General features: G+C 43.6%; 2 protein-coding genes across 3 annotated transcripts; one reads left to right on the top strand and one right to left on the bottom strand.

Annotated features, from left to right (window-relative positions):
* Window positions 1–620: 620 nt before the first annotated feature.
* On the bottom strand, window positions 621–20594 carry LOC310676155 (cholesterol 24-hydroxylase-like). Its single transcript, XM_083437633.1, has 15 exons — window positions 20161–20594; window positions 18666–18743; window positions 17959–18040; window positions 16227–16300; window positions 14551–14637; window positions 10885–11023; window positions 10425–10535; window positions 9593–9749; window positions 8879–8941; window positions 7971–8043; window positions 6506–6590; window positions 4698–4808; window positions 3868–3956; window positions 2421–2487; window positions 621–1614 (listed from the first exon to the last, which is right to left on the bottom strand). Exons 1-15 carry the CDS (start codon window positions 20295–20297, stop codon window positions 1465–1467), a joined length of 1503 nt encoding a protein of 500 aa, XP_083293759.1. The 5' UTR covers window positions 20298–20594; the 3' UTR covers window positions 621–1464.
* A 292-nt stretch (window positions 20595–20886) lies between these two features.
* Window positions 20887–49690, top strand: LOC310676138 (cholesterol 24-hydroxylase-like). 2 transcript variants are annotated; one of them, XM_083437530.1, is made up of 15 exons: window positions 20887–21074; window positions 25202–25279; window positions 26607–26688; window positions 30782–30855; window positions 33235–33321; window positions 34005–34143; window positions 35198–35308; window positions 35800–35956; window positions 37710–37772; window positions 38202–38274; window positions 39774–39858; window positions 42785–42895; window positions 44282–44370; window positions 45722–45788; window positions 49328–49690. In XM_083437530.1, the coding sequence occupies exons 1-15, from the start codon at window positions 20938–20940 to the stop codon at window positions 49493–49495; spliced, it is 1521 nt and encodes a 506-aa protein (XP_083293656.1). In that variant the 5' UTR covers window positions 20887–20937; the 3' UTR covers window positions 49496–49690. The 2 variants fall into 2 exon arrangements, with proteins under 2 accessions (XP_083293656.1, XP_083293657.1); XM_083437531.1 differs by lacking the exon at window positions 45722–45788 and having other exon boundaries at window positions 49328–49489.
* The last annotated feature ends 5652 nt before the right edge of the window (window positions 49691–55342 follow it).

Here is a 55342-nt window from a genome sequence, read left to right as displayed (position 1 = left end):
CCTCCCCTTCTCCACTGGTGTTGCGCTGATTTCCTTCCCCAGCGTATGGGCTATCCCCCCTCCTACTGAGACCCTCTCCACCATCATCCGGGAGCCCTCTCACCTCCTCCTGTTCCGATGGCAGTTCCCTGACACCTAAGAAAGAACCTGTCACTTAGCTTGTTCAGTTAAAAGAAGGTTCCGTTGATGGAAGTTGTACCAATATGGGTGTTCACTTATCATTTGAAATATTTGTTCTAAATTACTATATCGAGTCGGGGAACTTCATGCTGAGGACAACACAAGGCACCAGAAGTGAAATGCATTGCGTGAAGTTACCATGAAATATTTGAGGGCTCCACATCTTTTATCTCTCTCACCTAAGGCAGCTGAGGAATGGAAGAGGGAGACGTTTGAGTACAGTGAGAAGGGAGAAGACTGACATATGCACCCCTTGATTTCTCCCAGTGCCCTTCCCTTGCCCTCCACAGCACTGCAAATGCTCCTTTGTGCTAGCAGACAGAGAACGTTGGCTGCAGCCCAATATTATAGATCTGGGTGTTTCCACAGTTGCCTTTTTTTCTTTTGCGTTTCATTCACTGCTTTTTAAAGAGCACCCAACACCATGCCGTTATCCATTGTTTTCATTATTTTATTTATCATTTAATTAAAAGTAACTGCATAACATTTTAAAAATCACTATGCGATACAGTATACAGTATTAACAAACAAACAAAAATACTACCTAAACCCCAATAAAATAGCAATATATAAAAACCAGTAACAGCAAATAAAAACAAGACAAAACAAAAAACCACATAGATAGAGACCACTTTTATGGGTAAAGGAAAGCGTGGGCAAAAAGGTAAATCTTTACAAGACATTTGAAACAAGTGATGGTGGCTTCTTCATATATGTCAAAGGAGAGGTCAGTGTCATAGCTATTGGGGGGGGCAAGTCAGGTTTTTTGCCCCGGGTGAAGCCTCCAGAGGTATGGCATTGAGCATGGGTAGGCAAACTAAGGCCTGGGGGCCGGATCCGGCCCAATCGCCTTCTAAATCTGGCCCGCGGACAGTCCGGGAATCAACATGTTTTTACATGAATAGAATATGTCCTTTTATTTAAAATGCATCTCTCGGTTATTTGTGGGGCATAGGAATTTGTTCATCCCCCCCCCCAAAAAAAAAATATAGTCCGGCCCCCCACAAGGTCTGAGGGACAGTGGACCGGCCTCCTGCTGAAAAAGTTTGCTGACCCCTGGCACTGAGGCTCCTAGCCTGTGTGCATGCAAATGCGCATGGGTTTGTGGGCGCCAAACTGGGTCTTTGACCCGGGTGAAATAAAGCCTATAGATTTCAGAACTCTTTTATTATTTTTCCTTTTGCTATCGGTATATATCGAGATTAAAAGCAATTTCACACGCACAAACACACTTTCAATGCGGCCCCACAGAAATTCTGAAACGCATTTTGCCATGTAGCCCTTTCAGTCATACTGATGGCGTAGTTTCAGTCTGCAGTCTATGCCATCGTAAGGCCTCAGGGTGCCGGCATCCCGAACCCTGAAGCTCTGTGGCTGGACCAGCTGGAATTCAAATCTCTGCAGAAATTTGGCCATGACTACTTTGGCTTCCATCTGTTACACAAACAAAACGGTGAGTGGGTACTAAGCATATGGACAAAGAGGACATAAGAGCGGCAGCTGCAGAAAATGGGCACATACTCCAGCTAGTATATTGATAGTGTGGTGGGCGGGTGCCAGCACAAAATGGCTACCATAGGCAACAGAAAAAGCAGGTGCCAGTACTCCACACGAGTGACTGCTGTAACACACAGAAAACCAATCCTGGGCTGGATCTACAATGACCTGTTTAACGTTATTAGAACGATATTAGATATGTCGTTCTGGAACATCACTGGGCATACTTTTTCATTAAAGTATTTTTTAACTTGTTTGTCCCCACCTGCCCACCTGTCAAAACGCTGTCTCTCTGCTCTGCATCACCCTCTGCTGTCACATTTAAATAACACATTATGAACGTTAAAGGGATGTGAGTGGTGCTGTGGTCTAAAGGCAGCCCTGTTTAGGGAAGCTTTTAATGTTTAATAGACTATTGTATTTTAATATTTTGTTGGAAACCGCACAGAGTGGTTGGGGAAACCCAGCCAGATGGGTGGGGTATAAATAATAAATTATTGTTATTTTTATTCCATACCCCTTCCTTAACGTTAAAAACCATGAATATAGATCCGTCCCTGGTGTGGGATGTCTTAGACTCTGTGCAGTTGGAAAATCTGCTGCTATAAACCCCTGTTATACCATCACATACCCTACCATTTCTGTTACAAATTTAACACAGCCCCCCCCCCATACGCTGCAGACACTAGACAGATTGCACCAAATGCCTTAAATGCCCCTTTAAGAGTAATTGTCTTGCTTACCATTGCAAACTTCTGTCCGATACAGGAACGGGGACCCAAGGAAAATGGGAAATAGCAATAGTAATGCCTAAAATAATAATAATAATAAAAGAAAGTGGCTTAAAGTGGTTTTGTTGACATGTCCTGCATAGGTGTTGGGATTTCTACGTCTTTAATAGTAGCTTGGTCTGCAGAGATTAGGACAGAAAAATACTTATTTGTATGCTATAAAGTGTTCCTTGTGCTAATTTCTCCAGATCTAGGTGCTGTTGAAGACTTCAGAGAAGCCTCAACTTTTTATATCTGCTCACTTTGCAACTTTAATAAGAGTTGCACTAACTGGTATCTCTTAAGATATTGTGAAACTCATGGAGATGTCAGAAACATCTGACATTTAAATCTAAATATTAAAGCCAATGAGGTACTGTCAGTAAATGCACACATACCATACAAGTACAGGACATTTAAAGAAGTCTTAGGTCATGAACATTTCTGACATTTTCTACCAGGCCTCCTAAAATCCTAAGAATTACCAGTAAATGTCAGCATTCACCAGTCTCCCAGTATTTACATGAAATGCATTATCATTTATTGAATATATTAATAGACGGCTCTTTGCCAAACCCACAGGGCAATTTGCAATGCAGATAACATTAAAGCAAACAAAAAAATCTCCAAAAAAAGCTAATTCTTAGGGTTTTAGGAGGCCTTGTAGGAAATGTCAGAAATGTTCATGACGTAAGGCTTCTGTACAGTGATCAGTAAGCCCTCCTTGCAGATCTCAAAGACTGGGTTGGCTGCTGCTAGCCTAGCTCTCATATAATACTAAGCCATGGTTTGTTTAACAAATCATGAGTTGATCATGAGTTGTTCTGCAGACAAACAAACCTTGGTTTGGTTAGTCTTCCAGTTGCTCTTGCCTTGAACCTTTGTAGCTTGGTAAGTATGTAAAGGTAAAGGTAAAGGTAAAGGTACCCCTGCCCGTACGGGCCAGTCTTGACAGACTCTAGGGTTGTGCGCCCATCTCACTCAAAGAGGCCGGGGGCCAGCACTGTCCGAAGACACTTCCGGGTCACGTGGCCAGGGTGACATCGCTGCTCTGGCAAGCCAGAGCCGCACACGGAAACGCCGTTTACCTTCCCGCTAGTAAGCGGTCCCTATTTATCTACTTTCACCCGAGAGTGCTTTCGAACTGCTAGGTTGGCAGGCGCTGGGACCGAACAGCGGGAGCGCACCCCGCCACGGGGATTCGAACCGCCGACCTTTCGATCGGCAAGCCCTAGGCGCTGAGGCTTTAACCCACAGCGCCACCCGCGTCCCTATAAGTATGTAAGTATGTAAGGTGGGTTAAAACAAAGCAGTTAAAACAAATTAAGATTTGTAAGCCAACAACAAACCATTGCTTTAAATCTGGGTTTCTTAGTAGTAAACACACCATGGTAAAAAATAAACAATATAGTACATTCACCTTGGCTGGTCTCTGTTAAAACGGTCAGGGTCAAAGACAAGTGGATCATGGAAAAATTTTCCCAGACGTCCCATGACATAGGTGCAGAACTGCAAAGAGGAGAGGCACACTTCAAAAAGAGGCAAATGTATAGCTGACTGCAATGCTTTCATTACATCTAGACATATTTCCCCAGGCATTCATCTTTTACCCAAGCCCATATTGCTCAAATCACATCCATGGCATTTGCTGGGTGTGATTTCTCTTTGTGGAATCCTGGCAAAGACCCATTCATGCAGCTGGGAAAGCCTGCCGGAGCAAAAATGTCATCAATTGTTTCCCGAAAGTGCAGGTAGTGGGTGTTCGTTGTATCATGACAGGGACGCTGTTCCATAAAACAAGGGTAGCCACAGTGAAAAGCCTGCTCCGAATTACTGTGGAACAGGTTTCTGAGATCTTTGAAACGTCATAGAATTATAGAGTTGGAAGAGACAATGAGGATCATCTAGTCCAACCTACTGTGATGCAGGAATCTTTTGCCCAATGTGGGGTTAAAACCCATGATTATGAGATTAAGAGCCCCATGCTCTAACTTGCAGGAGAAGCTTTCCAGCAGACCACAGTGACTACAGTTAACACCCAACAAGTGCAATACTCCCGTAACAGTTATTGCCTGACCATCACCTTTCTACCGAGATATGACATGCATATATCCTAAGAATAAAATGGAACAACCAGTGTTGTTCTTTTAATACAGAGAAGGTATCAGTGATGCCATTAGACAGGTTTGGTATTGAAGTCCATTGCATTCGAGATAACCACTCATGGCCATATCCATTCAACAGACTCACAATCAGGGTGGTGTTTTCTGGAATTCTGATTCCTTCAATGACGTTTTCCTTTCCCGACAAGCGCAGAGTGGCTGCAGCCGGTGGATACAACCGCAAGACTTCTTTGAGAACCTGAGAAGTTGAAAATTGATTTATATATTTATAAGACATACTTGTTGACCGCCATTTTGTTTTGTCTTGTTTGGAAATCGAAGTGGTTTACAAAACTTAAAATGATAAAAATTCAAAAATTAACACGGATTACCAGATGACTACTATGGAACATAGGGACATGGGTGGCGCTGTGGGTTAAACCACAGAGCCCAGGGCTTGCTGATCAGAAGGTCGGTGGTTCGAATCCCCCCGATGGGGTGAGCTCCCATTGCTCGGTCTCTGCTCCTGCCAACCTAGCAGTTCGAAAGCACGTCAAAGTGCAAGTAGATAAATAGGTACCGCTCCGGCGGGAAGGTAAATGGCGTTTCCGTGCATTGCTCTGGTTCACCAGAAGCGGCTTAGTCATGCTAGCCACATGACCCGGAAGCTGTATGCCGGCTCCCTCGGCCAATAAAACAAGATAAGTGCCGCAACCCCAGAGTTATCCATGACTGGACCTAATGGTCAGGGGCCCCTTTACTATGGAACATGTTTTTCTTAATTATCTGCATAACTATCTGGTGGCCAGACCCAATGTGTATTTACCAGGGTTTGCCAAACTTGGGTCTCCAGCTGTTTTTGGACTACAGTTTCCATCATCCCTAACCACTAGTTCTGCTAGCAAGGGATGATGGGAGTTGTAATCCAAAAACAACTGGAGACCCAAGTTTGGGAAACTGTGATTTAAACCATGTGCTAGACCTTGTTAATCATTTAATTAAGCCAAGCGTAAAAGCAGGTAATTTCCTTTTGAGTGTTAGCCTGGGGATGGGCCATATAGGCGACACAAAGGATGAAAGGGCAAATCTCATTTCCAGGTGTGTGGGTTTGGTCCCTCCCTCAACGTAGGGTTTAGTTTAAAAGACAATGCCAGTATTTTAGGGAAAGTTAGAGTTTAGAATGGCAGTAAGGAGTAAAGGAGCAGAGTTCATAAGCAGTGTGCTGGAGAGAGAGTCAAATCAGCATGCTGATGTCTATTTTGAATCCAATGTTGTGGCTAGGGCAGAAGCCAGAATCTCTTGGAATGTAATGCTGGAAATCCCTCCATGGTAGACTCAGGTTGTATATTTGTGTAAATAAACCATATATCATAATGACGCCACAGTTTCTGCTGTGCCTCATTGTCCAAAAGGAAACATAGACACTGGGTCAAAGAACGCCTGCAACCCTTGGAATCTCACACTGATCAACCGAGCTAGGAGTGGTGTGGAACAATATATGCATCTCAACTTTACATCTCAGTCACACCTTAAATGTGGCTTGGTAGCAAATTGGCAACCAGTGTAGCTCCTTGAACAAAGGTGTAACATGCTTGTGATAGGCCACTCCATTCAGCAACCTAACTGCCCAATTCTGCGCCAGTTCCCAGGCTAGCCTCAAGGGAAGCCCCACATAGCCACGTTGAAGATTTTTGCTAATGAGACGTATCACATTGTGTTAACATTGCTGCTCAGATTTCACACAACAGTTACAAGTTCTTATAAGATTTCTCTGCAAGAATCCTGGAACATCTTCCTTACCATATCTGAGACATCTTTTGCTTAGAAAGATACTAAGAACTAGGCTTTAAGTTTCATTTGGAAACCAATGTGTTATTCTTTCCAGCTGCCCTAAGGCATAGCAAGGACTATGTGGAAGAGCTCTAGGTTATCTGTGGCTTTGTTATTCACTTGTACCTGTGATAAGTATTTGAGATTCCCAAGATCTTCATAGACAACGTCTCTGTTCCTACCAATGACCTTGTCTACTTCCTCCTGAAGCCTAAGAAGGAAAAACAGAAGCTTTAGTCAAATAATGACCACTGATCATTTCTGCTAAAAGGTAAGATTTCTGTATTTGAAAAGATCAGGATTTATTGTCCTTATACTGGCAAAATGGTCAATGGTTCCACTGTGAATGGACAGATGGACTGAGGTCCAAGGGACTACACTTAAGGTGAAGACACAGCTTACATTTGTAGAGTGGTAAGATCAAACCTATCCATTCTTAAGGAAATCAGCCCTGAGTGCTCACTGGAAGGACAGATCATGAAGCTGAGGCTCCAATACTTTGGCAACCTCATGAGAAGAGAAGACTCCCTGGGAAAGACCCTGATGTTGGGAAAGATGGAGGGCACAAGGAGAAGGGGACGACAGAGGATGAGATGGTTAGACAGTGTTCTCGAAGCTACAAACATGAAGACCAAACTGCGGGTGGCAGTGGAAGACAGGAGTGCCTGGCGTGCACTGGTCCATGGGGTCACGAAGAGTCGGACACGACTGAACGACTAAACAACAACAACAACAAAGTCAATTTTGGAAGAGCCCTTAGCAGATTCAGTAAAAACATATGTTTCACTCCCCGCTTGAAAGAGTTTAACTGGGGAAAGAATGGTTGTCAGACAGATAGACAGACAGTCTAAAAATGAACTGGACTGCTACATCTTGTAAAAGAGACTACTCATATTTTCTTGCAATTTATATTATTGACAGCTGTTCCTTTCTTATGCGGAAAATAGCAATCTGGAGGGACTAAACATTCATATAACCACGTGAATCTGATGGGCAAATGGTAACTGTGCTTTAAAAGCTAAAAACCTTTAAACAACTTTTAGGAGACATCTGAAGGCAGACCTGCATCGGGAAGTTTTTAATGTTTGACATATTATTATTTTTATATTTTGTTGGAAGCAGCCCAGAGTAGCTGGGGATGATGGTTGTACTCTTTTTGAGTATGCAAGGTCTTAGGGGTCATTTTTGTACAAATGGTCCCGACCATCTTTTGCTCATATGGATAAAAGTTAGCATGGATAAAACCAAGCAATCCCAGATGCAAAGTCAATAGCCATTCTCAAGACTGTACAGGCTGGGAAAAGGTATTACTGTGATTAATTTCAGGTGACAATAACCATGACCTGGTCCATACATTCCAGGTGTCCATATGGACAAGTATTTAAATATGGCCAGGACTGTTCCTATGTAAACAACAGCAACAACAACAACAACAACAAGATGGTGTGAACTATTCTCCTCTGCACAGCCCCACAAGTCAGAAACCTTGGAAAAAATGAAAACAAGACATCGCAATCTGCTGAAACTATAATCACAGACAAGTTAAGGAAACAATGAAAAAGAGACGAAGCAGACAAGGCTGTTTACCTACTTTGCAACAATCTCAGGGTGCCGCCCCAACTCCATTATGGTGAATGACAACAGATTAGCAGTAGTTTCATGACCTGCAGGATAGAGAATCTAATTGGGTAGGGCAGGGAGATAGGAATAAAACTAAACATCACAATTTCAGAAACTTGAGTAGTTTGGTGTGGAAGTGTTCCTTGCTATTTACCTCTCAAGTCAGCTACCTTCTGGCTATGTTGTAGTTGGAATAAAATGTTACTCTTTTCTTAAGAGCTCAGTGCCCTCTTTGAAACAGCTCTGCTTCTCATTTAAGCAACAAGGTAGGCAGCAGCATTGATGGTGGGGGTGGCTCTCCAGCTGTGGCCACCACCCTTCCCACCATGGGCGCACACGTTCACTTAGCAAATAAATGCAAAGAGTTTTGATTCCTGCTCATCACTTGATGAGCAGGGATTAAACCCTGCTCCTTGCCTGCATGATCCTGTTCCTTGCTAGGAACAAGGTGCACAACCAATGCAGGATGTAATAACTCTGTCCTCCCAGCCATCAGGTTATGTCACTAGTTAGGACAACTCATGGAGAGATGGGCGCTGTCTGGGCAAAATGGCTGCACAGGCCAAATTAGACCACTTGGTGTGTCAATATTGGCCTGTAGACTGAAGGTTCCCCCATCTAGGGAAAGTAGCTGCTCAATATAATCCAGCTAGTTCAATTGGGCCCAAGTGAATGTTTTATGAACTGCTTTGTGTGTGATCTGTCTGAAAACGCAGCCCACAAATAGAGGGCCCATACTGCAGATGGAAAGGCAGCTAATTGGCATATACATTGGTTGGACATGTAAAAAGCCCATTTCTGCCTGCAGAACTTCCTCGGTCCATGGGGGGGGGGGGCGTGATTGTATATTTCATTTCAAAAAGCAAAACATCTACCAACCTGCAAAGAAGAAGTTGACAAAATTGTCCAGCAAATTTTCTTCGTCATAGTTCCCTTCCTGATCTGTCAAGACAGGCAGTAAAGCACAAGGCTGAGACACCTCTTTGAAGGTGGGCAAATTCCAAGACATTCCAAAAATACAATATAGATATTATGTAGATGGGGAGATGTGACCTCAATAGTCAAGCAAACGTCGCAGGAACAAAACAAAAAAAACCCACCTAAAACAACAACCCCCCCCACCTCATCAGAAATACCAGAATTATGCAATAAATAGTCCTGCTTATTAAGAACCAGTATATCGAAGATCAAACCTATCCATTCTGAAGGAAATCAGCCCTGAGTGCTCACTGGAAGGACAGATCCTGAAGCTGAGACTCCAATACTTTGGCCACCTCATGAGAAGAGAAGACTCCCTGGAAAAGACCCTGATGTTGGGAAAGATGGAGGGCACAAGGAGAAGGGGACGAGAGAGGACGAGATGGTTGGACAGTGTTCTCGAAGCTACCAGCATGAGTTTGACCAAACTGCGGGAGGCAGTGGAAGACAGGAGTGCCAGGCATGCTCCTGTCCATGGGGTCATGAAAAATCTGACACGACTAAACAACAAACAAAAAAAATCTGGATCCCAATACCCTAGGGGCTACAGCAAAGCAACCCCAGAGCATTTCATAATTGGAATTGCTTAAGACTATCTTACATTGTGTATATTACCTTGCATTTTCAGTATCTGAGTGAGAATATCCAATGGGATCTCTTCTCCATTCTTCATGGCCTTCTGCCTCTGGTCAATGCACTCCTTTCCAGTATTTCGCAGCAACCTTACGCTTTCCTGAATCTCTTTAACTACTTTCCTGTTCCATGGCAAATACTGCACAAATAATAGGCATTGTCATGAGAATGCCGGCATAAAACATAAACGCAGCACAGGAAGAGTTCATGGATTTTATTTACATTAATAGAAAAATAAATTACATGGTTTTGTATGTATTTTGGCATTTTATGCATGATGCCTTGCTGCTATTTTTCTTGATTATAGTTTAGTAATGATTTATTGTAAGTGTTAAGATTGAATTTCTGGTTAATTATTATTTGCTGGTGTTCAATTTCGTTGCTTACTATTATGGGATTATTGAATATTACTTTATTTGATATAAGTTGCTTATTTTCAAAGTTATTTTTTTATTATGACTTCTTTGTATTGAATCAGCTTGTTAGATGGTGTGTGATCTCTGTTGAATATTTTGTTGCCTTTTCAGCTTGTAAACTGCCTTGTGTATAGCAATATAGAAAGGGGCTTTACAAATTAAAAGTGAAATGAAAAATTAAGAAGCAAAAGGAAGGTTTCATAGTGATATCGCCCAAGATACTAGGGTCCCAATGTCACGGTCCCCATTTTGAGACTCCTGGAACTTACAACCACTCCTGCAAAATAAGTCCGATCTCAGAATTTCACATTACCCTCTCCCTCCCATTCTGAATTAGCTTGGGAGGCAATAACTTCAGCATTGGACAGGGAGAGTGTTTGAGAAAAGCCTGCACTGACCTCAAAAAAAGGAATGCGGGAAGTGCTCAGTCCTTTTGTAACCATAAGTATAGCACGAGGAAAAGGAGTCTGGTCATCATGCAAGGTCTTCAATTCTAGGCCAAAAGCCACCTGATGAACATTAAGAAAAAATAGAAGATTTGTCAAAGTTCTGAATGTTACTTATAGCTGTCAGTTCTCTTTCATGCCAACTGAGGCCGTTACATTCCCTGATTTTGCAGAAGAGACAGGTGGTTCCATTTGCTAAGAGGAGGGCCTCCAAAGTTCAGGTTTTGAGCTATAATAACCTAAACAATCTGGGGCCAGGATATCCGAAGGATTCTCAGCACTTTGCTCTTGCATTCCTTTATTAAACTTATGCTTTGCACTTTGTGTTTGGCTGTGGCCCAGTGTGTTGGCATCTGTGTTAAGAGGCGTCCCCTGCTCATTAATGGAAATGAGAAATTCATCCGATGAGTACCTTTGCAATGATGTCCAACGTCATGCGTCTCAGCAGGCTCATCACATCCACTCCATTTGCTCCAGTGCCTTTTTTCTCCAACACCTCCATAAGCTCTTCTGCTACTTCATTAAAAGTTCCCATCAACCCCATCAAGTAACTGGGCAATCAAAAAAGGGATACAAATGTCAATGAAACAAAATTATAATTGCAAGCTGGAGCCATCCATTGTGAACAAAATGCATGCACAAGTTTCCCCCAAGTATGCACATCCACATACCTTCCTACACACACACACACACACACACACACACACACACGTATGACACTCAGGAGTACAAGCACACACATGTTAACACACTGTGCATTCTGTACAAAACAGATCTGGTGAAGGCAATGAGAAGAAGGATATCCCTTAGCCCTCCCATCCACCCAAAGAACCCATAGAAGGGGGCCAAAGGGCCATCTAGTCCGACCACCTGCAAGGCAGGAATCTCAGCTAAAGGATCCATGACAGATGGCCATCCAACCTCTGCTTAGAAACCCCCAAGGAAGGAGAGTCCACAACCTCTTGTGGGAGTCTGTTCCACTGCTTAACAGGTCTTACTGTTAGAAAGTTCTTCCTGATGTTTAGTTGGAATTGCCTTTCTTGTAACTTAAAGCCATTGGTTAAGGTCTTACCCTCCAGAGCAGGAGAACACAGTGGTACCTCGGGTTAAGTACTTATTTCATTCCGGAGGTCCGTTCTTAACCAGAAACTGTTCTTAACCTGAAGCACCACTTTAGCTAATGGGGCCTCCTGCTGCACTGCGGGAGCCCGATTTCTGTTCTCATCCTGAAGCAAAGTTCTTAACCTGAAGCACTATTTCTGGCTTAGCGGAGTCTGTAACCTGAAGTGTATGTAACCTGAAGCGTATGTAACCCAAGGTACCACTGTATATATACCAAGAGCAGTGCCCAATTTACATATAAGCTAAACAAGCTATAGCTCAGGACCCCACTCTCTTGGGGGCCCCCAAAAAAAATTAAAGGGAAAAAAACTGGGTGTACATTTCCAAAATATAAGATAAAAAACAAATAAAATAAAACCTACATACAGCAACAGTGTTTTGTGTTGTGCAGGTTTCTATTTTGTTATATGCAAATGGCTTTGGATACCTATTAGGTCCATAAAATACCATATAGCATATATTCAACACAAAAAAACAACAACAATTTGTTGTTGACAAAGGACAGCTGGACATATAAAGGGCCCTTCAGTAGCTTAGGGCCTCATCAAACCTAAATCCGGCCCTGACCGAAACACACATTCCTGAGCCTGTTCCCTGGCATTGATTTGTAGCTCATAGAGTTTCTCACAAAGAGGGTGGGAAGGAAAAAAAATGACACTCCTCCATCGTCCTGAAACCATCCTACACGGTGCAATTAATTGCTAACGATCCTGACACTGAGACTAGTAAATCTGAGCACTTGAGAGATTTAGGGGCAGGGAAAGGAGAGAAGGTCTGGTGAACCAGAAAGCGAAATTGTATCCTAATTCTTTCCTCTTGCCTGAAACTTCTCAATATAGCAGTTGGAAAGAGAACCTCTAATATCTCCCCAGACTTAATAAACTGAGGGGTGCTCAGGGAACTCAATTCCCTCCTCCTTTTTCACCAATCAGCACTCAATACATTTCATAGAATTATGGAATTGTAGAGTTGGAGTCATCTAGTCAACCCCCTGCAATGCAGGAAATGCAATACAGGAAATGCATTTAATTGTTCCTAGCAACTCACTGGTACTTAATAAGCCATTTCTTGGTTTTATTTGTTTCTCAGTTAACAAAGTAATATATTCCTGAATTATCAAGGGAGTCTCACGTACATGCAGAATGTGCTACCTTTGTTTCGGTTGGCCCTCTCGCTTCCAGACTATAGCTATGAGTCCATCTGTGTTTGGCATTATGGGGAATTATGGTCACTTAATTTTAAGAAGCGTTTCAGACAGGGACTGTGCAGTGGTCCTGAGACAAGCCTTCCGGGTTCAAGCTTCATACATGGAAACAAACAGAGAGACAATCAAGCAGAGACACAAAGGCTGCAAACAGAACGGCACAATCCATAACGTCTAAAGAGTTTAGAAGGCCCTCAGCACTTTCAGAAGAATTACGACAGCACTATCAACACATAGAGGCATGGACACAGAGGGTACTTTATTACAGTGTACATTTTGGAACTCCCTTCCGTGACGGATTAGACAGGTGCTGCCCATATTGGCTTAAAGGGCATTTTAATGTGATATTTTTTTCCTCACAGTGCAGATTTGAAGTTGTTCTTAATAATGAAATAGCTTTACTGTGTAAAATAGTTTTAACTGCTTTTATACAACAAATTGTATAAAGACCAGGGAGAAGAGACGGTGGAAGAAGATTGGAAGAAATTTAAAGACTATCTACAGAAATATTATAAGATTATTATAAGATTAATGAATGTTAGATGACATCGGATGGAACGTAAAAGGGTATTAGTAATAAAGTGGTGAAGGAGTATAGAGACTTCAAAGGTTAAAAGTTGTAAAATCTAAAGGTTTAATATATAAAGATTCTAAGGAGATTAAGAGATATCAGTATTAAGATAGTAAGATTAAGATAAAGATTGGATAATATAGAGGGAAGGGATTTGCTGATCAAATATAAGATCTGGAATACAGTGAGGAGAGGTGTGGGGAAGTCTGGGAAATAAGTAAATGCAAGGAATATTATGAAACTGGAATTGTTTTTATTTGTTTTTTCTCTTTTTTCTTTTTTGTATTGTTGTTTTTTGTGGTTTGGTATTTTTGTATTTGTCTATGTATTTGTTGTTGTTTTTTTCTCTTTTTTATGTAAAAACTTTAATAAAAATATTATTAAAAAAAATACAACAAATTGTTGTGATTGCTTTTATGGTTAATTTGCTTTGAAATATTTCTTTGGGCGCAATTCGTAAATGGAATGAAATAAATAAAGCTTATGAGGGGAGAATGTTCCAGGGAACCACCCTGCCAAGAGCATAGCTGTCAACATTTCCCCTTTTTTAAGGGAAATTCCCTTTTTTCCAATAGGATTCCTTGCAAGAAAAGGGAAAAAAGGGAAAAGAAAAGGGAAAAGTTGACAGCTATGGCTAAGAGGCTGCTCTTTCATAAAACTGTGCTATAACTCTTGCACATCTGCATGACACAGCATCAACTGAAATGATTTATCTCTGGAAAACATGCATTGGGGCTGTTTTTTCCTCTGACAGTCACTTGCGATAGATAGCCCTCGGGCTTTCAGCCATTTGCGATAGATAGCCCTTGGGCTTTCAGTTACACCAACTTTAGAATGAAATTAATCCTGATCCACAGAGTATATTCTACCCTTATTTTACACAAGTCAACAAACACAGTTTTTGGAGTGCCACCGTGACCACCTGCTGCTTTCCCCCCCCCTCAGAACTGGCCCACCCTGCGCTGGGTTTGGATCCCAACCAGCATAATTACAAGGATGTAACAAAAAAAGTCTCTGGACATTGTCACAAGGAACAAAGGAACACTGAACCGAAGGGAAGATTTGCTTCTCACAGTAAACCCGTTCAGAATGGGCTGTACGTTTAGCAAGACAGACTGAGGCCAACGGAATCTCCTGAAGAGAAACAGGCAGCCTATTTCAAACAATTGTTTTTGCCTCACGTTGGCTTGAAGGCCGGGTCCATGATTCTCCTCTGGTTGTGCCAATGGTTGTAGTCAGGAACAGCCGACAAGCCCTGCCCTAGAAATCTGAAAAAGGCAGTAACAGAAAAATAGCATTATTTTATGCCTGGTTCAGAGGTCATGGTTCTATTCCTCTCCCCCTCTGGGAATGCTCTAGTTTGCTTCTAAAGGCCATGGGGTTGTTTGTTTGTTTGTTTAACTTGGTTCTTTTTTTAAACAACTTTTTAATACATTTCACTGATACAGTCATTTCAACATTTCAAACTTGACTTCCTTCCCCCTCTTTCTGCGGTTCCTTACATTTTTTATATCTCCTGCATATCCAAATTACAGTGGTACCTCGGTTAAGTACTTAATTCATTCCGGAGGTCCGTTTTTAACCTGAAAATGTTCTTAACCTGAAGCACCACTTTAGCTAATGGGGTCTCCTGCTGCCGCTGCGCCGTGACGGCACGATTTCTGTTCTCATCCTGGGGCAAAGTTCTTAACCCGAGGTACTATTTCTCGGTTAGCGGAGTCTGTAACCTGAAGCATCTGTAACCTGAAGCGTATGTAACCCGAGGTACCACTGTAACTGAATTTGCTCATTTATTCTTCTTCTTTAAATATATACTCTTATGAAACTGCAGGTTATTGCAATAATCCTGCCAAAGTCTTTATTTGTTTGCAATTTATCTGTAAATATTCAATAAACCATTTCCATTCTTTTATAAAAAGTTTGTTATCTTGATTTCTTATTCTTCTGGTAAGTTTTGCCATTTCTGCATATTCCATAAGTTTTTGTACCCATTCTTCCTTTGCTGGGTCTTTTTTAAACTTGGTTCTGATAGCTATTCAAGGTGTGTATGAGGATGATAAACATGCCACAGGCTCATGCTGGCTTGCCTTCCCAATTCCTAGTACGGTAATTTTTATTGCAGCCTGATAATTCCCCATAATGCCAAACACAGATGGACTCATAGCTATAGTCTGGAAGCGAGAGGGCCAACCGAAACAAAGGTAGCACATTCTGCATGTACGTGAGACTCCCTTGATAATTCAGGAATATATTACTTTGTTAACTGAGAACCAAATAAAACCAAGAAATGGCTTATTAAGTACCAGTGAGTTGCTAGGAACAATTAAATGCATTTCCTGTATTGCATTTCCTGCATTGCAGGGGGTTGACTAGATGAATTAAGCAAGAGTGTTTCATGTTAACCTCGTGCTAGTAGCTTTGACTCACTTTCTGAAAACAGATAGCCTTGGCTGATTAGTGGATTGTTTTACCCCATATGTTAAGGGACGCGGGTGGCGCTGTGGATTAAACCACAGTGCCTAGGACTTGCTGATCAGAAGGTTGCCGGTTTGAATCCCCGCGATGGGGTGAGCTCCCGTTGCTCGGTCCCTGCTCCTGCCAACCTAGCAGTTCAAAAGCACGTCAAAGTGCAAGTAGATAAATAAGTACTGCTCCGTGGGAAGGTAAACAGCGTTTCTGTGCGCTGCTCTGGTTCTCCAGAAGCGGCTTAGTCATGCTGGCCACATGACCCGGAAGCTGCACGCCAGCTCCCTCAGCCAATAAAGCGAGATGAGCGTCGCAACCCCAGAGTTGGTCACGACTGGACCTAATGGTCAGGGGTCCCTTTACCTTTACCTTTACCCCATATGTTACTTACCTTACGCCATACATATCATGAAGACCACGGTATACCATGGGGTCCTTTGGGTATTCTGGTGATGTCAAGTACACCTAAGATGAAATCTGTTCAGTCAATGTTCCAGTACATACCTTTAATGTTATATAAAGTACAGTGGTGCCTCGCAAGACGAAAAGAATCCGTTCCGCGAGTCTCTTCATCTTGCGGTTTTTTTCGTCTTGCGAAGCAAGCCCGTTAGCGGCTTAGCGGCTTAGCGCTATTAGCGGCTTAGCGCTATTAGCGGATCAGCTGATAAGCGGCTTAGTGGATCAGCTGTTAAGCAGCTTAGAGGCTTGGGAAAAAGGGGGGGGAGGGGGGAAAAAACCGCAGGAACTCGCAAGACATTTTCGTCTTGCGAAGCAAGCCCATAGGAAATTCGTTTTGCGAAGCACCTCCAAAACGGAAAACCCTTTCGTCTAGCGGGTTTTCCGGCTTGCGAGGCATTCGTCTTGCGGGGCACCACTGTACACAGACAAAAAAATAATAATGGGAAAAGAGCTATAGATTTTCAAGGGGATATTTTAAAAAACAAACGTTTAGTGTCAAGAATGCTAGCCTCTGGTTAAGTTTCAGTTTGGGACAGGGTTGATGCAATCCCATATAAATTAGCTTTAAAGTGGCCAAGCTGTGGCTCTCCAGAGCTTGTTGGACTCCAGTTCCCATTAGCGCCAGCCAGCATGGCATTGTTTTCTCAGATACTACCATTTCAGAGAGAGCAATACACTTCCGATTTAGGTTACATGCAATATTATTGTATTGTACAGGTAGCAACCATTTTAGGCATGGGCAACTGACATGCAACCGTTGATGCATGGGTCCTTTTCAACCCGGAAGAGGGAGGAATGGGGATGGAATGGGACAGGCTTCTGTGTGCTTGGCCAATGCACACTTTGACCTGGAACACAACCCCCACGGAAATAGGCGATTTGCTTGTATTGTATTGGGAAACACTTGCCTGCAAGCGCTCCAATTGGAGAACAGCCTTTACCAAAGGTATCATGGGCTTTGAAGACACTTGAACTCACGATGCAAGGGAGAAACGCGCTAAGAGGAAGGCACGTTTGGCAAACCCTCACTGTGATCAACTCCCACCCGGAAACCAATGTCCCTGCTGTGGAAGGATGTGTGGATCCAGAATTGGCCTCCACAGTCACTTATGGACTCATTGTTAAAACCGTGTTTATGGAAGACAACCTTACTCAGCTACGAGTGATCGCCAAAGATTGCATTTCATTAAAATAAAAAATATTGTAGTTATTTTTAGGATAGTGAGGGCCTAAACTGGAAGCACTTTCACTGAACTTAGTCAAAACATACCTATTCCTCTCCTGTGGAGACGTACTTGTAGATTGTTCTACAAGTTTAAAGGAGAAGTTGTACACAGTTCTGACTAGTTGATGTCCCCCCACTCCACTCAAAAGAGCCAGCCACCCCTAGAATAATTTTGAATTGGATAAAAATGCTACTTTAAAAAATCAAAACACAATTAAAAGGGAAGAATGTGCTTTAAAAACATTTTTTTTGCCTTTTTTTAAAAAACAGTCAACAGCCTGACTGAAGCATGTGAGGAACGGACAATTCCAATAGCCAAAATAGCATTTGATTTGCTCATTTGCACGTCTGCCATTTCAGTTGTGAAAATGAGCTCCATTTTCTCTTTTCATACTACGTTCACTTTCAGTCTTAGGAGAGATAATGTTTCATAGCGTACCTTTACTCCTTCAGGGGCTGATACTAATAATGCAACTTTGTGAAAGGCATTTAAACGCAGGACTGGTCCATATTCCTCAGCCCTATGAAGACAAAAAGTGACCATTGAATAAGAACCCAGGGATGCGCTCCTGCTGCCGTCACCACCAGAGGAGAAAGGAGAAGCAGCTGCTGCGGCTTCCAAGTTCTAGCGAGATTGTGCAACAGGGGCTTCTTGCAAGAACCCAGGAGCCTCAGTTGTGCAACGCCAGTAAGAGAGGCTTTGGCTGGGGCAACAAGGGAATGTGGACATTGGGCAGTGGGCAGCTCATGCCTTCCCCTTTCACCTCAGACAGCAAAATTGAACAGTCCGTGGTCCACCCCTGAGCGTGTGAGTTGTCAGACTGTGTGCTACATGGTGTCTTATACCATGTACCATGTACCATGGTGTCTTATACCATGTACTTACGTATCTGTGCACAGCCAAGATGAAGACCTGCAAGCACTAATGAGAGGTTTAGCTTTTAACTAAAGGCTCAGGGGAGGACCCTGAATAGCAATTCTAGTGCATCTTTAAAAAGCACCCCCAAAAGCAAACAGGAAATCGGAAACTAAAAAGAGGGACTGGGAAAATAAATCAGCCAGCAGTCTTAACGACCATACATTGGTCTAGTAAATGCAGTGCACAGCCTCTCGTTTCGAGCTGTCTGAATACGCAAAATAACTTACCACTGCTTAAAGAGATCGTAATAAACTTCCTGCTTTTTAATCATTCCCCAAACGAGGGGCAGGTGACCGAAGAAAAAGCTGCAACGGTAAGATAAGTCAGGCATGACTTGATGAAAACCTTCGGTGCTCCTTATAGTAGTTGAACACCAAGGTCAAAGTGAGCAGGAATTCCTATGCAACCTCAACAACCAATTTCACAATACAATGCATGTCTTATAACAAGGAACATAATGACCCAAGGGAAGCTATATACACACACTGAGAAAGCCACAGTAAAGATATGTATCCCCAGGGGCCATCAAAACATCCACAAAAGAACATGTATCCCCAGAAACTATAAGAGACTCAAAATGCATGCACACAGGGGAGGGGGGGGGAAATGAGGATGATATGTTTTTGATAAATTGTTATGTTGAAATTTCCAATTAAAACTATTTTTTTTAAAAAATGCATGCACACAGAGCATGAGGAGGAGGAATGGTGTTTTTTTTCCCTCCCGTGTATTGCTGGGTTCATTCATGCATGGGCTGGAGAAGTTCTGTGTCAGTAATCCTTGCAACAAACCAGTATGATAGGCCAGGACTCTTATTCTTTTATTGCAAATATGGGGCTGAGCCTGACAGAATAGTGACTGGGCCAAAGGCGCCAGTGTGTGGCTCCAGAACTTCCCAGCTTGTAGTTCACACCGTAAATCACTATGCTTCACTAGTGACTGTAGACAGGGAAACAGGGCCGGCCCTAGCGTTAGGGTCACGGTCCACACCATGTGTTGAGCACACGTTGAAAGCACATGGCTTCCCCCAAAGAATTCTGGGAACGCACAGCTGCAATTCCCAGAATCCTTAACAAACTAGTTCCCATGGTTCTTTAGGGAAAGGAGCATTGCTTTAAATGCATGGTGCGGATGCGGCCACAATCCTGGAGGTGGGAAAGCCAACCTAAATAGACCCCTTCCAACACATACACACACAACTAGCCTAATGAAAATCCATCATGTTCTGTAGCCAGAGGAGGAAACTGTGGGGTGGGGAGAGTAGAATTGCCCGCCTGAGGAACCCTAAATAAGGGCACTCTTGATGACCATTGCCACGCTGGTTGGGACTGACAGCAGCCAATGTCCAATAACATATGAAAATTGGAAATTGCTTAGGAAACACTCATCGGTTGTTTTTTTTAAAATTTTATGCCCATTGTAGCAATTTAAACACACTGTTTCTGGAAGTTGTACAACTTTCAACTGTACTTTTCTTGCTTCTTTTTACCGCTCATTTTATCGCATTGCAATTTGAAATGAGATTGTTATGCAACACGAGAAATAAAAAGGAGCCCTAAAAGCACAAGTAGAAACCGGTATGATCATTTTAACGCAGCCACACAACTGCAGACCACCTGAGGGAAGCCCACGGACCCCAACTGGGAAACTTCTCTAAGCAGCCCATCTCCACAATGCGCCCTCTCTCCTCCCACCGAGCACCTCCTCCGGCCGGTCACTTACCTCGCCCTGGGGGGGCCGGGGATGTGGTCGTATTTCATGTGGACTGATTTGATGTAGCAGCAATAAAACACAAAGACAGCGAGGAGGGCCACGAGCAGAGGGTGCAGCAAGCCCCAGATCACCGCTAGAGCCCCCATGGCAGCCGGGCGGTTCCGAGAGCAGCCGCCTCAATACCGCCGCCTGATGCCCTCGCTCCTCTTTTGCTTTGGCAAGGAGAAGAGCCCTTTCGATGTGGGAGGGCGCACGCTGGAGCAGGAGGGTCCTTTGCGTAAAGAGGCCGCTCTAAACCACGAGCGGAAATCCTAAACGAGTTGCAGGACCGAATTCTTCATTCAGCAGTTTCCCGGGGCGCGCGGCTGGACGCGCATCCTTCCTTCCACCTTGGCACCCGCCCTGTGGAACGCCCTCCCACCAGATGTCAAAGAGAAGAACAACTACCAGACTTTTAGAAGACTTCGGAAGGCAGCCCTGTTTAGGCTTTTAATGTTCAACAGACCACTGTATTTAAATACTTTGTTTGAAGCCGCCCAGAGTGGCTGGGGAAACCGTTCATGTGAGCACCACTTGCACAAAACTGACCGGGTTTTTATTTCTTTCCTAGGGGAAACCGTTATGGATGCTTGCGAATGTGCCTCTCCAGCTGAGTTAGCAATTGCGCGCGGGCTGTATCTTTAAAGGGAAAGGCTTTTTGCGCGCTGGCTCCTCCCAGTCTAAAGGCCTTTCCTTGCCTGACAGAGGCGGAGGTTCGCTCCTGCCGAAGCTGAGTTCTCGGCCGCCATGGAGGCGCTGGAGGTGATCTGGGGCTTGCTGCGCCTCTTGCTGGCCGTGTCCCTCCTGGCGTTTGGCCTCTACTGCTGCTACATAAAATCACTCCATATGAAATACGATTACATCCCCAGCGCCCCGAGGGCGAGGTAAGAAGCGGGAGCGTCGACAAGTTTCCTTTCACGATTCTATCCAGGGAAGCAGGATAAACTACAGAGCAGCAGTCAGCGGCCTGGATCCCCACCCCCCACCCCCGATGCTGGCTGGGATTCATGAGACTTGTAGCCCTAAATATCTGGAGGGTAGTAATCTTTCGAAGAGTGCCATTCCTGGTTTCTTCCCAGTACAATCCGTGCGTTTTTACGCAGAAGGAAGCCCCCTGCTATGTTCAAGGGGACTTCCCGCGCATGCCTATGTTTGCTCAAAAGTAAGCAAACTTCAATGGGGTTTACTCTCTCGTAAGTGGCGGGTTTAGGATGTGGAGGTTCAACCTCCCTCACTCCCCCACTCCTTCCAAGCAACCCGCTTATGATGCATCTTGGTCAGGCGCTATCCAGTTCATTTTCCTTTCGCTTCTTTGCTTTTGGCAAAGATCCAGACTGGAGCAAATTCATGTCGCACAGTTGAAGTTGGTTTGGTGTTCTACTTGCTCAAAGAACCCCCTCCCCAAATCAGACCCCGCCCCGTGGCCATGGGGGAAATGGACCTGATTGTTTGCAACATCTGCAACCTCCCCGCAATCAGTTTGCAGTGAATACTCAATAAATAGCAGGTGTTGTCCAACCTTTTGCAAATAAATTCCGAGGAACATTAAAAAAAAAAAGTCGTCCAGTTTGTTTGTTTGTTTGTTTGTTACGCAACAGCAGCAGATCAGCTTGAATTGTGGAACTTGCATTTGTGTTTGAATCGTGTCGGAAATTAGTGGCAGTCTGGTAGTATTCCACCTGTCTCTTCCGGGATAGAAGCAAGATCTGTGCCAAGAGACTCCTGCTGTTTCAGATTTAGATCTTATTGCATGAACAATGTTGAGCTTTAAATAATGTTTTAAACCCCCCCCCCCATACAAGTACAGTCTACTGTGGAGGGGACCGCATTGTAGCAGAGAGGAGTTTATGGCAATCTTGCAGTGCAGTCTGTTGATGTACTAGGTAGCAGGTGGGGTCAAGGCTGGTCTAGACTTGAAGCCAAAACCCACCCACCCCCAAAGCAAAACACCCTGCAGAATGCCGAGAAACTAAAACTGCACCCCCTCAGATTCCTTCCCAGCTTGTGGAAGTCCAGGCAATTTCACAAAGAAGCTTTGTGTGCAGTTCCACGCCCCTTGCAGTTAGACCCACGCTTCTGGATATTAATAAGAACTCAAGATAGTTTTTAAACCTAACCTTACATATGAAGCTATAGTTGGGTTAGAGTGAGCAAAGACACCACAGTTGGCAACTGTCTTTTGTTTCTTGGGCAGTGTGGTGCAGTGGTTAGAGTATTAGACTGAAGCTCTCTAGATGGAACTGGGCAAGTCACACACACTCTCAGCCTCACCTTCATCTCTGGGTTGCCGTGAGGCTAAAATGGAGAAGAGAGAAAACATACAGCACCATCTTGCACCAGCATATCTCCTTGGGATATTAGAAGAAGAAGAAGAAGAAGGGTTTGGATTTGATATCCCACTTTATCACTACCCTAAGGAGTCTCAAAGCGGCTAACATTCTCCTTTCCCTTCCTCCCCCACAACAAACACTCTGTGAGGTGAGTGGGGCTGAGAGACTGTGACTGGCCCAAGGTCACCCAGCAGCTGCAGGTGGAGGAGCGGGGAAGCGAACCCGGTTCACCAGATTACGAGTCCACCGCTCTTCACCACTACACCACACTGGCTCTCTCTATTACTACTTTTTCTGTTATTATTTATTAAATTGGTATAGTGCCCTTCATCTGAAGATCACAGGGAGATTCACAATATAAAAATACAAAACGAGAACACGAAATGCACATTAAAAATAAAAAGCAAACCAATAACCCTCCTCCCACAAACACATTTAAAGGGACACAGAAAGATGTCATAAATCAGGGACTGCCAACCTTGGCACCCGATTCCCAACTTCCTTTTTTTAAAAAAAGTTTTAAAATATTTGGAACCTGAGATAGGAGGCAAGGCCAACATTCTCATTTGTTCCTACTCATCTCTTGGTGTTTTGCCCTCCCTTTGGAATAATTTGCTGCCCCAAGAACAATTCCTGTGTAACCCCAGTATTTGAGAGAAGGAAAGGTCTAGGTGTGGTCTGGGCAGGGGGGGGGGGAGCAAGGAAGTGGGGATTTCCACAGGCAGCTCCATCAAAGTCAAGTCCAACAGCTGGGTCCTCTTCTGAGTCTTGATGTTGTAAGTCTCTGGTTCTTAACACGCTGGAATTTTCCAGAGATGTACCTCTTCTGCAAGACGGGATCCACAAGTTTGCCCTGTTCAGCTGGCAGATAATTGGGGGGCGGGAGGAACTGCCATAGTCTATGTTCTCATTCCACTCATAAAATTAGCAAGACTGTGTGTAAATCTGGAGAGGAGCCATTGGCTGGTGATAGAATTTGTGTATTGTATGTCAAATCACAGGGACAAGGGTGGCGCTGTGGGTAAAACCTCAGTGCCTAGGACTTGCCGATCGTATGGTCGGCGGTTCGAATCCCCGCGGTGGGGTGAGCTCCCATTGTTCAGTCCCTGCTCCTGCCCACCTAGCAGTTCAAAAGCACCCCTAAGTGCAAGTAGATAAATAGGTACCGCTTTATAGTGGGAAGGTAAACGGCGTTTCCGTGAGCTGCGCCTGTGCTGGTTCGCCAGAGCAGCTTCGTCACGCTGGCCACGTGACCCGGAAGTGTCTTCGGACAGCGCTGGCTCCCGGCCTCTTAAGCGAGATGAGCACGCAACCCCAGAGTCGGTCACGACTGGCCCGTATGGGCAGAGGTACCTTTACCTTTACCTTTATGTCAAATCATGCGAACCTAGCAGTTTGAATGCACGTCCAAGTGCAAGTAGATAAATAGGTACTGCTCCGGCTAGAAGGTAAACGCCGCTTCCGTGCGCTGCTCTGGTTTCGCCAGAAGTGACTTAGTCATGCTGGCCACATGACCCGGAAGCTGTACGCCAGCTCCCTCGGCCAGTAAAGCGAGATAAGCACCACAACCCCAGAGTCGTTCGCGACTAGATTTAATTGTCGGGGTCCTTTACCTTTTTTTAAATATCAAATCACACAGCTCTGCCCTACTCCAACTCCCTGGTCCTGAATAGGGTAACTGTGCCCCTGAAGGACCAGGTGTGCAGCCTGGAACTCACTTTGGACTCACAGCTGTCCATGGAGGCGCAGGTCAATTCTGTATCCAGGACAGCTGTCTATCAGCTCCACCTGGTACGCAGGCTGAGACCCTACCTGCCCGCGGACTGTCTTGCCAGAGTGGTGCATGCTCTAGTTATCTCCTGATTGGACTACTGCAATGCACTCTACATGGGGCTACCTTTGAAGGTGACCCAGAAACTGCAATTAATTCAGAAAGTGGCAGCTAGACTGGTGACTGGGAGTGGCCGCCGAGACCACATAACACCGGTCCTGAGAGATCTGCATTGGCTCCCAGTATGTTTCTGAGCACAATTCAAAGTGTTGGTGCTGGCCTTTAAAGCCCTAAACGGCCTCGGTGCTGTATACCTGAAGGAGTGTTTCCACCCCCATCGTTCAGCCTGGACACTGAGATCCAGCGCCGAGGGCCTTCTGGCGGTTCTCTCATTGCGAGAAGTGAGGTTACAGGGAACCAGACAGAGGGCCTTCTCGGTAGTGGCACCTGTCCTGTGGAACGCCCTCCCATCAGATGTCAAGGAAATAAGCAGCTATCTTATCTTTAAAAGACATCTGAAGACAGCCCTGTTTAGGGAAGTTTTAAATATTTAGTGCTGTATTGTTTTTAACACTCGATTGTGAGCTGCCCAGAGTGGCTGGGGAAACTCAGGCACATGGGCAGGGTATAAAGAATATATTATTATTATCATCATCATCATCATCATCATCATCACCATCACCATCATCTTGCTGGCTGTGGAGCCAGCCTTGACAATGATTAAAGGGGCAGGATCCAGGTCCTCCTTTTCACCTGACTGCATTTCCTCTGATGGTGTTTCCTGCTTGGCAGGGGGTTGGACTCGATGACCCTTGTGGTCTCTTCCAACTCTATGATTCTGTGATTCTATGATTCCATGTATATGTGTGCCTTACATGCCTTAAATTCTGCCTTTACCATTTTTTTGCAGCTTTTTCTTGGGCCACCTGCCAATGCTATGGGGAATGCTGAAAAATAATGAATGTGCTCATCAGCTCTTCTTGCAATGGTATGTAAAAAAATAATAATCAAGTAGTTTTAAATATGAGATAATGAATTGCATTTCCAGCAGTCTATATGGTGTCTTGGTTTGTTTGTTTTTTTAAAAATCTTTAAATGCATGTCTGCAGACAGAAGCTGTTCTTTTTGAAATTTTGTGTGGCACCTACTAATTGTACATACTTCGTCAATAATAAAATAATACGATAACTAGTTCTCATCTGGTTCAGAAGAAGTGTGAAAACTCTAAATGTTAGCCTCGCTGAAGAAGCAGATACTTGGGTGTGATATAATTTTGTGTTTGTGGTGTTGAAAGCTGATTAGCCAATGTAGAAATTTGCTTTGTTTGCCTGGGTACTGAGAGTGAACCTTTGGTCATGTGATGAAGCTACTGAGTTGCAAATTTGCCATCTTGAAAGGGTGGTGGCTGTTAGTCCCTCTCTGACCGTGACAAGTGATAATATTGCTTAACATTACATATTTTGTAAGGTGCCAAGCCTGTGCTGCACCGCACAAGACATTGTGTGGATGTTTTTGATGTTTTAATTCTGTTGTAAATAAAGATTTGCCAGTAAAATTTCCAATAATATTTCCGTGGGCCTCGGCAGTGTTTCATTTCCAAAGGAGTCGGTTCTTATGCTTCCAGTCACTTCAGACTGTGCAATATTTAATATCTGCGACAGGGAATGCCTTCTTTGGGGCTGCCGCCACCTCTGAACTTCTGAGGGAGGTGGAATTACCACTGCTGAACATAACACCTCAAGGGGTCTGTAGGGGGTAGTCTGTCAGTTATTTGAGGCACAAGTCATTTAGGGCTTTATAGGCTAGTGTGAGCAGATGTTGGGCTCATAAAGGAACCAGCAGCCAATGCATCTGTTTTAGAACAGGGCTTCTAAAGGAAACTCCAGCAGATAATCTGGCCGCTGTGTTTTGGACCAGTTGACGGTTCTGAGTCATCTTCAAGGGAAGCTCCCTGTAGAATACATTGCAGTCATCCCATCTGGAAGTTACCGGAGCATGGAGTACTATGGGCAGTTCATTTCTCTCTTGAATATTTTATATATACTCCAGCGGTCCCTATGTGCCGAGGCACATATTCTCATATCCCTGACACTAGAGATATGGCTTTTTTATTATTAAGTGAACCCATGTTCAGGAATTTCCTTTCAAGTCTTTACACAGCAATGACCTTAGAAACAAAGAAAAAATACGATGTCTCTTGTTCTAGTATGTGCTTAGTTTGGCAGCAGCATTTCTTACACCTTGTTTGATAAATATGGTCATTAACTTGATCGTATGGTCACTTTTTACTACTGTTCAAATATCTTCCTTCACAGGGCTAATGAATATGGACCCATCTTGCGTTTTAATGCCTTTCACAGAGTCATGGTATTGGTATTAAGTCCTGAAGGAGTAAAGGTATATTTTGCGGTTTTCCCCTCTGAGCATGAAAATGAAAGTGATTTTTCAGAATTCCAGTATTTAGTGTATTATGCATCATTCCCTCTTCCAGGGAACTCTAGGAGTTGTAGCTTTGTGAAGACAGTAGGTAACTCCTAACAACTCCCAGCACATTGATCAAACTACAACTCCCAGGATTCTTTGGGAGAAGCTGTGACTGATAGAGACCTTGACTCTTTGTTGTTTTAGAGTCTTTGACACCTTATTACAAACCACTTGAGTACATTTTTAAATATATAGTAAGTGGTCTATTGATGCGGGTGGCACTGTGGTCTAAACCACAGAGCCTAGGACTTGCTGATCAGAAGGTCGGCGGTTTGAATCCCTGTGACGGGGTGAGCTCCCGTTGCTCGGTCCCCGCTTCTGCCAACCTAGCAGTTCAAAAGTACATCAAAGTGCAAGTAGATAAATAGGTACCGCTCCGGCAGGAAGGTAAATGGCGTTTCCGTGCGCTGCTCTGGTTCTCCAGAAGCGGCTTAGTCATGCTGGCCACATGACCCGGAAGCTATACTGGCCGCAACCCCAGAGTCGTTCGACTGGACCTAATGGTCAGTGGTCCCTTTACCTTTACCTTTAAGTGGTCTATAAGAGGACTAAATTATCCCCACTCCCACCCTCCAACTTCACCACATTACAAGTAGCTCAGGAAGACTGCTGAATCACACACTTCTCAGCATCTCTGGTTTAATCCCTATGGTTCAAACCATTTGTTTTCTCAGTAAAAGAATTCTGTACATTTGGATTAAATATAGCAGTGGTGCAGGAATTAGAATTACTAAGGAAATGGAAGGAGATGGATATGAGGGATATAACTCATTCAGAGAGCCTGCGTTCATAGATAGACCGATCACAAAAAGTTCAGTTCACAGGAATTGCCTTGTGGTGCTTTCAAATTTGCCATGAAAAGCAATCATAAATTTTTACTCGGTGATTGCTGTGCTCCTCAGTGCGCTTTTTTGGAAATAATGTTCCCTGAGTTTAATACCAATTAAACATGTTTAGAATTATTAATAATAATAATAATTAAATTTGTATCCTGCCATATACCCGCAGGTCCACAGGTTCACAGGATAAAATTACGATATAAAAACACAATACATCAGGCAAACTGATGATGTATTGCAGGCATAGGCAAACTCCGGCCCTCCAGATGTTTGGGACTTCATTTCCCATCATCCCTAGCTAACAGGACCAGTGGTCAGAGATAATAATAATAATAATAATAATAATTTATTTTTGGGGTGATGGGAATTGTAGTCCCAAACATCTGGAGGGCTGGAGTTTGCCTATGCCTGCAATAAAAACAAGAACAACCCAATAATCCCTCCCAACCCCACATTACCCACTACTGGGTAAACTCTAGGTTTCCCTATGAAGTTCTAATAGCAAACCTCCCTGCTATGTCCATCTTGTCTGAGTGCCAGCCTCACTCCCAGTTAAACATGTTGTTGTTGTTTAGTCGTTTAGTCGTGTCCGACTCTTCATGACCCCATGGACCAGAGCACGCCAGGCACTCCTGTCTTCCACTGCCTCCTGCAATTTGGTCAGACTCATGTTCGTATCTTCGAGAACACTGTCCAACCATCTTGTCCTCTGTCGTCCCCTTCTCCTTGTGCCCTCCATTTTTCCCAACATCAGGGTCTTTTCCAGGGAGTCTTCTCTTCTCATGAGGTGGCCAAAGTATTGGAGCCTCAGCTTCACGATCTGTCCTTCCAGTGAGCACTCAGGGCTGATTTCCTTAAGAGTGGATAGGTTTGATCTTCTTGCAGTCCATGGGACTCTCAAGAGTCTCCTCCAGCACCATAATTCAAAAGCATCAGTACTTCGGCGATCAGCCTTCTTGATGGTCCAGCTCTCACTTCCATACATCACTACTGGGAAAACCATGCCTTTAACTATACGGACCTTTGTTGGCAAGGTGATGTCTCTGCTGTCTAGGTTTGTCATCGCCTTTCTCCCAAGGAGCAGGCATCTTTTAATTTCGTGACTGCTGTCACCATCTGCAGTGATCATGGAGCCCAAAAAAGTAAAATCTCTCGCTGCCTCAATTTCTTCCCCTTCTTTTTGCCAGGAGGTGATGGAACCAGTGGCCATGATCTTCGTTTTTTTTATGTTGAGCTTCAGACCATATTTTGTGCTCTCCTCTTTCACCCTCATTAAAGGGTTCTTTAGTTCCTCCTCACTTTCTGCATATCAAGGTTGTGTCATCTGCATATCTGAGGTTGTTGATATTTCTTCCGGCAATCTTAATTCCGACTTGGGATTCATCCAGCCCAGCCTTTCGCATGATGAATTCTCCATATAAGTTAAATAACCAGGGAGACAATATACAGCCTTGCCCTGCTCCTTTCCCAATTTTGAACCAATCAGTTGTTCCATATCCAGTTCTAACTGTAGCTTCTTGTCCCACATAGAGATTTCTCAGGAGACAGATGAGGTGATCAGGCACTCCCATTTCTTTAAGAACTTGCCATAGTTTGCTGTGGTCGACACAGTCAAAGGCTTTTGCATAGTCAATGAAGCAGAAGTAGATGTCTTTCTGGAGCTCTCTAGCTTTCTCCATAATCCAGCGCATGTTTGCAATTTGGTCTCTGGTTCCTCTGCCCCTTCGAAATCTGCCCCTTCGAAATCCAGCTTGCACTTCTGGGAGTTCTCGGTCCACATACTGCTTAAGCCTGCCTTGTAGAATTTTAAGCATAACCTTGCTAGCGTGTGAAATTAGTGCAATTGTGCGGTAGTTGGAGTATTCTTTGGCACTTCCCTTCTTTGGGATTGGGATGTAGACTGATCTTCTCCAATCCTCAGTTAAACATATCTTTTTACAAATCTCATTCATCATGTTATTTACAATTATTCTCCCTCCCCTCCTTTGGACTTCCCTCAACTCCCCCTCAGTTATTTAGTTTTATTTATTGTATCCTGATTTTCCTACACAAAAATAAAATCCCTTATCATTTCTCTGAAATATCTGAAATATCTGTTACTCAAATGAAATTGTGAAAGTTTATTCAAATCCTGCCAGTGAACCCAGTCCATTCTGTTGTTCTGCAAATAAACTGTAAATGGCTCCCAGACTCTTTTGAAGTCCTTTTTGTCCTTCTCTCGTAGTTTATCTGTTAGCTTAGCCAATTCTGCGTAGTTCATCAGCTTTTCTTGCCATTGTTCCTTTGATGGTATTTCTTCTGTCTTCCAATATTGTACAATCAAGATTCTTGCCACTGTTGTGGCATACATAAATAATGTCCATTTTTCTTTTGGTAGCTCTTGATTTTGAGATACCTAAGAAAAAGACTTCAGGGTGTTTAACAAAATTCATTTTAAACATTTTTTTCAATTCATGGTATATCATTTCCCAATATTTTAATGCATTTGCATTCCCACCACATATGATAAAATGTTCCTTTCTTTTCCTTACATTTCCAACACCTGTTATTTTCTTTCCTAAACATCTTTGCCATTGTTACTGGTGTGACATACCATCTATACATCATTTTCGTGTAATTCTCTCTTAATAGTATGCAATCTGTGAATTTTATATCAACTTTCCACAATTTCCCCCACACCCAGTTATACATATCTGAGGTTTCTCTGAATCAGCATTTGTTGATTCAGAATGTGTCTTACAAAAAGGCATTTAAAACTTTTGGGGGGAAATACTCTGACACCACTTTTGGGGTGAACTTTCACACATTGAACCCTCTCAAGGCAGAAAGGTGAAGACCTCCCAGCCCACCCCAAATTTAAATACCCCAAATCCCACACTCTAAACACTGGTGGGATGGAGGAAGCCCTGTATATCTTATTCCCTCTTCACAATTTTAGCGGAGGGTATTCATTGTGACCACATGAATTACCATATTTTTCTGTTTATAAGGCTATATTTTCCCCTAATTTTTTGAAGTTTAAAATAAGGAGTCGTCTTATACACGGATAGTGCATAGTGCATTTTCTTAATTTTGAGTCCCCCAAAATAGGGGCATCTTATACACATGTTATACATGTAAAAATATGGTATATGTGAATAAGGACTGACCAAATGATTTAATTTTAGGAGTTCCTGATGTTACCACAATACCCAAAGGATCCAGTTTCATATGGACGTCTTTTTAATTTATGCGGTGTACGGTAGGTAAGATGTACATAGCTAAGATGTGTGGGATGAGAAAATTCCATTGATTCAGAAAAAGGTTGTGATTGTTAATGCCACCAGGCAGGTGAATTTCCTCAGGCTCTGTTATATGCAGAAATGGATAGCGCTGAATAACTTAGGTTCAGGATTCCTTAAGGACCACCTAAGCCCTTATATCCCAGCCCAGTCACTGAGAATATCCTGAGGAGGACTGTTCATTGTCCCCCCATCTTAACAGAGTGCTGACTGGCTTCAGCTGGAAGTTCAGTATTTTGCTTTGCTAGTCCCAGGCTAAAGGATGTGGGTGGCGCTGTGGCTTAAACCACAGAACCTAGGACGTGCTGATCAGAAGTTCAGCGGTTCGAATCCCCGCAACTGGGTGAGCTCCCGTTGCTTGGTCCCTGCTCCTTCCAACCTAGCAGTTCAAAAGCACGTCAAAGTGCAAGTAGATAAATAGGTACCACTCCGGCGGGAAGGTAAACGACGTTTCCGTGCGCTGCTCTGGTTCGTCAGAAGCGGCTTAGTCATGCTGGCCACATGACTGTACGCTGTACGCTGGCTTCCTCGGCCAATAAAGCGAGATGAGCGCTGCAACCCCAGAGTCGATCACAACTGGACCTAATGGTCAGGGGTCCCTTTACCTTTACCTTTTAGTCCCAGGCTGTGGACCACCCTCACAGCATAGATTTGGCAGTCATCCTCACAGCTAACTCTCAGACATTTCTTGGGAGACCTATTTTATGTGGACAGGTCAATTTAGCTCTCATTTTTTTCCCTTCAAGATGAGCCTGTCATTTTAAACGATTATTTTGTACACCACCTTGATATTTTCTATGAGTGCGCAGTATACACATACTTTTTTATAAACAAATAAATAAAAAGTGCAGGAAATGTGGTGCGATCGAGGTGTCGAACCTATGAATTGGTGACAACAGACCCCCAAGTGCTGGATGGCATTTCTAAGCGGTTTCATACAGATATTGGAGCAGCGTAGGAGACAAGACTCAACAGTCTAAGGTATTGACGCAAGAGTATCCTATTGCCACTTTCTGGAACCGACACTGGAGAGAGATCTGGAAGCTCTGTCAATCAGAGATTATACACCTTTAGTGTCTGGAGAGGACAGTTCTTCAACTCAGTCTTGGGCTGATTAACACCCAATACCCTTTTAAATGTGTTGCTGGGCGGGGGGGGGAGGTATTGTTATGTTTTTGTGCTTGCTTTTATTATGCATTTTGGGTTTTCTCCCTCCTATAATTTTAATTAAATTTTCTGTTTTACATTTTAGAATATTCGTTTAAACAATCTTAAAATATCAGTGACTTCCGTTCTTCTCTTTCGATGGTTCATTTTGCATAACTTAAATCCCTGCATATTTTACATAAACTATACCATTCAGTATTCCATTATTCCATAAACTACATAAATAAATAAAACCTATTCACACTGTTGAATTTATCTTAATGCTGCCAACGTTTTCAAGTGTACACAATTTCCCCCCATATATTCAGTAAACATTTTCCAATCTTCTTTAAACGTATGTTCTTCTTCTTCTCTTAGGTCCGCAAGCTGTGCATATTCCATCAGTTTAAGTTGCCATTCTTCTCTAGTTAAGACCTGGCTCATTTTCCATTTGGGGGGTAACAAAACATGGGCTGCAGTAGTGGCACACATAAATAACCTTTTTTGACACCTGGGAAATTCTATCTGGATTATCCCCAACGAAAAGGACTTTGGGTTTTTTTGGGAAAGTACTTCTAAACATTTTTTTCAATTCATTATGAATTACTTCCCAATTCTCTTTTACTCTTTTACAGGTCCACCACATATGATAGAACGTACCCTTCTTTTTATTTTTATGTTGTGAACCACCCTGAGATCTACAGATGAAGGGTAGTATACAAATTTAATCAATAATAATAACAACAGGGTCAGTCTTTCACCAGGGGAGCAAGGACTCTTCAGGGGTACCCATGAATAAGCTTCTCCTCACAGATAGGCACAATTCTCAGGCAACACAGAAGCCCTGCATGGGGCTGTGAAGGTTCTGCTTAAATGTCTTCAGTTCCAGACACAGAGTGCTGGAACAATGTCTTTTTGCCAGCTTGCTGAGGTGTGTGTTTTGGTTTACTAGCTGTTAACTGGATCCCTCCTTCAGCTGACCTTTGGACACAGCATCTAGTGCTGCTCCTCTGTTTGACTTTTGCCACTCCTGTTATTAGATGTCTGTTTGCCATCAGACTGCGATTCTGTCACTGCCTTTGGCCAGCTGTCAGCTTCTGTGTCCATAAATCTCCTGGAGCAGGACAGTGGGTCAGAACAGGATATCAGAACTGGTCCTGAAATAGTAATAAAAATTCTCCACCTTTTTTCAGATTTTTAGGGAACGGCTTGGTGACTGATCGTGATTATGACCACTGGCACAAGCAGCGGAAAATTATGGACCCGGCCTTCAGTCGCAAGTAGATATTAAAACAGAATGTATTTTCTTAAGTGATGCTGCACATTTCGGTTCATGTTAATAACCTAACCACCTATCTCTAAATGTGCTTATGGCTCAATTTGCAGATAGCACTAACCCAAACAGCAACGATGGATGAATGTGCAGGCTTCTGGAGAGGCAATCGTGACTGTTTTACTTCTCTTGTTGCTGCTGTGAGCTAATCCATGATTTGGGTTAGCAGGTTGTCTGAACCAGGATTCATGGTTTGTCTCCCTCCAGACAAACCATAGGCAGTGTAAAACCAAGGACAAACCTTGGTTGCAGTTTGGCGCAAGACAAATCATGAGTGTGGGTTTGGGCAATAAACTAAGACAAACCACAGCTTAGCTCACAGCAGCAGGAGGACAGATGTGGAGAGGAGCAAAGTAGCCACAATCTCCTCTCTGGAGAACCAGCACGTTCATGCTAAGCTATAGTCCAAGTAGCTGTGCTGTGTTTCACCTCCATGTTGAAGGCAGAAAAAATTCTGTGTGTGTTGCTGGAAGCCACAGGAGGTGAAAGTAACCGTGTGCTTGGGTCTTGCTTGCTTGGCCACTGTGAGAATGGAATGCTGTACTGCATGGGCCATGGGCATGATCCAGTTTTCGCTCTTATGTTCGTTTCCACACCTTGGACAGCTTCCAGTTTTTATTAATTTCACAGTTACCTGATGGGCTTGATGGGGCCCTTTAACGAGCAAACAGAAGAGCTTATGAGGGTGCTGGATGAAAAAGCCGATGGAGAAACTGTGGTGGATGTGATGAGCCTGCTGAAACGCGTGACGCTGGACATCATTGCAAAGGTACTCGCCGGATGAATTTCCTGTTTCCATTAAGGAGCAGGGGGTGCCTCTCATTCTGAGTCAAATTGAGTCAAAGGGCAGCACAAAGGACAAGTTTCATATGGGAGAAAAGGGTGTTGGGAAGCCCTCACCCTTTGGGGCTAACACATCGGGAAAGAAAATATTACATTGAATGTCTGTTGAATAGAGCCACAGCACAAATAAATAATTTTTGCCAAGTATCTAGAGGAATGCTGCGATTCCCCAGTTCAACTTTCACCCAGCTGCATAAGACATGCAAAGCTGACATCAGACTAATAACAATGTGTTGTAACTATTTTTTTAATTGCTGTTGCTGTTTTAATTGTATGGAATTCATGTTGGCTGGCTTTAATAGTGTTTAGTTTTGGTTTTATTTTGTATATTTCTGTGCCAGGACCTTCAGGTGAAAGGCAGGCTATATATATATATATGTTAAGTAAATATATAACAAAATGTACACACGCATACACAGCCTGTTGTGTTTCTGACCAAGAAGCCAAGGGCTTTTTAACATTTCTGTAACTCAAAAACAAGCTGAACCCCACAGGTAAAGGTAAAGGTACCGTACGGGCCAGTCTTGACAGACTCTAGGGTTGTGCGCTCATCTCACTCTAGAGCCAGCGCTGTCCGCAGACACTTCCGGGTCACGTGGCCAGCGTGACGAAGCTGCTCCGGCGAGCCAGAGCAGCACACGGAAACGCCGTTTACCTTCCCGCTAGTAAGCGGTCCCTATTTATCTACTTGCACCCAAGAGTGCTTTCGAACTGCTAGGTTGGCAGGCGCTGGGACCGAGCAACGGGAGCGCACCCCGCTGCGGGGATTCGAACCGCCAACCATGCAATTGGCAAGTCCTAGGCGCTGAGGTTTTACCCACAGCGCCACCCGCGTCCCTTAACCCCACAGGTATAATGTACCAAAACATTTCCTCCTCTTTGGTGTTTAAAAGGCTTGAGAAATAGAGATCAAGCTTGAACTGCAAAGGAGGATGGCAGAATGCAAAGATGTTTTAGATCCCCTTTCTTCACATTATCAGGTAGCCTTTGGCCTTGAACTGAACACCCTGCATGATGAGAGCACGCCTTTTCCGCATGCGATGTCCACGATCATGAAAGGACTGGGTCAGTCACGCAATCCATCATTTAAGGTCAGTGCAGGCATTTCTCGTGGAACTCTGACCCTCTCTGAAGCATACATTATTGCTTGCCAAGCTTACTCCAAGAGTCTCGGACAAATCCGTTTGGGCAACTGGCAAGTGATGTTATAACTTAGTTCTTTTGCACCCCAGCATTCCTGCACTGCTAGATATAACTTTAAATTTTTTTGCTTGGGCTTGCCCTGTTCTTCCTACTTGTTTCCAGACTGCCTTGTACAACTGCAGGACCCGCATAGATTTTGCATAGCTGTTTTATTGCTGATCAATCAGCGATCTCTGATATGTGGGAATGGACCATTCAACACCTGCTGGTTGCTATTGCCTTCACAAAGGATGCTTGTCTAAGGGATCACAAACCGCCAATGGGCCACAGCTATCTTCTGTCTTAGCAGGTGGCTTTTGTTGACAGCTATGCCGTCCAGTAATATGTTCTTGGTTTTGCTCTGCTCTCCTCCTCATGATAGTATCTGCTATCTGTCTAGTATCTGCCAAAGTACAGGAAAGAAGTGAAAGAGGTTCAGGAGAGCTTGCTGCTGCTGCGCCGTTTTGGCAGCCAGTGTATCGAACAGAGACGCAAAGCCATCCAGAATGGGGAGGAGATCCCATTGGATATTCTGACTCAGATACTGAAGAGTGCAGGTAGGAGACTCCTTTTTTAATATGCTTTTTATTAATTTTCTGGTTTACACAATCAAATACAGTGGTGCCTCGCAAGACGAAAAGAATCCGTTCCGCGAGTCTCTTCGTCTTGCGGGTTTTTTTGTCTTGCGAAGCAAGCCCATTAGCGGCTTAGCGGATTAGCGCTATTAGCGGCTTAGCGGGCTTAGCGGATCAGCTGATAAGCGGCTTAGCGGATCAGCTGTTAAGCGGCTTAGCTGCTTGGGAAAAAGGGGGGGGGGAGGAAAAAAACCCCGCAGGAACTCGCAAGACATTTTCGTCTTGCGAAGCAAGCCCATTGGAAATTCGTTTTGCAAAGCACCTCCAAAACGGAAAACCCTTTCGTCTAGCGGGTTTTCCGTCTTGTGAGGCATTCGTCTTGCGGGGCACCACTGTACAAAAATTTCATCCATCGTCCACTCATTTCCTTATCCGCCGCTCTGCCGAGCCATGACTTCCCTTGCCCCCTCCAACCGGTTTTCCTTTTTCAATCTACTTCCCGCAGTCTCTTCTTATTTTCCCAGTCCACGCCGTAAGATTTATTTCAGTCCTGCTAGTATCTTCAGGTTCCTACACTTATTATTTATCTTTTATCTTAAAAGACTGGCTGGTTAATTGGTGTGTCTCTCAATGCCCTGTCTCCTAGAGGTGTAAGTTCCAGCGTTATAAACCACAGTAATCTCCAATTTCCCCTTCTATGCTGTGTTATTTACATAATCCATAAATTTACTCCAGTCTCTTTGGAATTTTGGATCCTGCAGGTCAGTTTTGCTAGTTCCACGTATTCCAGCATCTTCGTTTGCCACTCCTCCACGAGTGGTAATTCTTGTACTTTCAATTTTTGGGCAAACAAAATTCTAGCAGCAGTCATTGCATACATAAATAACCTTCGATCCACTTTTTCAATTTCCTCTCCCATCAAGCCCAGCAAAAAGGCTTCTGGCTTTTTGGGAAAGGTATATTTAAACATCTTTTTCACTTCATTGTAAATCATTTCCCAAAATGATTTTGTTTTCTCACATGACCACCAGATGTGGTAAAAGTCACCATCCTTATCTTTACACTTCCAGCATAATTTACTACTCATCCTAAACATGTTTGCCAATTTCACGGCTGGCAAGTACCATCGCCACATCATTTTCATTGTATTTTCTTTTAAGATGGTACATGCTGTAAATTTTAAGTTCTCGTTCCACAGTCTCACAACACTGAGTATGATGCATGGGTAGGAGACTCCTTTTGAAGGAATCATAGAATTGGAAATGACCAAATATAGGATGGGGAACACTTGGCTCACTAGCAGTACATGTGAAAAGGATCTAGGGATCTTGATGGACCACGAGCTGAACATGAGTCAACAGTGTGATGCAGCAGAAGCAAAAAAAAGCTAATGCTTTTCTAAGCTGCATCAACAGAAGTCTAGAGTCCAGATCAAGGGAAGTAATAGTACCACTCTATTCTGCCTTAGACAGACCACACCTGGAATACTGTGTCCAGTTCTGGGTGCCACAATTTAAGAAGGATGTTGACAAGCTGGAACTTGTGCAGAGGAGAGCAAGTAGGACAATAAGAGCTTTCTGACAGTAAGAGCTGTTTGACAGTGGAACAGTCTCCCTTGGGATGTTGTGGACTCTCTCCTTGGGGGTTTTTAAGCAGAGGTTGGATGGCCATCTGTCATGGAGGCTTCCTTTTGGGCAGGGAGGTCAGCCTCACTCTTGATTTTCTGTCTTGACAGCTGAGGAAGGGGACTGCGATGCTGAAATTCTCCTGGACAATTTCGTCACTTTCTTCATTGCAGGTTGGTAGATCTATATTCCGTTTTCCCTTCCATCCTTTAATTATGAACTGACCCAGACCCTGCGATCCTCCTTTGAGGCCCTTTTTCCTGGGCCTCCTCCGTGAGAGATCTGGAGGGTGGCAACGTGAGAACAAGGCCTTTTCTGTGGTGGCTCCCCGCTTGTGGAATGCTCTTCCCAGGAAGGTTCGACTGGCTCCTTCATTATATATGTCCAGGCACCAGGCAGAAATGTCCCTCTTCAACCAGGCCTTTGGCTAATTAAACAATCTGTTTCCTTTTAAACTGAGTGGTGGTGGTGGTGATATTGTTTTTATTTGTTATTACGGTATGTATTTTTGTGTTGTAAACCAACTGTGATCTTCGGATGAAAGATGGTATAGAAATTTAATAGATCGTAATAGTAAAGTAATTAGATTCTCTGTCCTGCAGGTCACGAGACCACTGCCAACTTGTTGTCTTTTACCATATTGGAACTGGGACGGCAACCTGACATATTGAAGAAGTGGGTGAAGTTCGCCATTCCCTTTTATTCTTCGTTTATTTGTGTTTTTATTTTTTAGCAGGTCCCTCCTACCCGTTGACGGTCCGTTGAGTTATTTTATGCACTCTGTGTATGTCTAATGTGGTACCTCAAGTTACATACGCTTCAGGTTACAGACTCCACTAATCCAGAAATAATATCTTGGGTTAAGAACTTTGCTTCAGGGTAAGAACAGAAATCATGCTCTGGCGGCACAGCGGCAGCAGGAGGCCCCATTAGCTAAAGTGGTGCTTCAGGTTAAGAACAGTTTCAGGTTAAGAACGAACCTCCAGAACGAATTACGTACTTAACCTGAGGTACCACTCTATCCAGAAACTGGAGAAAAGAAAAGGAGCTCAAGGTGGCGCACAGAGTTCTCTTCCTCCACATTTTATCTTCACAACAGCCCTGTGAGATAGGCTAGGCTGGATTTGAACCCTGGTCTGCCAGGTTTTAGTCCAACACTCCAACCATTATACGGGTTGCATCTCCCTTCTCTCTAAATGTGTTGAGCTGTGTCCTGGATTATAACCACCCAGGGCACCTAAACTGGCTATGATTTGGGAGCAATTATTTCTTATCTTTGGACGAACCAAACCAATATGCATTTTGACTGTGTGAGTGAATTATGGTGCTGCTTAGTCCTAGGAAGGTACCGTATTTTTCGCTCTATAAGACACACTTTTTCCCTCCTAAAAAGTAAGGGGAAATGTGTGTGTGTATGTGTGTGTGTTTGTTATGGAGCGAATGCAGGCTGTGCAGCTATCCCTGAAGCCAGAACAGCAGAACATAACCTCTTGCTGTTCTAGCTTCTGGCGTAGCCTCTTCAGGGCAGGGGAAGCCTTCATCCCGCTGCCCTGAAGAGGCTTCGCGCGGCTATCCCAGAAGCCAGAACAGCGATCCTTCTTGCTGTTCTGGCTTCTGGGATTCAGAATTTTTTTTCTTCTTGTTTTCCTCCTCCAAAAACTAGGTGCATCTTATGGTCTGGTGCGTCTTATAGAGCGAAAAATATGGTAAATACAGATACAGTGGTGCCGCGCAAGACAAAAAGAATCCGTTCCGTGAGTCTCTTCGTCTAGCGGTTTTTTCGTCTTGCGAATCAAGCCCATTAGCGGATTAGCGCTATTAGCGGTTTAGCGGCTATTAGCGGCTATTAGCGGCTATTAAAGGCTTAAGGGATTAGCGGATTAGCTGCTAAAAGGCTATTAGCAGCTTAGTGCCTTAGAAAAAGGGGGCGGGGAACGAAAAAAACCCCCCAGGAATCGCAAGACATTTTCGTCTTGCGAAGCAAGCCCATAGAGAAATTCGTCCTGCAAAGCACCTCCAAAACGGAAAACCCTTTCGTCTAGCGGGTTTTCCGTCTTGCGAGGCATTCGTCTTGCGGGGCACCACTGTACTTTCAAAGGTAGATGTCTGCCTTTTAGCATAATAAACAATCCACAGACATTTGAGTAACGTTTCTCCTGCATTTCCTTCTTAAGACTTCAGGCTGAAGTGGACGAGGTCGTTGGGGTGAAGAGAGATGTTGCCTATGAAAATCTCGCAGAGCTTAAATACTTATCACAGGTACACTTGGAGAATGCTCTGAAAAGATCCTAGTTGCACAGCCATTAAAAGTAAGACATTGGTTTTAAGATGAAACTTGAGGCCTTGTTTTAGAGCAAAGAATATCTCAAAGCTCTTTAGCTGTAATATTAACACTGTGAGAAAAAAATAATTATCAGTTTCTCGTAAGGAATTCTCATTGTGAGAGAAATCTTATCTCATAGAATCATAGAGTTGGAAGAGACCACAAGGGCCATCGATTCCAACCCCCTGCCAAGCAGGAAACACCATCAGAGCACTCCTGACATATGGCATATGGTTGTCAAACCTCTGCTTAAAGACCTCCAAAGAAGGAGACTCCACCACACTCCTTGGCAGCAAATTCCACTGTCAAACAACTCTTACTGTCAGGAAGTTCTTCCTAATGTTTAGGTGGAATCTTCTTTCTTGTAGTTTGGATCCATTGCTCTGTGTCCGCTTCTCTGGAGCAGCAGAAAACAACCTTTCTCCCTCCTCTATGTGACATCCTTTTATATATTTGAACATGGCTATCATATCACCCCTTAACCTTAACCTCCATTTCTCCAGGCTAAACATGCCCAGCTCCCTTAGCCATTCCTCATAAGGCATCGTTTCCAGGCCTTTGACCATTTTGGTTGCCCTCCTCTGGACACGTTCTGGTGCCCAGAACTGGACACAGTACTCCAGGTGAGGTCTGACCAGAGCAGAATACAGTGGCACTATTACTTCCCTTGATCTAGATGCTATACTTCTATTGATGCAGCCCAGAATTGCATTGGCTTTTTTAGCTGCCGCATCTGCTGCATCAGCCTCCAGAAGAGTAAGTGTGATACTGTGATACCTTTTTAACTGTTCAAACACTGGATATGCAATAACTCTAATTCTTCCTGGTCCATCCCTGTAGCAGTAGGGAAGTTCAACTACTGCAAGTAGAAAGTCCCTTAGTGCTGGAGCAGCCAAGATGGTACTCTCCAGATGTTATGGATTACAGGTCATCATTTCATCATCATCATTTTTTAATTTCTATACCGTCTTTCTATCTTACAATGCTCAAGGCAGTTTACAAGCTGAAGAAACAAACAAAAAAAAAAAGGAACATCTTATAACAATCTAATGCAATACAAAAATGTGATAATACTTTAAAATAGGCAACCTACATCAAAAAAGTAACATTCAACAATCATTAGATAGTATTAAATAATAATAACATATAAAAGTTAAACAGAAATCCACTCAACAGTTACAATAAATAATTTCTAAACTATAATCAATAAAACAACGGCAAGCCACAGTACATAAAATAATACAATACAAATTGAGAAGCAGAGACTAGAGGGTGGAGCAAGGCAGGTGGGAGGAGGCCTTGCCTGACGGAGTCTCTCCCCTCACAGTTCTTCCTCCAGGTCACCAGCCAGTGGTTAGGGATGGTGGGAGGGCGCTGCATTAACTATCTCTTTCTTACATCACATTGCTATGTGGTCCTTTCATTCGGGCATGATGAAATAAATATGTCTCTGTTACTCATTTCTTGTGCACAGATCTTCTTATTAGGTTGTGCTTCCTTTATGCAGTGGTACCTTGCTTCTCAAATGTAATCCGTTCTGGAAGTGCTTTTGACTCTTGAAACGTGGCTTCTGATTGGCTGCAGGAGCTTCCTGCACACAAGCGGAGGCCGTGTCGGACGTTCAGCTTCCGAAAAACATTTGAAAACCGGAACACTTACTTCCAGGTTTTTGGTCTTCGGGAGCCGATTTGTTCGTCAACTAAGCTGTTCAAGAACCAAGATTCCACTGTACATTCTATAAACTGTTCTGTTCTATATTCTGTTACCATTGCATTCCCCGAGCACTCAGAGAGCATTGTTTTGATTGGGGGGGGGGGGCTGCAATCCTTTCCCTTGCACAGCATGCCAGTTTTTGCTGTGTTTGCCCTGTCTTCTAATTTTCAGTTTTTAAAGAGCTAGGAGAACTGGCAGTCTCTCCTGGGGACTAGATAGCAAACTATTGCTGCTAGTAGGATACTCATATAACAATGAAGCGGTAGACAAGGCTCACTTTTTCTGGGTCTGCAAAATGAACAATCTTGGTCTGCATCTGATGAGTGCTTATCTGGGAGTCAGCCCCACTGAACACAGGGGCTGCATTTGGCCACAGCATAGCATTCAGAGAGCAAGCCTAGCTTCCCGCTGGGTTCTTGCACTTTCCCCTTCCCTCTCTTCTGGTATGGTAACAAGAACATCAGAAACTTCCGTTCCTGGTTTAGATGAACCACAATTCAGTGTGTCATCAGAACACTAAATACAGTCGTACCTTGGTTTTCAAAAAGCCCAGTTCTCGAACGTTTTGGCTCCTGAACGATCAAAACCCAGGAGTGAGTGTTCTGGTTTTCGAACGTTCTTTTGGAAGCCGAATGTCTGATGGGGCTTCTGATTGGCTGTAGGAGCTTCCTACAGCCAATCAGAAGCCACCCTTTGGTTGCCAAACATTTCGGAAGTCAAATAGCCTTCCAGAACAGATTTTGTTTGACTTCTGAGGTACAACTCTTCTGTTTAATATTTTGAAACTTTAACTGCTCATGGATGTGTTTGAAGAAAAGAGGGAGCAGTCAAACCAAGGGAGATAATTCTTGTAACACTAAACCATGGTTTGCCAATGCTGCCAAAGCAGCTCATTGAGACGTAATTCTGAGTAGGCATGTGTAGCCTTGCGCTGTAGATTTCTCCCCCCACCCCTCTTCCACAAGAAAAATACAAAGTAGGAAACTTACAGGGGAATTAAGGCTGAGAACAAGTTATTAGTGCAAATAGCCCCAATAAACTGAACTGACTTTCTGTGGGAAGAATTCCAGATGAAAGCCCAACCCTTCCATTTAACAAACCATGCTAGTTGGTGAAAAGAAATGGCTCTTTTTACCTTTACCCTCTTAGGTTCTCAAAGAATGCCTGCGGTTATATCCACCAGCTCCAGGAACTGTCCGCTGGACCAAAAAGGAATGTGTCGTTGAAGGAATCAAAATTCCAGCAGAAACCACTTTAATGGTGAGTCTTGTTTGAAAGCCATGTGCTGTTATCTAACACATTGGAATTCAACACCAAACTTCCCCTGATGCAACAGACTTTTATGTCCAGGGCAATATATGTGCTGTGATTCTCTATGAGGATGAGAAAGCAGCAGAATCTTCTCATGGCTTGTGGTGGGGATGGTGAATGGGGAGAAGGCCTTCTCAGTAGTGGCACCCACCCTTTGGAATGCCCTCCCATTAGATGCCAAGGAAATAAACAACTATCTGACTTTTAGAAGACATCTGAAGCCAGCCCTGTTTAGGGAAGTTTTTAATGTCTGGTGTTTTGTTGTATTTTTAATATTTTGTTGGAAGCAGCCCAGAGTGGCTGGGGAAACCCAACCAGATGGGCGGAGTATAAATAAGTTGTTGTTTATTATCCTTACTGTGGCAAACCTAGGCAAGAGACATAGTAATATCTCAAAGACTGTGCTGAATAATTTCTTGGTTCCTTGCATCTCTCTGCGATGAATAGTAATAATTGCTGAGTAGGGCCATGCATTAGGATTGCCATATTTCTAAAAGTAAAATTCCTGAGGCCCACAAAGTTGTTTAGCTTTTTTTTTAAAAGGAAATCACCAAAATTATTGAGCTTTTTTTGGGAGACCTCTTGGAGCTGTTTCCACTGCTCCCCACACAGATGCCATTTTTACACCCAAAAACCTGTCTACCATGCATGGCTAAGTTAAAAAAAAAAAGTTACGCAAATCTGCTCCTTAGAATGACTAGCAGAAGCAGAATTAAATTGTGCAAGCTGTAAATTATGTGAAATGCAGGATGACATGCAAATTAACTTACCTCGCAATCCTATACCTGCCTACCCTGTCAAGTAGAGGAGATTACATATGGCATATAGGATTACAATGTTCATTTCATAATTGATACAGGTTGCAGTATTAGGTTTCTGGATTGTTGCAGAATTTTTCTTCTTCCTTTAATCACAGAACGATTGGTTTTGTACCCCACTTTACCAGGCAAATTTTCCACTCAAAGCAGCTTTTAATGTCTAAAATAACACAATAGTTTAACAAAACGATGTTGAGCTATAATGAAGCAATGAAATAATAAAGGGGGGAGGGAGAAAACGCTAAGTGATAATTGTATGCTAGGAAATGTGTACCTAGTGGGGGTGTTCAGTGTGATCACTTATAGTTATTATTAAATGCCTTTAATATTTCTTTGCTCACAGTTAAGTTGCCTTGAGCCCTTTAGGAATAAGGCGATGTATGTTCTGTGCAGGACTAATCGGGGAAAGGAACCAGGACTTGATTAAAATACTGTATGCATTTGCCTCTAACTTTGAACAACCAATGTTTTTGAAGAGTCATATATACAAATGTAAACTGTTCTGTTCCCTTGGCAGTTCAGCAGCTATGTCATGGGACGTATGGAAAGGTTTTTCAAGGATGCGCTGGTCTTTGATCCTGAGCGATTTGGCAAAGACCAGCCAAGGTGAGTCCCTTTGTTATTTGTTCTAACAAATCATCATCATCAATTTATTTATACCCTGCCCATCTGGCTGGGTTTCCCCAGCCACTCTGGGTGGCTTCCAACAGAATATTAAAATACAATAGTCTATTAAACATTAAAAGCTTCCCTAAACAGGGCTGCCTTCAGATGTCTTCTAAAAGTCTGGTAATTGTTCTTTTTGACATCTGGTGGGAGGACATTCCACAGGGCAGGTGCTACCACCGAGAAGGCCCTCTGCCTGGTTCCCTGTAACTTGGCTTCTCGCAGTGAGGGAACCGCCAGAAGGCCCTCAGCACTGGACCTCAAAAATATGTGGTGACTGTCATTGAGACATACTACTAATTCTTAAGATTTTCAGAGGGCTTGAAGAAAATATCAGAAATTTTTGAATGCCAAACACAACATTAGGACAGGTATTGGAAGTGTCTGCCGGGTAGGGGTGTAGGAAGGCATCCTTTTCTATTGCAACCCATCTTCGTTGTGTGCAGTGCTGTCTCCATTCTGCTGCAGTTTGTCATCTGATTAAAAAACTTACATTATTCACCTCGCTGTCTGCTGCGGTGGGATTTCACGTTGTTAATTACATTATTCCATCCCGTTCATTTCGGTGCAAAGGAAATGCAATACACACAGAGAACCAATCATAATTGATTGCATATCACTTGCAGAATGAAAACAACAGCAACAGTGAATATTGATTGTATTTCCTGGATTGATTTCCATTTGGCACGTGGAACGAATAAGCAAGCATCAAATTCTCCTGCGTCTGTAGCAGCAGACTATAAAATTTTCTGCCGCGTGTTGGACTTTTTAGATCTTTTCCCTTACTTGTGATAAAAACTTAAGAGTTTCCAGTAAATGGCAACATTCACAAAATTATTTAACTTATTTAGGGTTGCTACGTGACCAGGGATAAAAACAGACTTGGCTTCTTTCTGTGCTTTTTAATAGCAGCTTGATCCGTAGAAATTAATCGACAGAGCTTTTTTGGGCGTAAGCAGATATCAGGAAGTGACTATGACTATTGTCAACCTGCTATTCAATACAACACCTAAATGGGAAGGTTCATTCATAAAGCAAGGTCCCAGGTTCAGTCCTCAGCATTTCCAGGTTGGGCTGGGAAATATTCCCTGTCTGAACCCCTGAAGATCTGCTGCCAGCCAGTGTAGACAATATTGAGCTAGATGAACCAATATCTGACTCTGTATAAAGCGCCTTACTGTGTTCCTATGTTCATTAGCAGCTGTAATATATGCTGTTGCTTAGAAGGAAGCCTGTCTGGTGTTTTCAAAACCATCTTATTCTTGTCTGTCTTGTTTTTGTGATGCTTTAGGCCGTCCTTTTGCTATTTCCCATTTTCCCTGGGACCTCGTTCCTGTATTGGGCAGATATTTGCACTGGTAAGTAAAGCAGTCCGCTGGTCAAGTGATGCAGAAGATAGGTCCCTTTGTTTGAATTGCATCCCCTCCTCTTCTGCTTTTATGGAATCCTACTTGCTGCTGCGGGAGGCAGGTGGTGCTGTGGGTTAAACCACAGAGCCTAGGACTTGCCGATCAGAAGGTCGGCGGTTTGAATCCCCGTGACGGAGTGAGCTTCCGTTGCTCAGTCCCTGCTCCTGCCAACCTAGCAGTTCGAAAGCACGTCAAAGTGCAAGTAGATAAATAGGTACCACTCCGGCGGGAAGGTAAATGGCGTTTCCGTGTGCTGCTCTGGTTCGCCAGAAGTGGCTTAGTCATGCTGGCCAGATGACCCGGAAGCTGTACGCCGGCTCCCTCGGCCAATAAAGCGAGATGAGCGCCGCAACCCCAGAGTCAGTCACAACTGGACCTAATGGTCAGGGGTCCTTTTACCTTTTTACTTACTGCTGCAGGCAGGAGTGGAAGCTGAGTTAAGGTACTAGTGGAGTAGCAAGGTAGGATACCCAATGGCAATCTCAAGGATGCCTCAAAATTTTTAGTGGAAGAAGCACCATTTTATAAAGCAAAGATGAAGAACCTTAACCCCCCCCCCCCGGTGTCGTTGGACTTCAACTCCCATCAATATGAACCAGCATGGCCAAAGCCATGGTTTCGGAAGCTGGTGTCATGGTCCGGTTCATGGGCAATCGAAGTCCCAGCTGGGGACGTCAGGACTGGGGGCAAGATGGCGGGGTGGGAGCAGGAGTCAAGAAGCCAAGGGTCCGAGGGTGAGGAAGCAAGGAGTCATGAAGGCAGGGGTTCGAAGAGCAAGGAGTCACGAAGGCAGGGGTCCAAGGAGCAAGGAGTCAAGGAACCAAACACAGCAAGGCAGGGAACGTGTTGCTGTGGCAAAGAGCTCTGAAGGGAAATGCTGACCTTATATCCCTTCCCAGCTCTTGCCACCAGCTGCTGTGAGTTACCAATCGGCCTCACCTGTGCCTCTTCAGAACAAACTTAGGAAGGCCACAGTTCTGGTCACAGGGCCTGGCTCCTGCACGCACCCCTGACAGCTGGCTTCTTTCAACAACCCATAGTTAAGATCAACGATAGTTTAGAGTTCCAGACAGAATGCTAAACGGTGGTTATTGGAAATCAGAATGGGAAGCTTCCAAACTGATGGAGAAGAGAAGGGAGCATGTGAGTTCAAGGCTTACTTAGACTTGTTCTGGTCATCCTAAATTATGGTTTTAACATGCGGATGGGGGACCTCAGGCCCAAGAGCTGAATGCAGCCCATCGAGCCCTTCTATCTAACCCTTGAAGACTACCCAGGTGAAACCACTCTCTGGCCTTGCTACTCACCACCCTCAAATGCTTTGGATTGGATGGAATTGGTCACTGAACTGTGGTCATGCATCTTGCTTGCCCAAATGGAGGATGAAAATGGGTCTCAAAGGTGCATCCGGAAACATGGCTGGGACGTAGCATACTGTGAGAGTCCTCACTGTTGCTCAACCCACCTCTTTCCTCTGGCCCTGCCCCCTTACAAGGCTAGCACCCCCTTAAAAGTTAACCAAAAAGGAATTAGGCCCTTGGACTAAAATGTGCTGCAACAATCAAAACTATAACTTTTTTCTAATCCAAAAAACAAACAAAAACCCCTTGGTTTGGGCCTTCAAAGGTACTCAGTTAAGGTAATTGAAGGTGACACCTGACCAGTGATATCTGTCACCTCTGAGTGCACTTTCAACCAAGGAATTTTGGTTACACAGATTTACAATTGTCTTTTCACCATTTTCAAGTCTGAACAAGTGGCTGGTGGCTGACTTGCACATGTAGTTTTTAAGAGCGAGGTGTCTCCCCAATCTGGCATGTGCTCTGGGAGCGATGTACTCAGTCTAGGAACTTCGTAGTCACTGTGGTTTGGGATTTGTGCAATCAGGGTGTAACCAGTGAGGAAATAGCAATATACTGTAATGTAAGGATCTAAGGATTTCTTAAAACAAGGCCACCAGAAACTGTGTACAAAATTGTGTAAATTGAAGGAGCTCTTGAAATATGCTCTAGGAAGGCTCCCATTTAATTTGGGTTGCAAAATACATTATTACTTAAACATGCTACAGTTGTGGGAAGCAATAATAATAATAATAATAATAATAATAATACAGTGACATCTTACTTTGTGGCAAATTGTGTTAGTGCATAATTGGGTATTGGTAGGTTTTGTTATAAGGATGACCTTGTGGTGATTATACACCTAAAGTTGGCAATTTTGGGGGAATGATAACTGAGACAAATCAGACGTGTTATTAGGTTTGCTTTATATTGCTTATATTGCTTTATATCAGCTTAGGATGCAGGGCCACAGAATTGGGCCCACAACACTGACTGCACACTGGATATAAGCTGTGCATCTGAGCCCATGGGAAACCACTAACAGAGACTGTCCTGAAAATCTCAGAGATGAGGAAAGAGATATAAGGTATCAAGGAATCCAGCTGGCACTGTAAAGAAAGAATTAAGAGTGTACTTAGAGCGTGTTCCTGGTCCTTCCTTCCTGAATTGTTGAATTGTTAGGCATCACATGACATCAGGTGGTCAACAAGTACCCACCCACCTGTCAGAAGTGCAGAGAGTACCTTGGTTCTCAAACCTAATCCGTTCTGGAAGTCCATTCCAAAACCAAAGCATTCCAAAACCAAGGTTCGTTTTACCATAGAAAGTAATGCAAAATGGATTAATCTGTTCCAGACAACCCCTAAAACAGCAATTTAACATGAATTTAACTAACGAGACCACTGATCCATAAAATGAAAGCAATAATCAACGTACTGTACTATAAAATAAATAAGACAGCATTGTAGATGATAGAAATAGTTATTGTTTGGATTGGAGGGTGGGGGGCTTTTTATCCATTTCCACAGTCATACAATCAATCAGTCAGTAGGTGAACTGGGTTCCACACAGTCACAAAAACAAATCAAAAGCCTCAAAAACTTAATCCACTCTGGAAGTCCATTTGACTTCCAAAATGTTCAAAAACCAAGGTGCAGCTTCTGATTGGTGCAGGCGCCCCGGAAACAATACCCGGCTTCCAAAAAACATTTGAAAATCAGAACACTTACTTCTGGGTTTTCGGCATTTGGGAACCAAGGCGTTTGAGTACTAAGGCGTTTGAAAACCAAGGTACCACTGTACTGGATTGGGGCTGCCGGTTGCATGCTGATTTCAGGTTTAACTCTCTGTATTGTGGTCCAGGAGGATTCCAAGGCAAGTGTTCTCTTACCCCGTGTGTCCAGAGAATATATAGCTATATTTGAGCACTAATTTGAGCAAGGGGGGAGAGTCTTGCTGCTCTCAGTAGGTGGTGGCAGTCAGTATTAGCTGGTAAGCTAATTCCTTTATCGACCACCTGGGGAGAAGGGCTTGTGAAGGGACCCCATGAAGGTCACACAGAGTCACTTGGAAGGACAGGATGAAGATGCAATAAAATTAAACACACCAAGCTCACTATTCTGTTTTGGTTTTCTTTGCTTATAACAGATGGAGGCTAAAGTGGTGATGGCCAAGTTCCTGCAGCGGTTTGAATTCCAACTGGTCCCGCCTCAGAGCTTTAAGATTATGGACACAGGAACACTGGCGCCATTGGATGGTGTGGTGTGTCGGCTGAAGCCACGCCGTCAGATGGGCGGGGAAGGAGATACTTACTAGAATGTGTTTAAAAGTGCACTTTATACATGGAGAGAATAATTGGGCGCACTCTTCCCACCTTGGATCAAATCTACACTTCCAGGTGTCATAAGAAAGCTGCAGAGATAGTGCAGGATAGTGCACACCCCGGAAATGATCTCTTTCAGCTTCTGCCTTCTGGAAGAAGGTACAGGGTCATAAAGACTAGGACTATCCGCCTGAGAAACAGTTTCTATCCAAATGCGATTTTGGTTTTAAACGCAGTGTAAGGTAGTCTCTATGGGAGTATATTGTTTTTATTTATGGGGTATCGGAGTTTTTAGGGGGCTAAACAGGCTGGGATAGCAGACACAAGAACACACATCCCCCCAACCCCTGTGGGTCCGGCTGCCCTCCAGTCATTCACAAGATGCTTTTATGTAAAGCAGTATCATGGGTTCACATGGTTTGAAATCAAATGTGTGGGGCTTTGCGAGTGCCGCCAATCAGTTGATCTGGTGCTTGCCAAGAGCACAAAGCTTTGTAGATGCCAATGATCTGCTTGGACCCCCTCATCTCTAAAACTCTAACAAAACAGTGTAAGACACCACAATAACTATTGCAGAGCACTTTACAAGCTGCAGCCAGCTTCCTAGTCATTTTTGCACTTTTTTGTATTCATATAAAATTAGCCGAGAGCACTTTTTAAGTTGATGGGTAGTGGTGGTGTAGCACCCTGCTTGTGGTTAACGCTTAGCTGGAATGAAATATTCAATGCAGCAATAGAGAAATTAAAATAATAATTTATTTGTCAGACAAATAAATGATAGGCACAGTGGTATATGGTTACCAAAGCTCTGCACACTCCAGCCCTGATGGCCAGCACTTATATTTCCTCAGCCCAGCCCCCTTACTCCTCCTTTGGCTGCCTCTGTCCAATCAGCCTGGTTGAAATTCCTATTGGCTGTCTGCTAGAACCAATCATAAAAGATACACCCATTTCCTATTACCTTTTATGGGAGACAAAGCGCTATATTTTCTTCTATTCATAAATGGCAGACAAGTAGCCATATATCTTACATTTGCCTGACAAGGCACCTTAATTACCAGATCACCTTTTGCCCTTTTTGCCCTTTTGGCAACAGGGGCAAATGGCTAAAACAGATGGCTCATGGTTTTAAATTCTATCTTAAACAGAGATCTTGGGTTCATATTCTCACACACCATCTATGAAATAAGAATCTAACATAAGAATCTAACATTTCTTACTTTCTAAATCCTTTGCATCATTAAAGTCAACAAGTCTCATACATAACATAGCTTTTTAGAAGAAAAGGCCTTTGCAGAGTAAAAGAAACTCAGTAAAGAGAAAAACCTCTTCATTTTACACCCCCCCTTTCCCAGCCAGCTGCTTTTCCCATTAGCTCTTTGCCCTTTAACCTTCTCAGGATACCTTAAACCTTGGGAAAATATGACTAGAATCTGATGGGAGGCACATGGTATTATTTTCTGTTAAACTATTTACCAACTCTTAATTAGTGTTTTTGCAGCTTGATTGTATTCTGTAATTTGTATGGTCAGTATAACCCTTTGCTCCCACAGCCTGTAATTCCCTTTTATAACTTTGAGAAACTTGCCTCCTGCTGGTGCTATAAATCAATGGGGCCCTTGTGCAGGAAGATAAACAACTGCCCGAGCACTCAGCTGCTTTACTGCCTGGCATGAAACATACAAACATTTGCAAATATATTTTTAAGCTCATTTTAAAATACAGGCCTTGATCAGATGCCTCAGTGGCTTTCCTTTGGCCGCAGATCACCTTCTGCTGTAAACTGTTCAAAGCTTAGCAACTGTGTGAAAAGCAGAAGGTGGCAACTTCAGAGGTATTCGCTCCTGTGTGAAAACGAGGAATGCTTCTGAGAGGTTGGCACTAGTGTGTTATCATACAAAAACAAAGAATGCATACTTCTTTTCCTGTAGGACTAGGGGTGGGATTGTTGGGTGATAACTCTGAGGCCTGGTGCCACCCCGCAAGGCAGTGTTGCCTGCGATTCTACACTCCAGTCTCCTGTCATGCTGATGTGGCCCATATCCAGAGACATGAGCACACAATGAGCAGAGTTCAAAACTCCTCAACCTTGAGGAGTAACATCTAAGCCTTGGTAGGGGGTTGGACTCGATGGCCCTTGTGGTCTCTTCCAACTCTATGATTCTAAGCCTAATGTATTGCAAATTAAATCAATCGTAACAGAACAAAGAAAACATGGCCTCTCTGTCTCTTCCTCAGAGGTAAAGGTAAAGGGACCCCTGACCATTAGGTCCAGTTGTGACCGACTCTGGGGTTGCAGCACAGGGAGCCAGCATACAGCTTCCGGGTCATGTGGCCAGCATGACTAAGCCGCTTCTGGCGAACCAGAGCAGCGCACGGAAACGCCGTTTACCTTCCCACTGGAGCGGTACCTATTTATCTACTTGCACTTTGATTTGCTTTCGAACTGCTAGGTTGGCAGGAGCAGGGACTGAGCAACGGGAGCTCACCCCGTCACAGGGATTCGAACCGCTGACCTTCTGATCAGCAAGTCCTAGGCTCTGTGGTTTAACCCACATCGCCACCCGCGTCCCTTCTTCCTTTGAGAGAGAACTCCAAAAGCAAAAGCAATACAGAACGGAAACAGCGTATCTCAATTTCCTCTCACAAGACTCCCAAAATCAGTGCTGGAATGTAAACAGACATGTGACATGTAACAATCCCACACACATACCTGCATCTCGGGAGGAATGGAATTCTCAACATGGATTCCCCTAACAAGCTCTATCAGGAGAAGCCCTTCACAAGGACTTGCACTTAAGAAATGGGTGCCCCCAATTTGGTTCTGCAGGTGTTTGGGGCGAACCCCAAGAATAGGGAGGACTCCATGTGCCAAGCTGAAATGCTTGCACAGATGGAGCATTGCACAGATGGCACAAGCGTTTCATTTCCTCCGTTTTTTTCTCCTATGCAAAATTTAATCAGTTAACCAACTCCCATCCACGTGATTTGGTGATTCTGGTTTGTTTAATGGGATGCTGTGACCAGGTTTTACAATACCCATCTGTTTCCCATCTGAGAAAAGGGAGCAAGCAGTGAGACCAAGCCACTGGCAGACTAGTCCTTTCCCATTAAATCAGGGGTAGACATCCTTTGGCTCTCCTGATTCTTGTTGGACTTCAGGCTCCCATCATCCCTGCCTACTGTCCATGCCAGCCAGGGCTGATAGCAGTCGGAGTTCACAACAACATCTGGGGGAGCTCAGGCTAGCCACCAATGCACTAAAAAAAGTCTGGAAACTTTTCTTGCAGCCTGTGAGTCTCCCTAACACTGAGAGAAGTTGTTTCTACAACTGCATACAGTGGACCAGTGTGATTATATGCCAATGTGTTTTGCATATCTTGTTCTACTTAGCTTCCAAGAAAATACCACTGTCCTGCAATCTCTTGGCACTACTTCCTATTCCCAGATGGACAGCTGAGGGCTCGGCCATGCTTCTTCCATGCAATTCTAAAATATAGATGTGCTTTTACCCTTGAAAGATTGAATATACTGCCTTTGGCTGTACTTGAGGGACGATTCCAACAAGTCCCACATGAAAAACACTTCTGTCCCTGTGGGAAATGGCAGTACCGAATTGGTGGTGCATGCCCTCCTGGCTTACACTAAAAATACTTGAGTAATGAGGTTATTGCCCCTCTTTTATTGTCCATTCCGGGTTGCCCAACTACTGCCACAGTGTCCTTTCAAGATGACAGCAAAGGTTGCAAGGTTTTCAGCCAGGGCAATGAGAATAAGATCCACTATTTGACTGCTGATTTAAAACCCTAAGATATATTTTATATAATTGACTTTTTATCTTTATTATTTGTATATTGTATTGTTGTTTTACTGCTATGGCCGGTGGCTGATGCAAATAAAGATTCATTCATTCCATGCTCAGAAAGCATGGAACAGAGTGGTTTCCTGTTTCATCCATGCTTTCTAGACAAAGGTCCAAGAAATTTCCTCCTTGCTCCCACTCCTTTGCAAGGGGGAAAACCCCACTCTTTAGTGATAGATTGGAACAAATGGCAATCTGGGGGGGGGGATCTGAGCTGAGCTGGGATAGCTCAGGCAGTAGAACACAAGACTCTGAATCTCAGGGTTGTGGGTTTGAGCCCCATGTTGGACAAAATATTCCTACACTGCAGGGGGTTGGACTAGATGACCCTCATGGTCCCTAACAACTCTATGATTTTGTGATTCAAATTGCTGTTTGCTGTAATGGAGTTTTAAAGGTTGTTTTCTCTGAGGGATGGAGGGAAACAGAAGGGCGATAAGAAGTGTGGGTGAACCCCAAATATTTGAACCGTGAACTCATTCAGTTCAGAAGCAGCGTGGGTTGCATTGAATCGTATCATGAACTTAGTATAATAAATGATTCTTAGTATAATAAAAGTCTAAATGAGGCTGTGTACATTGATTTTTGGGCTTAGCAGATTTAAGCGGGTTCGAAAGATGTAGAATCTGTGGAAGCATAACTAAGAACTTCGCAAGGTTTTTAACAAATTGTATTCAACAAATTGTATTCAAATTGTATTCAAAAGGTTTGAAAAGGGTTCAATGCTTCAAGAGGAGTGCAGAGAGCAAGAGATGGTGTAATTTGGTTTTGGCGATTGTGTAAATGGTACAAAAAGGAACTGGAGATTCAAAGTTAGGTTTGCAAGAAAACGGCAGCCACGGAAATGCAGTGAAAACAGAGATTGCGCAAGTTGATTTGAAAGAACTGATGTGCAAATGTTGAAAAGAAATATGCAGTGGAATTTGAGTTGAGGAAAGGGTGAGAATGAGGAAGTGGAGCTGAAAAAAATAAAGATTCAAAAAATAGATCTGAAAGAAGTGGTGGATTTAAAAGAACGGAAGCTGAAAGGAGGTTTAATAAGTAGTTGAAATTATATGAAATGGAGAAAAATACTGATATATAAGCTGAAAAAGCACTCAATATACTGGGCTGGATCCAGAGACTTTTGCGCAAAGAACTTCCTACTCAGAAGAACAACATAGCCTTTCAAAATGTGAAATGTGTGAAAAACTTTAAACATGAAACTTTTTTGGTAGTCTAATGTTAGGTCACAACTACACCATACCTTTAAAACACATGGCTTCTCCCAAAGTATCCCAAAGACTATATTTTATCCCTCACAAAACTACAATTCCTCGTACTCTTAACAAACTACAATTCCCAGGATTCTTTGGGGGAAGCTGTGTACTCTAAATGCATGGTATGCCTGTGACCTGAGCCTTTAATATTATGCAGGAAACTTGGTTAGTTTTTGCAGCAACAGGCTTCCAGAATTGCTTGGCTGACATTAAGCACAGTAATGCTGGTTTGCCATCTAGTGGTTGTCGGGATTTCTTTTTTTAGGGTCTCAAAGCAACATGGAAGTATCTCATAGTTTCAGTGAAAATGTTTAAAAAGGAACCCTGGAGGAAAAGATGCTGTGAGAAGGAAGGTGGGGTTTGGGCAGATGTTAACAATACCTTTCACATATTTGGTGAGGTGAAACTTATCACTAAATAAATAAATAAATACAGGAACCTTGAACACACTCATTACAGTGGTACCTCAGGTTAAGAACTTAATTCATTCTGGAGGTCCGTTCTTAACCTGAAACTGTTCTTAACCTGAGGTACCACTTTAGCTAATAGGGCCTCCTGCTGCCGCCGCACGATTTCTGCTCTCATCCTGAAGCAAAGTTCTTAACCCGAGGTACTATTTCTCGGTTAGTGGAGTCTGTAACCTGAGATACCACAAATCAGGGGTAGCCAAACTGGTAATCACCAAATGTTGCTGGACTCCAGTTCCCATGGCCAGCGGA

Source organism: Podarcis tiliguerta (genome assembly GCF_965153285.1).
Source record: "Podarcis tiliguerta genome assembly, chromosome: 1".
Taxonomy (NCBI): domain Eukaryota; kingdom Metazoa; phylum Chordata; class Lepidosauria; order Squamata; family Lacertidae; genus Podarcis; species Podarcis tiliguerta.
Note: the sequence above shows the minus strand (reverse complement) of the source record. Positions and strands in the feature narration are given on the sequence as shown.

Bases quoted from the DNA above. Each gene is read 5' to 3' on its own strand.
- LOC310676138 (XM_083437530.1), top strand. From the start codon at position 20,938: ATGGAGGCGCTGGAGGTGATCTGGGGCTTGCTGCGCCTCTTGCTGGCC. The intron at 35,309-35,799 runs GTCAGTGCAGGC...CTATCTGTCTAG, and splicing joins CACGCAATCCATCATTTAAG to TATCTGCCAAAGTACAGGAA. The intron at 38,275-39,773 runs GTGGGTGAAGTT...TTCCTTCTTAAG, and splicing joins CAACCTGACATATTGAAGAA to ACTTCAGGCTGAAGTGGACG.
- LOC310676155 (XM_083437633.1), bottom strand. From the start codon at position 20,297: ATGGGGGCTCTAGCGGTGATCTGGGGCTTGCTGCACCCTCTGCTCGTG. The intron at 11,024-14,550 runs GTGAGGCAAAAA...TTGATTGCCCAG, and splicing joins GACCCGGCCTTCAAGCCAAC to TTACTTGATGGGGTTGATGG. The intron at 3,957-4,697 runs GTGAGTCTGTTG...TCCTCTTTGCAG, and splicing joins CAGAAAACACCACCCTGATT to TTCTGCACCTATGTCATGGG.